Raw genomic sequence first — 72,089 nt, 5'->3', positions numbered from 1 at the left:
GTACACTTAAAATCTGATCTTGTGACTGTATTAGTTCATCTCGGGGTGCGGGAGCAGTTGCCATTTGAAGGGGTGGGAAATGACCTGGCAGGTGGTCAAGTTTTTCCCAGACCTATAGTAGGAAACGACGGTAAAGCTGATGATACTTCTAGTCTTTCCCAACAGTTTCCGTCTACATTTTCTGTGTGTGCAGTGACCCGAGCACAGTCAAAAAAATTTGAAGACGTTGTAAATCTTACTGACTCATTCTTACAAGTGCCCTTTGAACCTCTCAAATGTGAGTTAATGATAGAACCTAAGTTTGGGGAAGGTGTTGATGTAAATAGCCCACATGAGACTATTGGCGTTGACCGAGCTCAGCTAATTGCTGCACAGAAGGCAGACCCATCTATTACTGCATGTTTTGATGCTGCCCTTGCCTGTAAGAAAGTGCCCGAAGCTAAAATTGCCTACTACTGTGATAACGGGGTGTTAATGAGGAAGTGGAAGCCAGAGGATAGTGATTCTGACTGCCATGAAGTCCACCAAGTCGTCCTCCCTGCTGCTTATCGTCCACAGGTCCTGAAGCTTGCTCACGATAATGTACTTGCAGGGCATTTAGGTGTCAATAAAACCTTTCACCGTGTAGCCAAGTACTTCTTTTGGCCAAAGTGCAAGTCCTCAATAGCTGAGTTTTGCAGAACTTGTGAGATATGTCAGAGGACTGGCAAACCAAACCAGAAGGTCCCCGTTGCTCCTCTGCATCCAGTGCCAGTGATGGCTGAACCATTTGAAAGGTTGATCCTAGATTGCGTAGGTCCACTGCCTAAAACCAAAAGTGGTTACCAGTATGTGTTGACCATCATGTGCACCGCAACCAGGTTCCCTGAAGCTGTTCCCTTGCGTACAATTAAATCCCCTGCTGTGATTAAGGCCCTGGTGAAGTTTTGTACTACGTTTGGGTTACCCAAAGAGATCCAAACAGATCGAGGATCAAACTTTACCTCAAAGAAATTCAAGCAAATGTTAGTTGAAATGGGAGTGTCGCACCGCATGTCAACTGCATATCATCCTGAGTCGCAGGGGGCCCTGGAGCGGTATCATCAGACCTTAAAAGCCATGATCCGTGCATACTGTGTTGAAACTGGGAGAGAATGGGATGAGGGGCTTCCTTTTCTTCTGTTTGCCACTCGTGAGTCTGTGCAGGAGTCAACTGGATTTAGTCCTGCAGACCTTGTGTTTGGCCACACAGTTCGCGGCCCGATGAAAATGCTGAGTGAACAGCTGCTTTCTGAGAATCATTCGCCTGTGTCAGTGTCAGAATATGTCAGTTCTTTCAAAGAACGCCTGCATTGTGCCTGGGACATTGCCAAAAGGCATTTAAGTGATACCCAAGAAAAAATGAAGTCACGCTTCGACAAGAAAAGTGTTACCCGCAAGTTCAATCCTGGTGATCTTGTCCTAGTCCTTTTACCCGTTCCAGATTCTGTGTTTGCGGCAAAGTTTTCAGGCCCATATACTATTGAAGGAAAACTGAGTGACACTGATTATGTGGTTGCCACCCCAGACCGGAAAAGACGTAAACGCGTGTGTCACATAAATATGTTGAAAAGATATCTGAAACGTAGTGAGGAAAATTGCAAGGCTAATCCAAATGTTACCCCTGTAGCTGCGATCTCAACTGCCAGTTATTGTCTTGCCGAAGATGGCTTGGTAGATAAAGTTCCTGTCAGCTCATGTGGAAAACTTAAAAATTCAGTGATTCTGAAAAACTTGCCTGATACTCTTCCCTATCTTACAGTCTGTCAACGTAAAGAACTGCTGCAGCTGATAGCCAAGTACCCTTCACTGTTTGCTGATGTACCAGGCAGAACTTCAATGCTGACCCATGATATTGATGTGGGTGATTCTTTGCCAGTAAAACAGCATGCCTACAGAGTGAACCCAAAGAAACGTGCAATAATGAAGGAGGAGGTGGAGTACATGATGCGTTATGATATTGCAGTGCCCAGTCAGAGCCCGTGGAGTTCCCCCTGTTTACTGGTGCCAAAGCCAGACTCCTCTTTTCGGTTCTGCACAGACTATCGCAAGGTGAACAAAATCACTAAGGCAGACTCGTTCCCGTTGCCACGAATGGAGGATTGTGTAGACCGGGTGGGCTCCGCTAACTTTGTATCAAAATTAGACCTCCTTAAGGGCTACTGGCAAGTTCCCCTAACTCCCCGTGCCTCTGAAATTCCCGCCTTTGTGACACCAGATCATTTCATGCAGTACAACGTTTTAGCGTTTGGGATGCGAAATGCCCCCGCTACATTTCAACGCCTGATGCAGAGGGTCTTGGCCGATGTCACACATTGTGAGGTCTACATCGACGATGTTGTTGTCTATTCAAGCACATGGGAAGAGCATGTTAAAACACTTGAGAGTGTGTTTGATAAGTTGGCTATGGCGTCACTAACTTTAAATGCTGCCAAATGTGAATTCGGAAAAGCAGCAGTCACTTATCTGGGAAAACAAGTGGGTCAGGGATGTGTGAGACCTGTGGTTGCCAAAGTGGAGGCTATCTTACAGTTCCCTACCCCCAGCAATAAGCGTGAGTTGCGCAGATTTCTCGGAATGGCTGGTTACTATCGAGGGTTTTGCAGAAACTTCTCTGCATTAGTTTCTCCACTCACTGACCTCTTGAGTAATAGCCGAAAGTTCATCTGGGGTTGTGAATGTTCCCTAGCTTCTTTTTGCAGTGAAAGACCTGTTGTGTAACGCACCTGTGCTTCTAGCCCCCAACTTTGAAAAGTCATTCAAATTGCAAGTGGATGCCAGTGCCACAGGGGCAGGTGCAGTGTTATTACAGGAAGATGAACGTGGTATTGATCATCCGGTGTCCTATTTCTCAAAGAAGTTGTGTCATATCAGAAGCAATATAGCACCATCGAGAAAGAAGCTCTTGCTCTCTTACTTGCGCTTCAACACTTTGATGTTTACGTAGGAGGTAGTGCAAACCCTCTTCTTGTGTACACCGATCACAACCCCTTAACTTTCCTAGCCCAGATGTCTAACTCGAATCAACGCTTGATGCGATGGGCATTAGTTGTTCAGGAGTATAATCTTGACATTCGTCATATGAAGGGGGCTGAAAATGTAATTGCCGATGCGCTGTCTAGGACCGGTGGTACTGAAATTTAAGTGTTATACAAGTTTTTTTTTTTCCAAGTCAAAGGAGAAAAGAGGGAAAAAAAAAATAAAATTTAGTGGTGGGGGTGTTACGTCCATAGGGACATAAGTTATTCTGTCATATGATTTAATTAACAATTGTGTTTACTCTGTGTGTGTGTGTGTGTGTGTGGTAGACTGATCTTGTCTCTTTTTACTCCTCCTGCTCCAGAGTGTCACCTGATTCCTGTTTTGAGCTCGTTAGCTGGAGTATAAAGGAACCGGCAGAGCTGCAGCCCAGAGAGAGAGGCTGAGGTGTTCCATCCTTGCAACTGCCATCTTCCAGTCCCAGCGTTGCAGTTTAAGCTCTGGTTTAAACTCTTGTCTCTGTGTTTGTTGATTGCTTCACCTATAGATTTAACTTGAAGTTATTGAGATCTATCTCCGTGTTTGTTGATTGCTTCACCTATAATGTGTTAATGTGAAGTTATTTGGAGTAGCAGAGTGTTTCAGTTTTATTTTATTTCTTTTTGTAACTGTTTAAGTGGATGTGGAATATCTTTTTTTCTTGTAGGGAGGTGGATGTCATTTATTTTAGAAATTACCCTTTTTTTCTCCTGTGTTTAAGTTAGAGAGGAAGTCAGGGAAGCATCTCTGTAATTTATTTTTATTTTCTTTTGATAGGTAATTTACTTCATAAAAACTTAGCCAGAGGAATATTTCTTTTTTTGTTTGTTGTTTTGACCTTTCCCCTCCTGAAGCCTTAAGTATTTTTTTTTTCATATTCTGTTTAATAAATACCTCTGTTTGTTTGCTCAAACTGGTGTTACTGAGCTTTCTTGTGTATCAGCCCTGGGACTTGGAGACGGCAGTTCTCTCAGTTTCTCCCCACCGTTTATTTGTTACACCCCTTTTCACCCCTAGATCTTTTTTTTAAAAAGGGGCACGTAACACCTAAGACGGCCTTTTCCACCCCAAGCGGCCACACCTGCGTGTCATCAGCCACTGCCCATAGAAACCCCGCAAGCGGGCACAGAGGTGAGAGATGTCTCCACGAGAATTGGCTAACATTGTCTTTTCCTTATGCCCTAGACAGCAGCGTGTGACCGCCAGCCCCAACGCCACAGGAGAGCACGGACCCACACTGCACTAGAGCACTGCCAAGACAGGACGCCAAGTACTGAAGACCCAAACCACCTCACAGCTCCGCCAGTTTTCGCACGTATTCTATAAATAAATCCACCCTTCGGGGAATTTACCCTAAAAAATATTTAAATATTTAAAAAAAGATATATATTTTTGTAAGTCTTTTATCACAGAACAGTAACAATATTTCATTTAGACATTAGTTTAAACTCAATAAATATAAACAACGCATTGTTCATGCATTTTACTTCTAGGTTTGTATAATAAGCTGCTCAAGCAAGGGGCAAAACATTTAAACACAATAATTAGCCTACTTTTCTTGTTTATAAATATTTAAAATTAAAACACCACAGACAGAAACAGTCTCGTGCATTTTGCATTTAAATCTTTATCACAAGCAATCCCATGGGTCTTAATGAACTTAGTTTTTCTGCTTCCATAAAAGTGAACATATATTGTTTTCATTGTTTATCTAAAAGTGCTCTTTTTCTTGTTTTAAACCTAGCCAAAAGCCCATGTGGCTGCGTTTCCATGTCAATCCATGTTCATTTTTCCCGCGAACAATGCGCTTTTACTTTAATTCAGCGCCTGCAGCACAGCAAAAATACTCAGTACGTTAACAATCGCTGCACTTGTTTTTTATGGTTTTTTTTCCATTTGTATCTTTGTTCTATCATATTTGTCTTTTTGTTTTTAAGTTGATTATTTGTTTTTATGTTTAATAACAAAAAAAAAAAATAGCTATATTCAGATGTGAACTGTTAGTGTGACATTCAAATTTCTCATACCGTAAAATACGATTTTGGTTATATCATCCACCCCATACTTTGTTTCAAAAGTGAAGTATACTTTCGGTTTAAGTTGGTCAGAGAAGGCACAAAACGGTCATGAAGACTCAAAACTGAAAAGTAATTACTCATTACTAAAAGGTTGTTGAGGCAAGAAAACTAGGCTAACATTATACAGGTGCATCCCCCCAAAAAAAACAATTGTTTGAAAATGTATTTATATTTATTACTTATTTCAAAACGTTAAACTTTCATATATTCTAGATTCACTACATGTGAAGTAAAACATTTCAAACGTTTTTTTTTTGTTTTAATTTTGATGATTACAGCTCATGAAAGTCAAAAATCTTCAAATATTCAAATATTTATATTTGAGTTTAATTAAATGACCATTGCTGCAGTATAAATCTTGTTCTGTGAAACCACAATAATGGGGAAGACTGCTGACTTGGCAATGGTCCAGAAGACGATCATTGACACCCTCCACAAAAAGGGTAGGTCACAGTAGATCATTACTGAAAGGGCTGGCAGTTCACAGAGTGCTGTATCTAAGCGTATTAAATGCAAAGTTGACTGGAAGGAAGAAATTGGGTGGGAAAAGGTGCACAAGCAACAGGGATGACTACAAGCTTGGGAATACGGCCAAAAAAGCAGATTCAAACACTTGGGACAGCTTCACAAGGAGTGGACTGAAGCTGGAGTCAGTGCATCAAGAGTCCCCACACACCACGCAAATAAGTTACAAAAAAAAAAAAACACACAAAAAAACCCTTTTTCACGATATTCTTATTTTTTCCGATGCACCTGTAAATGGACCTCAGGGAAGAAAACAAATATATCTGTTACAGAAGTAGATAATATAACCACTCTAAGGTACAAATGCCAAGAGAGATTCTAAGGACACACAGCTCTCTGGCCAGAAAATGTTGAGGTCGACTGTCAAACAAAAGCTGTTGCTGCCATTTTTTTTAAATGGTGCCTTGAATAAAACTTTTAGAAGTTGAGGAAGAGCTTTTACGCAAAAATGAACTCCAAAAAACATCATATTCTCTGTCAAAGTAAACACATTTATCTTCTATGAACAAACATCACATTTCATCTGAAACAGATCATGTGTGTAAACTTGCTTTCTTGCCTAGCAACATAACAGCAGGAGTCGCTAAAAAAGATTTCATTGTGTTTTCCAGGAGTGGAGCTCCTTAAATTGGAGCCCTTGACTTATGAAGCCCATTAAACCACTGACGCAGTGTGTGTGTGAGGGCGAGCACATCTGGTTTACATACAGCGCCGCTCTCCTCCAGCTCCTCCCACTGCTTCTTGTAAGTTCTGTAATTGTTTGAAGAGATGGTGGAGGTTTTCGCTCAGATGGCTGATTTCACTGTGCTGCCACTAAGTCTGCTGCTCACGTAAGCGCACAACTTTAAACTATAATGCCCCAAATCAAACAATACAGAGGAAGACACCCTGACAATGCTTGGCTGAACACACTGTACGAGACCTTGAGTGTGTCCATTGTGTAAACTGCTCCCAGGGTGTTTCGAGCGGCTTCACGAACACACTGCTGTGTGGTTTCCAGGGAGTTGTGGGTGGTTTTTCTTCATCTAAATGGGAGTCCCTCCTTAAGTCTCTGTGATCTTGTACAGTACAGTATGTCTCTGGTCCTCATTCAACATGCATCTGTGGGAAATTTTTCATGTTTTATCATCCAGAGTCATGTGTCTGATCACTTCACAACAAGCTACATGATTATTCATTTCCACAGCGCAATGCTGGAGTTAGAGTTATGAACAGACGATCATGACAAGGATTTTTTTTTCATTATTTATGTTCCTTAATGATGACTTATAAAGTCAATAAAGTTTTTTGACAAAAAAAAAAAAAAACAAACAAAAAAAATACAAATCACATATGTGGAAAAATTTGTATTTTTTTAACCCTCATTCTGACCCTCTCTCTAAAACAATCTGTTTTAAGGTCCTTTAAGGCTTCTCATTAATTGGCCACTCTTATGATTGGCTAAGGTCATTGCATAGGAAACAGTATCAACGCATCCTCATTACTGCATGCAAGTTTTCGACAACATGATCAAAATAAACCTTTCATTTCCAGACAAAGCATTATGAAATCAATCTTTTGGTTTGTGATGTAGATCTATCAACGCTTCATCTTTCAACAGATGTTTCTTTGTGACACTCCATGACACTGTGCCTCGATTACAAAACAAAATCCTCAAACACGATCCAGGATGCCATTAATAATAAACTATCCACTTGTTTCTTTCACTGGGATCCTTCTGATATCTGTTCAAAGATGCGAACGAGCCGCTTAAACCAAACGCATCAAAGCGAATGATCTTTGTGCCAGAAAGCGAATCTGTATACTGTATCCAGTGTAGACAAGATAGCACAGTGATTGTCATTTCTATTTGCTTCTCTCACATTCAGCGTGATCAAGTGTTAGCCGTTAGCGACTGAACGTCAGTGGGTGCTTGTTTACACCTACGAATAACTGATGTCCCATGGGATCTAAAACAAGACGTTTTCTGAGGGTTATTACATAATTACTTTTTAATAATGATAAGGACATTTTAAGTTATGAAACTTGCAGGATGTATTAAGCATACAAAGACCTCTTTTGTCAAAAAGAAAGTTATATATTTAAATAGGCCTATGCTATAATGGGATTTCATGAGACTCCGTAAGCCTGTAAATCCTGTCATTTGTGCATATTCTGAAGGTCCTCATGTGTGTTTGGGTGCTTTATTTCAGAGGGACATTGTTTCAGTCTGTCTTCAGTACAGATACAAAACAACATCTACAAACTTACAAGCGTTTGTTGAGGACTTGGTTGTTTGGCTTCCATGGTTTCACACACACACACACACACACACACACACACACACACACACACACACACACACTCACACACGTGTTCTGTACACTTAGTAAACAAACTACAGCTAGTCCAAAATGCAGCAGCAAGAGTTCTTACTAGAACCAGGAAGTATGACCATATTAGCCCGGTCCTGTCAACACTGCACTGGCTCCCTATCAAACATCGTATAGATTTTAAAATATTGCTTATTACTTATAAAGCCCTGAATGGTTTAGCACCTCAGTATTTGAATGAGCTCCTTTTACATTATAATCCTCTACGTCCGCTACGTTCTCAAAACTCAGGCAATTTGATAATACCTAGAATATCAAAATCAACTGCAGGCAGCAGATCCTTTTCCTATTTGGCGCCTAAACTCTGGAATAACCTACCTAACATTGTTCGGGAGGCAGACACACTCTTGCAGTTTAAATCTAGATTAAAGACTCATCTCTTTAACCTGGCATACACATAACACACTAATATGCTTTTATTATCCAAATCCGTTAAATGATTTTTAGGCTGCATTAATTAGGTAAACCGGAACCGGAAACACTTCCCATAACACCCTATGTACTTGCTACATCATTAGAAGAATGGCATCTACGCTAATATTTGTCTGTATCTCTCTTATTCCAAGGTCACCGTAGCCACCAGATCCAGTCTGTGTCCAGATCAGAGGGTCACTGCAGTCACCCGGATCCAGTACGTGTCCAGACCAGATGCTGGATCAGCACCTAGAAAGGACCTCTACATCCCTGAAAGACAGCGGAGACCAGGACAACTAGAGCCCCAGATACAGATCCCCTGTAAAGACCTTGTCTCAGAGGAGCACCAAGACAAGACCACAGGAAACAGATGATTCTTCTGCACAATCTGACTTTGCTGCAGTCTGGAATTGAACTACTGGTTTCGTCTGGTCAGAGGAGAACTTTCCCCCCAACTGAGCCTGGTTTCTCCCAAGGTTTTTTTCTCCATTCTGTCACCGATGGAGTTTCGGTTCCTTGCCGCTGTCGCCTCTGGCTTGCTTAGTTGGGGACACTTCATCTACAGCGATATCGTTGACTTGATTGCAAATAAATGCACAGACACTATTTAAACTGAACAGAGATGACATCACTGAATTCAATGATGAACTGCCTTTAACTATCATTTTGCATTATTGACACACTGTTTTCCTAATGAATGTTGTTCAGTTGCTTTGACGCAATGTATTTTGTTTAAAACGCTATATAAATAAAGGTGACTTGACTTGACTTGACACACTCACACACACACACAGCTGATGAAGATCACATGTCAGCTCAGCTACTGTTACTATAGCTTAACTATAATCAACACAGCCTGTTTCTTTAAGAGTGCTGCAAACATTTTGAGATTCATAGAAATTGAGTAATGCAGTGATTTTTCTGTCTGTCAATATATCTGTCTGGTCATTCTGTGTCAAATCAACCAGATTTTAAGAATTTTGTTAATTTTAACATTTTCTGAAGCTACCAAGAGTTCAGATGTGCAGTATAATAAAAACATTTTTGAAACATGTTTCATGCCTCATAGGGCTATTTTTCTGCTCAATAAATCAAGATTTGCTTCCTGGATTAAGTATGAGAATTTCTTCTTCTTCTAATAATGTTTTATTATTATAACGTGTAGCATAATAACACAGTATTTCCGCTAAATTAATTCTACTGTGGTGGGTCGTGCTTATAATGTGATGACAGATTACAGAATGTATAATTTTCACATGCATTGAAGTCTTGCCAATTTATACATTTAAGTGACTTTAAGCCATTCAAGCATAAAGAGTAAAGAATAACTCAATACAGTACTCACATGCTCTCTTATTGACCATTTTTCTCTGCACCCACACCCAACGCACACACACATTAAGCCACCTCTGAAACAGTGCACAACTTCAGAATTGAATTGTGTTTTGTTCCTTATTGTGCTTGTTGCATATTGGCCAAATATTTACAAAATTGTCAAAATTCACGTAAACAGTTGGTTTATATTACACACAGTCGTTATATAGGCTATTAAGTGAATGTAAACTATCAAGAAGCAAAATGCACGTTACAGTATATTAGATCTGTGCATGAGGTATTAAAGAGACAGCAGCCTAAATAAATCTTCAATTTTTTTGACTGTAGATCAAAATTACACTGTGTGCATTCACACTCATTTCCCAGATAAAAAAATTAGTCAAGACAAACTTTGAGTTGGCTTGAGAATGCCAGTGGTAAGTTTGATGGTTTTCAGTCAGAAATAGTTTGAAATTTAAAGTAGTTTAAAAAGCATGAGGTTTGAATGTTTGAAGGCAATAGAGACAGACAGACAGATAGATAGATAGATAGATAGATAGATAGATAGATAGATAGATAGATAGATAGATAGATAGATAGATAGATAGATAGATAGATAGATAGATAGATAGATAGATAGATTCAGACAGACAGACAAGATAGATAGAGACAGAGAGACAGACAGACAGATAGATTCAGACAGACAGATAGATAGATAGATAGATAGATAGATAGATAGATAGATAGATAGATAGATAGATAGATAGATAGACAGATAGATAGATAGATAGATAGATAGATAGATAGATAGATAGATAGATAGATCAATTCAGACAGACAGGCAGATAGACAGACAGACAGACAGACAGACAGACAGACAGACAGACAGACAGACAGACAGACAGACAGATAGATAGATAGATAGATAGATAGATAGATAGATAGATAGATAGATAGATAGATAGATAGATAGATAGATTCAGACAGACAGACAGACAGACAGACAGACAGACAGACAGACAGATAGATAGATAGATAGATAGATAGATAGATAGATAGATAGATAGATTCAGACAGATAGATAGATAGATAGATAGATAGATAGATTAAGACAGACAGACATATAGATAGATTCAGACAGATATACAGATAGATAGATAGATATAGATAGATAGATAGATAGATAGATAGATAGATAGATAGATAGATAGATAGATAGATAGATTCAGACAGACAGACAAGATAGATAGAGACAGAGAGACAGACAGACAGATAGATTCAGACAGACAGACAGACAGACAGATAGATAGATAGATAGATAGATAGATAGATAGATAGATAGATAGATAGATAGATAGATAGATAGATAGATCAATTCAGACAGACAGGCAGATAGACAGACAGACAGACAGACAGACAGACAGACAGACAGACAGATAGATAGATAGATAGATAGATAGATAGATAGATAGATAGATAGATAGATAGATAGATAGATAGATAGACAAACAGATAGATAGATAGATAGATAGATAGATAGATAGATAGACAGACAGACAGACAGACAGACAGACAGACAGACAGACAGACAGACAGATCCAGACAGACAGACAGATAGATAGATAGATAGATAGACAGACAGACAAATAGATAGATAGATAGATAGATAGATAGATAGATAGATAGATAGATAGATAGACAGACAGACAGATCCAGACAGACAGACAGACAGACAGACAGACAGTGACAGACAGACAGACAGACAGACAGACAGACAGATAGATAGATAGATAGATAGATAGATAGATAGATAGATAGATAGATAGATAGATAGATAGATAGACTAGAATACCAGTGTGGTTGCTAAGGTGTTTCTATGCAGTTGCTAAGGTACTCAGGGTGGTTGCTAGGGTGTTTCTATGCGGTTACATTTGCATTTACATTTAATCATTTTGTAGATGCTTTTATCCAAAGCGACTTACAAATGAGAACAATCAGACTAACAAGAGAACAACAACAGTAAACAAGTGCCATGACAAGTCTCAGTTAGTCTAGTACAGAATGCATAGCCAGGGTTTTTTCTTTTTTCAAGAATAGGATAGACAAGAAAAGGTAAGTGCTAGTATTAGTTAGTTAAGTGCCGGTGAAAAAGATGAGTCTTTAGATGTTTTTTTGAAAATGAGTAAAGACACAGCTGTTCGAATTTCTTGCAAGGGTACCCAGGGTGGTTGCTAAGGTTTTGCTTTTCGGTTGCTAGGGTACTCAAGGTTGTTGCTAAGGTGTTGCTATGTGGTTGCTAGGGTACCCGGGGTGGTTGATAAGGTGTTGCTATACGGTTGCTAAGGTATCCGGGCTGTTGCTAGGGTGTTGCTATGCCTTTATTAGGGTACACAGGCCAGTTGCTAAGGTGTTGCTATTGCGGTTGCTAAAGTATCTGGGGTGGTTGCTAGGGTGTTGCAATGCAGTTGCTAGGGTACACAGGCAGGTTGCTAAGGTGTTGCTATATGGCTGCTAGGGTACCCAGCACGGTTGCTAGGGTGTTGCTATGTGGTTGCTAGGGTACATTTTCTATCGTTTTGCCAGCACGGGTCAAATGCGTTGCGGCTAACTCATCTTCATCAAACTGAAAAAAGGCTTTTTACTTTTTCACTATATTTTTGAGTGCCTTGGATTGATGAGTTTTTTTTTATTTTATTTTGTTGTATGATTCGCACTGCTCATACTTGGATTAATGAATAATCCTGGTAATATTTAATCTGATGCATCGCACTGCACATTCCTGAACCCTGGGCTACTGTTATTATTAGCAGTGTCAACAGGGATAAAACACACATTTACATTTGGATTTTGACCAATGAAAATGCATTCAATAATTTGGACATGGAGCTGCATTATGGTACTAAAATCTTTGGAACTGAAGGGCCTTAAAAATGAAGATCAGGAAACAGAATCTAAAAGTATATTAGGACATCTTAATACTTCTTGAGTTACAGGCATGCAGACTTTAAAAAAATAAAGTTTTTAGCACTCATGCATGTACAGTATATGATATCCACTTGTCATCTTTCGATGTAACCTATGCTCACTCTCACCCTCCCGGCCATCTGCAATGGTTTCATCTTCACTTCCTTCCCCTAAACTGTTAGCATCTTTTACCACCCCTTCTGCCCCTTGGTTATCTGAAGTTCTACGCGAACACCGTTCTAAGCTTAGAGCTGCTGAAAGGGTGTGTCGCAAATCCAAAATTACTACTGACCTTAATGTGTATCAGTCACTCCTATCTTCCTTCTCTGCTAATGTCTCCACTGCTAAAATGACATACTACCATAACAAAATTAACAATTCATCTAACTCTCGCATGCTTTTTAAAACTTTGTCCTCCTCCTCCCCCTCCTGCTTCATCTCTAATAGCTGACGACTTTGCCACGTTTTTCATTAATAAAATTAAAAACATAAGTGCACAGTCAGTCAAGCTCATATCAACAGCAAACATACACTCATTTACATCCTTCTCTTCACTCTCTGAGGCAGAAGTCTCCAAACTCATCCTTTCTAATCATCCTACTACTTGTCCGCTTGATCCTATTACATCTCATCTCCTTCAAGCCATTTCTCCTGCAGTTGTACCTGCACTCACTCACATCATTAACACATCCCTCCACACTGGTGTTTGTCCCTTATCATTTAGAGAGGCTTGTATAACATCACTACTTAAAGGGATGATTCACTTTCAAATTAAATTTTGATAAGTTTTAGCTTACTTCAAAGGCATCCAAGATGTAGGTTTCTTTGTTTCCGCAGTATTTCCCATTTTGATATTTTTAGGTCAAACCGTTCTTGTCTGTGACTCATATAATGGAGGTCTATGGTCACCACCTCAAAGAGCATGCACAGAGGAGTCCAAATTAAACAATTACCCATCGTAAGTACACATTGATGACCTAAGACAAGAAATGAGTGGTTTGTGTAAGAAAACGAACAGTATTTATATCGTTTTTACCTCTTGTACACAACCACGTCCAACTGATCTGAGGGCGCGAGTGCTTCCTGATGTGACGTGAGCGCGCGCTCTGGTTTAGTCTGCGCAAGCGCAGAAAGTGCCGGAAGTGATCTCTCGCGCGTGTACATCACTCATTGTTTACATTTACTGTCTATGGTTTACACAGAGATTTCGGAAGTGTTATGTTAGATCTAAACATATTTAGACGTACAGGAAATTGCAATGGAAGACGATTTCAATATATCAACAGACAACTTTTAATTTTTTTCACAACCATATTTATTTGGACCAGAATACACAGATCAAGTACTCAGGAGCGATGCATCTGCTGCAGCAGCACGTCTTCAAGCCTCAGAGAGACAGGGATCTTACAGGGTTTTAGTAGCAAGTGTTGTGAGATGCCAACAGAAGTGGAGAGCATATGCTGCCACGAATGGAACATAGCAATGCCACAACTACAAGACGACGACGAGGACATTGACAGTATCACATCACACACCTGCCTGACTGAAGATCCTGAGTTTTCTCCGCTGTTGAGACGCACCGTTTTGCACGTTGTGTTTAGTTTGCCACGTATAAACTGGATGCGACGTCCAATGCCAGAGGGACCCAATGGCACGCTGTCAATAGAGTGAGTAATGTGTTGTATTTTTATTATAATTGCAACGATTATAGGGTGCATTATAAACAAATTAATTAATTACAATTACTGCATTATATTTCAGACAGTGCAGATTGGTGGCGTATCGTGTGGTAAACAGTAATAGATGAGTGATGTTCATGCGCGAGAGATCCCTTCCGGCGCTTTCCGCGCTTGCGCAGACTAAGCCAGAGCACGCGCACACGTCACATCAGGAAGCACTCGCACCCTCAGATCAGTTGGACGTGGTTGTGTACAAGAGGTAAAAACGATATAAATACTGTTCGTTTTCTTACACAAACCGCTCGTTTCGTGTCTTAGGTCATCAATGTGTACTTACGATGGGTAATTGTTTAATTTGGACTCCTCTGTGCATGCTCTTTGAGGTGGTGACCATAGACCTTCATTATATGAGTCACAGACAAGAACGGTTTGACCTAAAAATATCAAAATGGGAAATACTGCAGAAAACAAGAAACCTACATCTTAGATGTCCTTGAGGTAAGCTAAAACATACCAACATTTTATTTGAAAGTGAACTATCCCTTTAAGAAACCCACCCTCAACCCATCTCTTTTGAAGAACTACAGACAAGTTTCCCTTCTTCCTTTCATTGCAAAAACACTTAAACGAGCTGTGTTCAACCAAGTCTCTGCATTTCTCACACAGAACAACCTCCTTGACAGCAACCAATCTGGCTTCAGAAGTGGACATTCAACTGAGACGGCCTTGCTCTCAGTTGTTGAAGGCCTAAGACTGGCAAGAGCGTAATCCAAATCTTCAGTACTTATCCTGCTTGATCTGTCCGCTGCTTTTGACACGGTTAACCACCAGATCCTCCTATCAACCCTACTGGTAAAGGGCATCTCAGGAACCACAATTCAGTGGTTTGAGTCTTACCTATCAGATAGGTCCTTCAAAGTATCTTGGAGAGGTGAGGTGACCAAGTCACAACATCTAACTACTGGGGTGCCTCAGGGCTCAGTTCTTGGACCACTTCTCTTCTCTGTCTACATGGCATCATTAGGTTCTGTCATTCAGAAACATGGCTTTTCATACCACTGCTATGCTGATGACACTCAACTCTACCTCTCATTCCATCCTGATGATCCGACGGTAGCTATTCGCATCTCAGCTTGTCTAACAGACATTTCTTGCTGGATGAAGGACCATCACCTTCAAGTCAACCTTGCCAATACAGAACTGCTTGTGATTCCAGCAAACCCATCGTTTCATCACAATTCAATTTCAACATCAAGTTAGGCACATCAACCATAACTCCTTTAAAAACAGCCAGAAGCCTTGGATTTATGATTAATGATCAGCTGACTTTCTCAGACCTCATTGCTAAAACTGTCCGATCCTGCAGATTTGCTTTATTCAACATCAAGAAGATCAGGTCCTTTCTTTCGGATCATGCTGCACAACTCATTGTTCAAGCTCTTGATCTGTCCAGGCTGGACTATTGCAATCCTCTCTTGGCAGGTCTTTCAGCCAGCTCTATCAAACCTTTACAATTAATCCAGAACGCGGCAGCAAGATTAATTTTTAATGAGTCAAAAAGAATACATGTCACACCTGTGTTTATCAATTTGCACTGGCTTCCAATAGCTGCTCGCATAAAATTCAAGGCATTTATGTTTGCCTACAAAACCACCACTGGCTCTGCACCCATTTACCTAAATTTGTTACTTCAGACTTCTGCAAGTGAACGTCGCTTGATTGTGCCATCCCAAAGAAGCACAAACTCACTTTTACAGACTTTTACATTAAAGAGTCCTTAACCATCTTCAAGAATCGGCTTAAAACACATCTCTTCCATCTTTATTTGACCCTCTAACTTTAACACTCACTATTCTAATTCTATTCTTTAAAAAAATAAACTAACTACATTTCTAATATTTTGTATTCTGTTTCTGTTTCTTGTATTCTGTGTATATATATGTCCTTTTTACAGTGTAATACATTTAAGCGTATACGTTTAAGTACTGAGTAATATTAATAAACTACATGTACGTACTATATGCTTAGGGTTAGGATTAGGGTAACATGCATGTAATTATGCATAATTTATGTTGTTATTATTGTAAGTACATGTAACATGTAACAATGACACCTTAAAATAAAGTGTTACTGAAACTGATACTAAAGATGTTCATGCAGGCTGTTTTAATGAAATGGTTTTTACTTCTCTTCATAACAAAACTTGTTTTAAGGTAGCTTAAATGAACAATTCAACCATAAATACAAGTTTGTTGTCATTTACTAAACCCATATGCATTATTTAAGAATCAAGATATTGATGATTAGATGAACTATCCTTTTAAAAGACATGATTAGGAACCCTAAGACATTTACCTCACACAAAGTGTAAGGATCTGAGACTTTTTATGAGGCTTTTATGTCTTCACAGCACAAAGAAAACAGAGAGAGAGTGAGAGAGAGAGAGAGAGAGAGAGAGAGAGAGTGAGAGAGAGAGAGAGAGACAGAGAGAGAGAGAGAGAAGTTGGGAGAGAAAGTGAGAGCAGAAGAGGGGGAAGGGAGCGGATACAAGCCTCCAGACTCAGTGTGTTCACAAACTAATGTGTGTCTGGAGGAAGGAGTGGCTACAGAGCTGCTGAATGAGAGAGATGTAGAAGAAATTGAGCAGCCAAACTGATTTATGAGACGTGAACCCGTCGACAACAGCGCGACCGCTGGGAAAAAACACTTCAATTCAGGCCTAATTACTCACATACGGCTGTGACATCAACAAGGAGCCTAATTCACAACACATGGCGTCTCTAACACACATGCATCATCTACAGACCCTTCAGATATCTGCAGAAGAATACGCTTAAGATACCAGCTGACTCCACACACAAGCATGTTCATCTATCTTAGCCTGACTGTTATAACAAATCTTTTTTTTTGTATTGAACTACAATGCATCACTCAAGCATTTTTAGTAAAGTTAGCTTTATCAATATCCAAAATCATAAGCATGTGAATGGTCACTTACTATGGTGAGCAAGCAGTGCATTTGTCGAATGCCAAACTTGCAGGAAGGACATTGTCAAATCTTGACAGGAATCCTCGAATCTGGAAAGAAAACAAATGATTTTAAGCTGCAGAATCAGGATGGAAAATATTCCTTAATCTCTCGCGCCACCTGGTGTCTGTCATTAGAAACAGCAGCTTGTTTTGTGTCTTTACCATCACGCTCAGCTTGGGATCTGAGAGCCTTCATTTCATTTCACATTTCATGGGTTTTCCTGATCTTATGCAAAAGAAGAATTCAGCTTGATATTATTTGTCATACATCTTCCATAAAAAAAAGTGTCACATTATTTAGGTTTGTTGCCATCAGAGAAAAACAAAAACACATTGCATTTTAACAATTCGTCTTCTGAAAATAATGTTTATTTTTAAATGAATATTCTGTTAGAATGAACTTAACTATATATTGTTAAAATGACAAACTTAATGTTACGTGAATGGTTACGTAATTCATGTCCAATTTTAAAGCTGTTAAAGAGAACGCTGTGCCTTGTTGTTTTTAATATTTTAATATCATAACAATGACATTGGCATTTATTATCTATAATTAATCTATTATTATCCATTATTAATCTATTATTTAAAAAAAAAATAGGTTGTACTGGATTAGATTTTTTTAAAGTAATATTGTATGAAATGTTGTAGATGTTTGTCTGCTAGTAAATGTAAATGATTCCTATTTTTTTCCGGTATAAAAGCCACAGCACACTCATCTAGCAACACAAGTGAAAACGAGGCGAATGACGGAGCGCTGTGTTGAATTACAGTCACGTTTCTGTCACCGCATGCGTGAGTCTCAGGAGCTGCTGCTGCCGGCGGATCTTAATTGAAAGCAAATTAAAGAAAGAGCCCGAGGGGAAGATAAGAGGGGCTGAGGCTTCGGTGTGTAGATTAGCAGGCCTTTACAGGCGGCTGATGCATTACACACTAGCCATGAATCCACGCGCTCCAGCGCAAGACACTTTGATGTAAATCCACGTTTATAGAGTCAAATCCACCAAATAAGAGAGACTAACATTACTCGGACATTCATCTTCTGCTCAAATCTGTTCCAATATAATTACTTTTTAAATCAAATTGAGGGGAACTGAAATTGTGAAGTTTGAGCATGAGATTATATTCAGAACATCTTCATACAGCAGCTTCAAAAAATACACTTCAAACGCTTCAAAATGAATGTCAATGCAACACAATACGAAAGCAAGTGTCAATGCTGGTGAAGAAAGATGCATAAAGTGTGTCAAGGTTTTGCAGCGGTGTGTTCAGCGATTAACATCTGGGCTGGTCATTAAAAGGTTGCAGGTTCGACTTCAGTATCCATGACCCATTCAGTCTTCGATGGAGATACTGAGCCTCGGCATCCCCAGAACAACTGAAGCTGTAATGAGTGCACTGCAAGCCATTCTGCATTAAAACAGCATCTGCTAAACGAAGGAAGCAAAAGCTCGAACAGACACTGATACAGACTTCACACGCTTTCACATTGTGCAGTTCTTAACACAACCAGGGCAGAAACTCCCCAGCCACTGAGATTTTACTTTAGAACAATTGTATCAATAAAGAAAATCTCCAGTCTTTCACATGCATCTTAAAGAGGGTGTCAGTCCTGAACACAACACAGGTGCACGTTGCACTCTCAATATCATCACTATATTCACAGATATCAGTGTAAACCATCCGTTTACTCCAGACTCGACACCTGTCAAGAACGTTAAAGTCAATAGCTCAGATCTAGCTATGCAAACATAACACATGTGTGATCCTGGAGCACAAAACCAGTCTTAGTGTCAATTTTGAGATTTATACATCATCTGAAAGCTGAATAAATCATCTCTCCAGTGATGTGTGGTTTGTGAGGAGGACAATATTTGTCTGAGATGCAACTATTATAAATCTGGAATCTGAGGGAGCAAAAAAATCTAAATATTGAGAAAATCATCTTTAAAGTTGTTCAAATGAAGTTCTTAGCAATGCATATTACTAATCAAAAATGAAGTTTTGATTAATTTAGGGTAGGAGATTTAAAAAATATCTTGATGGAACATGATCTTTACTTGATATCCTAATGATTTTTGGCATAAAAGAGAAATGTATAATTTTGACCCGTACAATGTTTGTTTTGGACACACATAGTTTAATACTGTCACTGAGTGCAGAGGTTTGCTAATGCCTCAAAGTAAGAATGATTGGGGTTTTCAGTGGACAGATATTTCATCTTCAAAATACACTATAACTCAAAAGTTTGGTACACTTTCAACAGTTTTTGAGAGAAGGCTCACCAGTGCATCATTCATTTGATAAAAAATACTGTCAAATTGTGAAATATTATTTCTGCGTATAATAATTAATTCTGTGTATAATTTTTCATGTGAATATCTATTAAAGTGTAATTTATTTCTGTGATGCTCCGCTGTATTTTCAGCATCATTCCTCCAGTCTTCAGTGTCACATGATCTTCAGAAATCATGAAAATATGATGATTTACTGCTCAAGAAACATTTCTGATTATTATCAATCTTTTGTAACATTATAAAAGATGTCTCTTTTGATCACCTGAATGTGTCCTTGATGAATAAAGCATTAATTTCTTTTAAAAAATGACCTGACATCGAGCTGTGTCTTGTTAGGGCTGGTAAACTGAGATGAACTAAGCAGGGAAGAGATGCTGCTTCATGCACACTATACAATCAGCACAGAGCTCTGGTGAATAAAACAGCTCAGATGCACCTTCAGAGCCTCAGAGCAGATGCACTGCAGTTCTCCACACATCCAGCAGGGTGCAGTGTGAGCTAAAGACACGAATCACCCTTCATTAGTGCGGCATGCAGTCAGTACAACATTAATGCAAAGAAGGTCACAACACTAAATCCCGTCAAGAACAATTTATGAGGTCGGGGATTATAATGACCCAGTCGTCGCATGTGTCCTGTTCTCCAGCGTCTGCCAATGTGTTGAGGCTAGTCACAGTCAAGAGAGCTTTTCTGATTAATCGCATTATGAGCAAGGAGTCGCATATTTGCAATTATGGGTTCTTGAGGAGGGGAGCATTATTTCTGAAGACTGCACACTGGTGAAGCTAATAACCCAGAGAGCAGCTCTTTGACGTCTGTAGCTGCGTCATTAGCCCCCTGTGAGTGAGTGTGTGTGTGTGTGTGTGTGTGTGTGTGTGTGTGTGTGTGTGTGCATGCGGGGGGCTCTTGCTACAGTTCTGTGCTGAGCTTCAGCACACAGGCAGGGGGTCCCGCTGTGCCACTTTATGAATTATAGCAAGACTGTGAGATTGGAAGTTGCAGCATAACAATATAAACAACTACACATATAATATGTATGATTCATACACGTGCACGCAAGCACAACTGGATTTATGTTGGTGTTTTTCCATCGATCGTGTCCTTTAGAAGGAATCAGACACTGAAAAAAAATAAATAAAAAAGATATAGGATTTACTATTAAATAATTCTCACTCATAAACTGTTAGTAGATTTCACAAAGCAAGAAACTCATTGAATTGAATGTGAAATTCTGAAGAGTATTTTCTTGTAAAATTCTCCAATTACTGATTCTATTTACAACTTGTTTTACAGTGTATATGGAAGAGAGAATAATCTACCTCCTTTTGCTCGGATCTTATTCAGAATCCGTTCCATTTGAAATATTGCGAACAGAATGATCGTCATGTCATTCATTTCTGTCCACGGGTTTTGAACAGCTGTGTTCTTCCACAGATTTGGACGGAGGAGCTGTGTTTCACACATTAAATCCACAGCATCAGCGAAACAAACGCTGAGAGCACAGACTGAACTCAACCTGATCAACGGAAGATGACCAGCCAAGCCTGATTCATAAAAAATCTGTTCTTTTTAAAGAACTGTTCACATCACAATCTTCACAAGCCATCAGTGTTAATCAAAAAGAGGGGGGAAATGGTGAATAATTTATTTTATGTTCCACGGAAGAATAAAAAAGTCATAAGGATTTGGAATAACATGATGACAGTTCTTTAAGACTTCAGTATTTAAATGACATTTGATGCGATTGGCTAACCTCGGTGTAGGTGTATTTCACACTGGGACAGGTCAAGTCACTCAGTACTGAAGTGTGTCTTTTGTAAAGGTGCCTAATTAAACATCAGATTACATTCAAAATACAGCACACACTACATCCGATGGGTTCTCTGGGAGCTGAACCCCCGAGCTTGCTGTCACACATCATATGTGACCGTTAATCAGATCTGACTTGGCAAAAGTGGAGCAAATAATGACAAATCAGCTATCAGATTACTTCAGACAACCTGAAGGTTTATGGATTTATGAAGCTTTCTGGTCATTTCCGAAGCTTGACTATTCCAGGAGCAGCATGAACCTCCTGATAAACATCTCTCATCTCGCAAAACAAAAACAGCAGACGCACTAAATGAGATGCAGATCCACTCTGTGACAGCAGGTGGCGCTTAAGGAACAGCAGAAATACAGTGTTTCCTTGGTTACTGCTGTAAACCAAGCAGCTGCTTATAAACACTTCTTTAATATGCATTATATGGAGATCCGAGGAAAATGAAATGCCACTGAAACATATCTGAAGACGGTCAGTTGCTCTCAGAGACACATTCATATATTTGTCTTCCTGTATTTGGGCATCTCGAACACTGAGATCGATCTGCCTGCTGCAGTATTTTCACCTCTTTACAGAAATCCACACAAACTACATTTTGGGAAATGATTGCAATGCAGTTTGTGCGAAATTCTGTAGTAGAGAATGACCAAAACAGGCACTTCCTTGAGCTCTTTTCACAGAAAAAAAAAAATGGTATAAAGTCAATCCATTCAAAAATATAAAGAGGTTATCTTCAGTGCCAGGTAAAGAGGAGCCACAGACAGAGTGAGCTTTTCTATGCACAAGTCCATCTTCTCTTTTTCCTTTTCATTCTGTCTGACTCTAGAGACTCATAAAGCTGGTGAGTGTCCCCAAGTGTGAGACGATAAGCGTCAAAGACAAACAAGACTTTCAGTATGAGCCGTCAATGCTTTCATGAAGGATTAGCCCAGGGATTTGCTCCTGTCTTCCTCACTCAATTTTTCATTTTCTTTCTCAGCGGCTGTCTACTGACCCAGGAGACTACAGTGATGGACCCAACGTACCATATAGTTTTAGCTTTCGCTTTTAACAGTGTCATGCATTTGCTTAAAACGCATCACAACTCTTCGGAAACTGTGGTATTTCAGACTCGAGGACGGATCACAAAGTCAGATGTTAGGTTTATGAGATTCATTTAATCAGACCACCCAGCCAAGACTGAAAAAACAAACCATCTTCTCTTTAATTCCATTCAGCTTTTGTTCAAACTGACAACTTGTACACTCTTAAAAATAGGCCATGGAAGAACCTTTTGGTCTAAATGGTTCCATAAAGAACCGTTAACATCTGAAGAACCTTTCTGTTTCACAAAAGGTTCTTTGTGGCGAAAGAAGGTTCTTCAGATTATAAAATAGTAAGAAACAGATGGTTCTTTGTGAAACCAAAATGTTTTTTTCTATGGCATCGTTGTGGAGAACCTTTTAAACACCTTTGATTTTGAGAGTGTGTAGTTTCAGACCGTTTTTGTTCTCTGTAAACTCCTGTTTGTTTATTAACTCATTTTAATTTAATTATAAAGCTGCTAGTTTGCAGAATGATTTCAAATAGTGTGGCAGCCTCATGGCGGTGGAAAAGGTCACCTTTACTTCCCACGAGAGTCCAGAGTGTGTTTGAGAAAGTGTGACTTGAGGCAATGAGCTGACCGTGGATCTGCTCGCTTTAGGCGAATCATCAGGACTGTGACGGATAAAAAGAGACAAGATTCCCACAACGGTTTATTGCCGGCTGCACGTCTGAATGTCACATGCCTGCTAGACGCTTTTACAGCTGATGCAACGTCTCAGATTGGGACAAACCATAGCAAACCCTCACGATAATGAGAGGATGAATGCTAGGTCCTCTTCCCAGAAGTGCTGCAATCACAAAAGTTATTAAGGTTTTACTTTTCCAACGTTTATTTACGTGTTTGTCATTTTTAGTTTTTATGTATTTATTTTTATATTTTTTATGTTTACAATTCAAGTTTGTAAATAAACAGTTTGTGTTTTAGTCAGACAACACAGTAATGTCACCGGATGAAGAGGGATATTTAAAGTAGATGATGATGTAATGAGTGAACGCATTACACAAGAGAAGTCCTGAGTGATATAATCAGGAAGAAGACGACCTTCCTTCACACACACACACACACGAACACAAACACAAACACACACACACACACACACACACACACACACACACACATCAACTGAACATGAACTCATGTGACTTAAATCAGCATTTGTTGACTTTCATTTCAATTGATTGGTTGTTCAACTGTAGAATATCATCGGTTCAAAGTCATTGTTCATATTTGGTTTATATTATACATCTAATAAATAACAACTGGTTGTCAAGCTTTGCAGCATTTCTGGAATGTGTTTTAGTGTGGAAAAATTAGGTAGCTTTTAAAATGTAAACCAATTTTGAACAGATTTTAAATCACTAGGTGCCATACACTTGCCGACTTTGTAAATTAATCAATGTAGCTTGAAATGGATTTGTGAAAATATGACTGGATTACAATCGGACATACACAAAACTGAGTCTAAAGCTACAACTAGCATCAACTCGTGCAAACTTTAAACTTAAAATCCCAGCCATTACTTGTCATTGGCATGTCAAACCACTACAATGTTTAAACCAGTTGACTAATTGTTATTAACTGCATAGACTCGTATTTGCTGAGAAGATAATTCAAAGACATTAACATTACTGTGGCAGACAATGTCTGAAGAGACACAAACCCTCTTTAGAAGTCACTTATCATCTGCATAAACTAAATCAGCTTAGACCAGCGTGAATTTCAATGACATCTCATACTGAGGATGTTAATATCCCCACAATGAACAGCACACATCACACGCTCTTGATCTGCAACACTCGTTCAACAGTGTATTTCCATAATAATTAAGTACATTCTTAAAATGACAAATACATGCATCAGATACTGCACAGGAGCTGATAACTGAACTGATGCAAGACCCAGAGAGGTCGGGGGTTCATTAATCACTGCTACTGGCCAATGTAACCTCTGACAGAAAACAGATCACACAGCAACACATTCAAATTAGACTCCAGGGCTGCTGCTGGATTTAGTCACAAATCCTGAGGCTATAACTGTGATTCAAATAGCAGCCAGTCAAAGTGTCAGACATAGTCAAAGAGCAACATACTGAGTATTAAGCTGCCTAAAAGCTATGTTTGGTGTATTACTAATGCATCCTGTGTGTTAAATGCATAACACGCTTCAATGCATGAAATGCAAACTATTGCACACCAGAAGAAGCTGATATTTCGGGATACTCAAACAGAAGCATCCCATCACCAGTGCCACAAAGACAAAACATGAGAGACTGACAGCCGGATAACACATAGGAGCCAGGAATCAGGTCAGCATTGAGATCAGGAAACCTAATGAAAGTGTCAGGTGAGGTCCACACAAATATACGCACCTCCAGACAAAGCTCAGGAAGAAACAACACCCCTAGCAATATGTCTGGCTTCCTAAAACACCAGTGTGAATGTCATTTAGACTAAGACAGTTTATCACAAATAAAAAGAGTCTCCTTTAAAGTTCAGGACTTATATCTGACTCAAGTTTTCTTAGTTAAGGTCACGAGTTGGAGCTCTCAATTTTTAACTCTCCAAGTCCATTAGACAGAATAATTTAACTGTAAAATGTACACAAATTTCTTTTTTTTTTCAATTCATTTTTTTAAAATATCAAAATAAATATCATATCGTGGACTTCATATCGTAATATAATAATTTTGTGAGATTTTGATATTGTTACATCGCTAATATGTATAGATTTAAAAAAGTCTATAGAAGGTTGAGCAGAAGACCACCACAACCGTGTGGTCGAAACCGAAGCCCACCAGGGCAGCGTCGCAGACCACCACAGTGGGATCGGACTGGCAGAAGAGCAAGTCGGGTAGGACAAGTCTGAAACAAAGAACATGAACATGTTAAGGGTAGCCTCCGTGGCCACAACAGGAACAGTCGGGCGCTCAGAGAGTTCGACTGAGACTTGACGAGCCTCTGGAAGTTCCGCAGAGGCGAGGAGAGACTCTGGTAGTTCCACAGAGAAGTGACGAGACTCTGGTAATCCCATGGTGTTTATACTGGATTCCAGAAGATCGGTGCTGACTTGACTCTGCTCATGAAGATCCTTGGTGACTTGTATTTGTTCATGAAGATCAATGGTGACTTGCCTTTGTTCATGAAGATCAATGGTGACTTGAATTCTCCCATGAAGAACCCCGGTGACTTGACTCTGTCCTTGAAGATCACCAGTGACTTGACTCTGTCCTTGAAGATCACCAGTGACCTGACTTGACTCTGGAAGGTCAATGGTAACTAGTCCAGACTCTGGAAGGTCAATGGTGACTAGCCCTGACTCTGGAAGGTCGACGGTGACTAACCCTGACTCTGGAGGGTCTATGAGCACCTGACTCCACTCTGGAGGGTCAACGGGAACCTGACTCAACTCTGGAGGGTCAACGGGAACATGACTCGACTCTGGAAAGTCAACGGGAACCTGACTCGACTCTGGAGGGTCAACGGAAACCTGACTCAACTCTGGAGGGTCAACGGGAACCTGACTCAACTCTGGAGGGTCAACGGGAACCTGACTCGACTCTGGAGGGTCAACGGGAACATGACTCGACTCTGGAAAGTCAACGGGAACCTGACTCGACTCTGGAGGGTCAACGGGAACATGACTCAACTCTGGAGGGTCAACGGGAACCTGACTCGACTCTGGAGGGTCAACGGAAACCTGACTCAACTCTGGAGGGTCAACGGGAACCTGGACGGTCAACGGGTACCTGACTCGACTCTGGAGGGTCAACGGGAACATGACTCGACTCTGGAAAGTCAACGGGAACCTGACTCGACTCTGGAGGGTCAACAGGAACATGACTCGACTCTGGAGGGTCAACGGGAACTTGAGTCAACTCAGGAAAGCCTACTGTAGCTGCCATCCTCTGCAGTGGGAACATGACTCGACTCTGGAAAGTCAACGGGAACCTGACTCGACTCTGGAGGGTCAACGGAAACCTGACTCAACTCTGGAGGGTCAACGGGAACCTGACTCGACTCTGGAGGGTCAACGGGAACCTGACTCGACTCTGGAGGGTCAACGGGAACTTGAGTCAACTCAGGAAAGCCTACTGTAGCTGCCATCCTCTGCAGTGGCTCCGGGCTGGCGGCCGCCTTGTGCAGTGGAGCTGGGTTGGTGGGCATCTTGTACTGTGGCGCTAGCTCAGCAGACGTGACGTGAACAGTCTCTGGATCGACTGACGTGACGTGAACACTCCTGGGAATCTCTAGGATTTTGGATAACATGGAGAAATAATACAAAAATGTTTCAGCGGCCATCTTTGGCATTGGCGCTGGGCTGGTGGCCATCTTGCATCGTGGCGCTGGGCTGATGACCACTTTGTGCTGTGGCGCTGTGCTGGCGTCCATCTTGCCTCGCAGCGCTGGGCTGACGGCCATCTTGTGCAGTCTCGCTGGACCTGCGGCCATCATGGGTAGTGGTGCTGGGTCAGCGGCCATTCTACGCAGTGGCTCTGGGCTGGCGGCCATCTTGTGCAGCGGCGCTGGCTCGGCAGACTTGCACCTCCTCTCCCCTCTCCGTCCACAATGGTGAGACGGCGGCTCCCATCCGAACCCAGGGTCGACGGGGGGCCATAGTGGAGAGTGATGCCGGACCTCCTCTCGACCACTCACTCCTGAGCGACCTCCCCTGGTCCCACGAAACACGACCAGGCGGGTACCCTCAAAACCATTTCCTCTATCCCGCTCAGTGGCTGGGGAGGAAGTATCAAAAAACATACTGCTGAATCTTAAGGATGGAGTCCTTCTGTGACGATCGTGTTCAGTGAGACACAGGAGAGAGAGATCTCTATAAAAACGTATCTGCTTGAAAGAATGAAGAATGTTGTATGCAGGTTGTTATAAAACATATATCCACCATTAATCTTTCCTTGAAAACAAAACGATGTTCTTTCTTTATAAGAAGTGGTTTTATTTTATTTTATTTTAAGATAAATGAAGGCATGTTATGTATCACAGCAGTTTAATCTACATCTATATTGCATGTTCAAACCTTAGTATCATTCATATAATTCAGCTTTATGCATTCTTTTGAATTATTATTATTATTTATTAACTTGAAAGAGGGTAAGTTTCATGGGGAAAGCAACAGTATGAACAAAAAGCTAAGAAAATGTTTTTTTATTTTTTTTTTTTTGGTCAAAGACTATATCTGGATAAGATTCAAAATTATGTTCAAAACATAGATGTTTTCAATGGCTTCCATCAACACCCACAAAAAAAAGTTGAATCAACATTTCATTCGGTAACATTTAGCAGTTTTGATTTATATGCTGTTTAATGTTTAATATTTACATTATTTTACATATGGATCTGCCTATGATCGCTTGATTCTGCATTTTCATCAACCTTTTTTTTGCACTGTAAAAAGTAAATCTGTAAAACAACAGAAAAAGCCCTGGCAACTAATTACACAATACATTATCCTATTATATCCTATATGTTTTACAATAATTTATGTTAATTCTAAAACAAAACTCAATGGAGTGTAAAATTCAAAACACTGGTAAAACAAATTATACAGTACATTGTTCCCTACTTTTACAGAATTTTGATCAAGACTAATGGCTCACAATGGCTCACTAAGATGGGGAAAATATTTCAACATCCAAAAAAATATTAATCAAAGAATTTGCCATTAATGTGGTTTCTGAATTCAAAGCATCCTCGGGTAAAAGCTGGACAGCTGAAAAACCCCTGCGGTTTCGTAGCTCTTATCATACGAGGGTGCTGTCCTGTGTCTGAAGGCTTTTATCCAGACCCAGCAGAGGCTCCACAACAGCTTAATGCATCTGAAGAGAGGATGCCAGCACTATCTAGGGCACTGAGTGCCTGTTTTCTAAAGTCTTCCTTCAATGGTACACATGGATGAAAGCTTTCTATACCCTCTCATCCAACTGGCAATACATAAAAACCAACATACAGACTTTTTGCACTCCAGATATGACATTACAGCACAATTGCTTTTACCCGTTTCATTTTTAGAGTGATTTAAATATAGGGCTGGAAATGAAGCTACTGTAAGATGGCATGAGCCCATTAAAAGGGTGAAGTGTGACACTAGTGCTTCACTAGTATCACCAAAATGAGACTATTTTTGAAAGGTTTTGGACAGTTGCCACATATGCTATTGGTCAGCCCTTCCCAAAATCACGCTGTGTGTTGAGTGTTGCTGATCGATAAAGCAGATCAATGTTATAAAAGCACCACAGACTTGTGTTACTAGTGTTATTTCTAGTTGTTTGGCATATTAAATTGGCAAAGAAGTGAGTATATCTAGAAATATTTCTAGAAGAAGTGAGCATATGACAACCAGGATTAGGATAAGGATAGGCAATCATTGTTAGAACTCACCAAAAAAGTCACCGCCCAAGTCCGTAACACTCTTCAATTCAGAGTTCTGTCTCTGGTGGACTACAAAACAAAACCAGACATCACTAACAGCTTTGCGTAAAGACAAATCACGCAGAGCAAACATTAATTTCTCAGTATGTAAAAATATTTCATTTCGGTGATGGATCAACTCAGTAGGAGACTGTGCTCCATCATATTTTGCTGACGGTTATGATTTCCAGCACATGGTGTCCATTGAATCGAGCTCACTTTAGCATGCGACTGATTGCTTTCCGCTACACATTTGATTTTCTAATATAATACGTGTATTGAGGAAAACCTAATTTCAGCAATGAAAGTGCTTGATTAAAACTCACGTCTCCAGGGGAGAACACATCGTTACAGAGATAGCAGCCAAGAAGATGCCCAGGTATGTTGGAGAATGAACCAGAGTCATGCTTAGAACAGGGTAACAACAAAAAAAGCACTGCAATATAGTGTCTACACGCTCACTATAGGAGTTCCCCCGACCTTTTAATCAATGAATGAACCTTGACCGATAAATACTGTGAAACCTTTGAATTAAAAGAGTTGGATGTACTTAACTTGATAATATGTATTAGTAATTAGTGTACAAGTGCAAAATAAATGTCGGCAACTTTTGGAAGATGGCTGATATATTTACAGATATATTCACTCAGTTTACCTATTTGAACTTTTGTCATCACATCACATCTTTGCAGATCAGATAATTATGTTTTATTTACGGAAGAACTTAATTCAGTTACACCCAGTGAAGTGGTAAACTCTTCATCACAGAGATGGTTATATTTGCATTAATAAGAAATAAAACGCTTTTTACCAATTTTGACTGAACATTAAATTGCACCTAAAAATTACGTGTATGGCAAAACTATTTAATTGGATTCCAATAATAAAGTAAAATATTTCTGTGGTAACAAATACAAGTTGCAATATCAAGCACAGTTTTGGTTGCAAATGGCTGTGTTGTAATGCAATAATTATATCGCATTTATTGTTTATTAAAATGAATGTTAAAAATATGTAAATGGTTATGCTATAAAGACATAAAAAAGAGCAAATAATCATGACCCCCAAGAAATGAGTAATTTTCCACCAAAGCTATAGATATGATCAGAGCGATTCAAGCTTGAAGTAGCACCTTGATGATGTTTCGTGAGTCACACCTGCTCCAGCATCACTACAGACTGAGTTATCAGCCGATGTGCTCTTGCATTCACAACACAACAGAGCGAGAAGACTAGAACAAAGCAGGGGTCTTGACTTTAAAAAAAGTAACTTATCAGTCTTAAGAACACAGCGCTCACGGTGCAAGACCATTAAAGCATAAGATGGTCAGATACGTCCAAAATATGGCAGGCGGAATTGTGTGAATGTGCTTTGCGTGAATTTCCCCTAATGCTGTATTGTACCTCAGAGAGACTGACTGAGACCTCGGTGCAGCAAGAATTGGAAGTACAACTTTGTGTCCGGTAGTAAAAGGCCATTAGCTAGTCTTTGCACTCAGGGAGTCATAGGTGGACAGTCTTAACCCTCTATGGTACGCGATATGATGTCGTTGATGGTCGTTAGGGTTAGAACAAAGACTTTATATCCCCAGCGTTTTGGCTTCTTGGTACTGTACTGTTTCATGGGGTGTTTCCCCTTGAATGGCACAATTTGTTCGTCCACACAGAGATTTTCATCAATTGGGATTGCTTGGAACTGCTCCAAGAAGGATGTCAGCAGTGGGCACACCTTATACAGCTTGTCATAAGCTGGTTCTCCAATATACTTGTATTCAAACCTAGTATGCCTGGTATGGCCTTATGTGATTCCATTGTGGTACAATGTTGCCTCGAGGCAACATGCATTTTTATGTAAATTCCTATATTTCATGATATATAATGTAAAGTTTTTTTAAATACTTCTTTACTTACCAATGAAGGTGATTCAGATTTTTTGTAGCTGATTATCTGGACAGAAATTAGTGAAAAATGCATTTTTCAGTGGAGAAAATATGGAGCCATGTGACATGTGCACGTGTGCTGAAAGAGGGAACAAGATGGACCCATGTGGGTCATGTGACCACTCTTTTGCATTTTCATTGGTTAAATACGAATTCCCCTCACCTTAGAGAGCATTGACCAATTACATTTTATTAAGTTTTTCTAACAAAAAAGCTAAAATAGACTATGTTGTCTGGAGGCAACACCGTACCAAAGAGGGTTAACAAACACACTCTTGTACTTCGAAGCAGGACTCTAAAATACTAGAGAACTAGAAATAATAATAACAAATCGCTGTAGCTAATTTAGATTTTTAAGACATTTTTAAGAATGGGGATCCCAATTTTTTTATTCAAACAAAACAGCTAAAAAAAAAATACATTACAAGTGATCTACACAATTCTGTTCCATCAATTAACATCTTCAGCTCAAGCACCGTTTACAAGCCTTAACAGTCCAGAACAGCTCTAAATAAATGTGTGGCTGGATAACAAACATGCAAGTTACATCTTAATATTGGATTTGTTTCATCTTTTGTCTTCTCCAGATGTTCACTGATGGACTGGAGTGCTGTGAATTATTGTGATGTTTTTATCAGACTCTCATTCTGACGGCACCCATTCACTGTAGAGCATCCACTGATGAGACACTGATGCAATGCTACATTTCTCCATGAATAAATTAATCTATAATTTGGAAGGCCTAAGGGTAAGCACATTTTCAGCTAGTGTTCATCTTTGTGTGAACTATACCTTGACATTTTGCATTTGAGGTTTACTGTAGACCTGTGTTCTGGGTTTACACACTTTAACTAAAAAGTGGTGGAAAAGCATGTTTCAGCTGTACCTGGTGTGACGGAGGCTGCTGGTGTGGAGGAAGACAAGGAGTTAGATGAAGCAGACAAGGGGACTCTTCAGACTGTGAATCTTTGGGTTTCTTAAGGCCGTGTCTCATTACCACAGACGTGTCAAATCCCAGAGCAGTATTAACTAGCAACTGCAGAGAGACAGGCATATTTAACTCTCTAAAAAAGTTCACAGTCTCAATATCACTGAAGGTAAACCAAAAGCTTTATATATATATTTTATATATATATATACTGCATATTTATTCATTAATAATAAAAATAATACACTGCAAGTGTAATCAGTTTTAATAAACATACATATGTGCCTATTTTAGAATAAAGTGCGTAAAAAACAAAAAAACTCTTATTATGTCATGCAGGGGTTATTTGTAGTTAAAGGTTCTTAAATCAGATATGCGGGACAAACTCTGTGTAGCACTTACCAAAAACTGTGACAATAACCTACAATAAAAAGTCAGGCAGCCATGTGAGCAGAAAATAAATGAATCCAGGATGAAAGACTGGAGGGAGGAAGCTACCTTTCTCTGGCTAGCAGCGATGACTGTCAGAAGCCAGCGACTCTCACGAGTGTCCATCAACAGGAAGACCACATTGTGTTCAGAGATAAGCTTCTCCAGCTGTTCCACATCCTGCTGAGCTTGAGCCATTGTCAGCTTAGAAAAGTTAACCGGGTGGCCTGGCATTGGGATGCTCATGTTGTAGCCCTCTGCAGTCTGAAAGGATGAATAATATATTCACAACAGATAACAAGACAAAACATTGTGTTTAAAACCAAGTAAAAAATATTTTGAAGACTGATTCCTGCATAAATTCCTGTCAGTGTTTGCACTCACTATCAATGAAATTGAAATTCGGTACATCCATTCTGAAGTATCTAACAAGTAACATGTCATGCCTTTTACAGATTTCTGCATTTCAGAAGGTTTGAAAATAAACAGTTATGTATAATCTTCATAGCTCTAAAAGTTTATCTCATGCATCCGGTTTACATTACCTAAAGGACACATACTGTATACAATATAAACAACTGAGGTCCTACAACAGAGCCCTGTGGGACTCCACAAAAAATTTACATAATCTTGGTGGGGGGCGGGGGGGTTAGACTCTATAAACACTCTAACTTCTGTATTTAAACATTTCAGAAAAATGTTTATATCCCTTTTCAACATTTTTTTAAAAAATGTCTTTAAAATATGAAGTAAAAATACAATACTTTTACATTTTCAAAACAAATTAATTTTTAAATTATGAAAAAAAGACAAGTATTTTAATGTTTTTATATGGATTTCATGTCAAGTGTTAAAAAAAAGGCTTCCTGCATGTTAAGTTTGATGTTGAATGTTATTTTAAAACAAAACTCCTTCAATAGTGCTTTTTGAGAAATACATATTTCAAATATATCTCAAGCTTCTAATAAAAAGGCATTATTGAGTCACTGCCTACTCCAGACACTCATGTCTCCTTGAAATGTTGTCTTTGACTGCCAAATCAGAAGGAAAGCTTCATCAGAAACTGAATTTAACCTGACACAGTGAGATGAAGCTTCAATATTCAGCTCAAGAAAGCGGGAAGAAACACACAAAAAGTGTGGAGCTCTCAGATGAGCATCAAAGCTAAGAAAGGAGCACTGGAAACCTGACCACATCTACTGATCCAGCATCTACTCAGCATGTTTGTCTCAACATTTGCTGCAATAGAAGACATGATATCAGTTCTGCGAGGTGAGCAGTGAATCAGACATCATCTGAAAGAGAGAGTCGTAATTGCAGTGTGGATATCCGGCCCGTCTAATTGGCCCGACACAATCAGGGGTTCTGTGAAGGTTAAACGTGTGGCATAATTAGCCGAACGGGGGAGCAGATCTATACAGGATGAGCAGATGAATTAATGATGACCACAGTCACACAGCAGACAGACAGTTTCATCACAACGGCGGACAGATGGGCAGCTGTCAACACTGACAGGTGTACTGAAACATGCCTTAACAAGACCCATTCGTTCACACACACACACACACACACACACACACACACACGAGCGTCCACAGCTCAGCTGATCAGATGCTGCGCGTCTTACATAACCAAAACACTCTCGCTCTTGTTTTAGCACCTCCGTTCTTTGCACTCGGAAAAATAACATTTGGAGCAAATGAAGAAATTGGCAAGAAAGAGACTTTTATAATGAGGCCCTTCTGAGGTGTGATCAGATAATAACTTGACCAACAAGAGTGTAATGTGATGATTTCTGCCTTTATTTCAGCGTTTAGACAGAAACTAAAGCTACAGTGACAAACACTGACCCATCAACCTGCCTTAGAAATAAAATCGAAGCTATGGTTATTTGTGACATCTAATCAATAAACAATGAATTTGGCTATTGTGCACAGAAATCCATCTGTAGTGGCACTTTCAATTCATGAAATACAAAAACACATATTTGCCTTCTGCTCTAACACTGCACTCCTCTGGTAATATTATAAATGACATATTAAAATTGTTCTAGGTTTATTTCTAGATTTTTTTTTTATTTTTTTTTTACGATTATGACATTGGCGGGTCAAATTGAACTGAACAGACTTAAAATAAAAACTGTATTGTAAATTGTATGCATCTTGCCATGTTAATTTCTCAACTAACCTCTGAGGATATTTTATATTTATGCATGTGGCAGCCACTTTTATCCATTTTTATAACATTTTTGTTAGTATATTAATAATATTAAAACATCGTATTTGAAATGTGCCTTTCTCAAACTCAAAGCGTTACAACGCATTCATTTGTAGTCTTCATTTGAATATAAATCTCTTTTAGAGTTCCATGTCTGTTTACATTTATCCTCCTTAAGATTTATGTGAAAATTTAATATGAAACTGTTATATGAACTGCTATTTTAAACTGTTACCAACTAGTCAAAAAATCCTTGATTGCAAATGCAAAAATTTAGGTGCAGCTTTAATTGAGCAGAAAGCTTAATAATAACTGCCACACTCAAGTCCATTTCAAGTATTTTCCCATTCATTTAGATCCAGACATGATCAAATGTCATTCTCATTCAGAATGTCATTTATGCATTTACTAAACTGTGACTGATCAGCCTAAATGTGACCGTGGAGCACAAAACCAGTCATAAGGGTCAATTTAAGATGTACACATCATCTGAAAGATGTATAAATCATCTCTCCATTGATGTGTGGTTTGTTAGGATCAAACAATATCTGTCTGAGATACAACTATTAGAAAATCTGGAATCTGAGGGAGAAAAAAAATCCAAATATTGAGAAAATCATCTTTAAAGTTGTTCAAATGAAGTTCCTAGCAATGCATATTACTAATCAAACATACAGTTTTGATACAGTGGGAAATTTACTAAATATCTTCATGGAACATGATTTTTACTTAATATCTTAATGATTTTCAGCATAAAAGAGAAATGTATAATTGTGACCCGTACAATGTATTGTTGTGTATTGCTACAAATATACATCTGTGACACTGATGACTGCTTCTGTGCTGCAGGGACACTGATCATGTTTAGAATTTTGCATATGCAGTTCATGTGAGTATTAATGCATTTTGATGGAAAATTCTGTTACTGTTATAATAATAGTCTTTGTACAAAATTGTTTCCATTTGCTGTCCAGTGAACAAAAAAACCCCAGATTTCTAAATCAACGGTGAAAACTCAATATATTGAAAACTCTTTGTAATAATCTAAAAATAAACTAAAGAAGTAACAGTCACAATGGTGGATCAGGAAAGCACTTTCTTGTTGGATGCCAATGACCGAACTGTCTGCTGGAATGACATTAGTTGAAGCTTGCAGCATGATGAATCATGGGAAGTGAAGGGGATTTATTTGATAGTGAAATCTGCGAGATATGGAAACACCTGCCAACAGCTTTCCTACACAGAGTCATGAATATGAAGGCCAGTGAAAGTCTGAGTCACATGGGTCTGATGTTACCACCTCACACGGACAACATGCACCAAACTGATTTTATTGCTTAGCGCTGAGAACACATCTGAGAAAAAGACTCTCCAAACAAAGAAATGGGGGAGATGGCTAGTTTAAAATAGTAAGAACTAGGGATGGAACTAGTAAATTGGTGATTTGTGAAGATGACTAGTTGGTTTATCTACATTTCTGAAGCATCTATTTTACTTGTAATTTTTAAGTGAATGCTATGTTACCTATGCAGCTGTGGTCTAGTATGCAGAGATAAATAAGTGAACACTGTAGTGCTTTCAACACACTGATCTGCGGTCAATTTCCTGCACAATCACCTAACATGTTACTTAACAGCATAATTAGAAATGTCATAACTGTCTCCTGATGTCTCACTATGTCAGCTCAACTAACAAAAGCACAACAAGTGCAGTCTGATCCAAGTGACTCACTTCAAGCCTCAATCTCATCATCTGTTGGATTCGCTTTCATGACTTCACTGAATGGTTCAGATCCTTGTCAATTTCAACCTTGCTGAAGATAAAACAGTAAGAGGAAAAAATCCTTATACTCTCACAAGGACAGTGGAGAAAAAGAAGACTCCCCACCCAAAGTTTCTTGTTTGTTTGTTTACCTTTATTAGTCAAGCAAGTCAATTAATAAAAGGTTTTCTTTCATCCAAAAGGGAGTTCACTGATCAACTGCAGTGAAAACAAAGAGGCAAATGTGCTTCTGGTCCTCACACCCTGATCAGTGATGGCTCTCTCAGCAGATGAATATAAATGAGCCGCATTTATTCATGCATCATTAGTCTAATACATACACAGATCGGTCTGTGGGGTGCGAGGGAGGGATGGTTTTGCTTACTGTAACTGTGCCAATAATTATACACAGTTCAAAACATTTCTGTCTGTTGTAACTAGTTGTTCAACCGACCCCAAACAGCACCTGCCTAGAGCTTCTCAAGCTTCTCATATGCAGCTGCAATAAACTTGTTAAAGCTTGTGAAGTCCTCACCACATCAGGAAAGATCTTCTGTAGTGTGTCCACCGCTTTCCCTCCACTCAGACAGTCTTCAAATAATAGAGCGCTGTCGCACTGGGTTCGAGTAGGAGATCTTCGCGCTGTCCACGAAAGTGATGTGTCTCACACCCCAGCCCTCAAAAACAGAACACAAAACATTCAGAGACACATTCACTACACACATCTGTGATCCCACTGAAGCTGCTATGATATACTGTATGTCATATGCATTACACCACCGTTACAGATTTTTGTGCTTTATAGACAAAGGTTTGTGCTATTTGACAGGTAAACATCATTTAATTTAAAGGGGATGTGTGTGTACATTTTCTAAGCAGTTATTCATCAAATGATGCTTAATTAATGGAGATCACCATCAGTGTTATGGGTAGCACAATACAAGTAACACAAGTTATTTAAACAGAGTACTTTTTTTAAAAGTAACTAGTAACCCATTACTTTTTGAAGGGGTCATATGATGCTGCTAAAAAGGACATTATTTTGTGTATTTGGTGTAATGCATTGTGTTTATGCGGTTTAAGGTAAAAAAACAACAACAAAAAAACATTATTTTCCACATAATGTACATTGTTGTTGCTTCTCTATGCCCAGCCATTATGAAACGCCTTGATTTTTACAAAGCTCATCAATCTGAAAAGCGAGGTGTGCTCTGATTGGCCAGCGATCCAGTGCGCTGTGATTGGCCGAATACCTCAAGCGTGTGACAGAAATGCTTTCGCCTATATTAAAAGCAAACAAGCAAGCCCTGTCCAGATTTTAAAAAGTAACTCAAAACTAACATAACACATTACATCCCATAAAAAGTAACTAAGTATCGTAACTAGCTACTTTTTAGTGAGTAATGCAACATTGTAATGCATTACTTTTACAAGTAACTTTCCCCAACGCTGATCACTATCGCCAGGCAGATATCCAGAGGCCTAGTATAGTCAAGCACAGTTAATACATTCCCAGTAAAGAGCACTAGTTTTTCTCTAAAACCAGTAAACCGATGTGAAAAAAGCAAAGATGGCAAATATGAAAATGTTCACACTCGACTCCTATTTAAACAAACACAGCTCAGAGCTCTGTATGTTCAAGCTGTCCCTGACTCTAAAACGTTCTCTTCACACCTCTGTTGAAACCTGGACCACTACAACTCTGTATGAGTTATGCTTCTATATTACAGTTTACTGCTGCTTTTATCAATACTTTTATCACTTAAAATAATACTGATAATGCTAGTAATTCATTGGATATTAGAATATCACAGTTATAGTAAAATATTTCTGTTGTAATTCTTTCACTTGGATAAAACACTGAAATATTGCTGTTCTGCTATAAAAGAGTCGCGGTTCTTTGGGTGTGTTCTCATATAAGCCACAATTTTCGTGAACCACGCGTAAAAACAGTCTTATGCTCACAATTAACTGCATTTTCAAGTGATAACACTATCATTTTGAGATGGAAGCATCTGCAACTTATAAATACTGTCTTTGGCCTACGACTATTTCAAAAAGCAATTATGCCAAAGGCAAGTAAGCACTTGAATTACATAAAGCAAGCCAATAAATCCATACCGGAGGCAAGGAAAGCTTTTTTGACACCTGTCAGATGTGATAACTGTCGATAATCAAATGTAAATCAAAGCAGATGGTTCTTACCATCAGTGTTCTTGCCACATTGCTGCCCAGAGTCCCAGCTCCCAGCAACAGACACCTCGTCGACACGACCTGATCCAGATCCAGAGACGGGACCAGCCTCCAACGCATCAGATTGACAATAATCCACAGCACTCCAGTCCATTTTCACCCGAGGAAGTGTTATTATGGATTATAGACTCTATGTATTTTGTTAAAAACATCTTAATGCTGGATGTGTTTCATCTTTTGTCTTCTCCAGATGTTCACTGATGGACTGGAGTGCTGTGGATTATTGTGATGTTTTTATCAGACTCTCATTCTGACGACACCCATTCACTGCAGAGCATCCATTGATGAGACACTGATGCAATGCTACATTTCTCCAGATCTCATGAAGAAACAAACTCATCCTGATCTCGGAGGGTGAGGACATTTCCAACTTTCATTTTTTGGGTTAACTATGACTTGCAGTCAAATGATCATCGACTAGTCAAGGTTGTTTTTTTCATATAAGAAATGTGTAGTTGATCAAACCATATTCACTATCTGGTTTTGTATACAAGAAAACATTGAGTGAATGGTGCACAGAGATGGATGCATCATCACTCATATATGTGGCTGTGTTGGTTAATTCTGGTGAGATGATGGAGGATAGCACATTGTGAGATCACTCGATTTTTTAATGCAAGTGAATATCACAGTTCAGAAAGGCAAACCTCACTGAAGTGTGAAGACATTCAGGTTAGTGCATCTGAAGGAGAAGGGCCACACCAGTCAAAGACAGCGGTGTAAAGACAGGGTGGATGCACGGTTTAAGAAAGCGATGAAAGAGGCCATCTGTCTGAAAATGTAACGACCAAATTTTAATCAATTGTCCTTATGAGGTTCCTACAGCACTGTCCTTTCATACCCGGCGGTTTCTGCCCAATTCACAGAGCAATTCACACCATCAGTACAGCGACTCCCACAGAGATTCACAAGTATGATGTGCAATGAGGGTGAATGTCAGGGAATCTCCACCCTCAGTTCACAGCCGAGGAGCGAATGAAGGATCTGAGCAGAGAAACATGTCCCAGCTCAGGAAGAATAAACCATTCTAGACCTTCTTTGAAATCAACAACTGAAAATCCACACAGACTGAACTTACTGCACAGTACAAAGAAAATCAACAGATCTAACAGAAACCATAAACAGACGGATCACATCATAAACTTTTGTCTCCTGAAATTTTTTTCTCCAATCATAATGCTATTTAAAGGCAGGATTCGCTATGAATGAATTGCGGCCACTGAAAGTGTGATTTATCTGGATGCATGTCCATGCTGGATTCCCGCTGGATTTGCTTTACATCCTGGATATTATTGTTGCAATTTATCTGATCATCATCAGCAGATTTACTACTGCCATGATTACTAGTGTACATTAACCTCCACTAATACTGGCACCCTTAGCAAATATGAGCAAAGGTGGCCATGAAAATAAATATGCATTGATTATCCTTTTGATCTTTCATTCAAAAAATACACCAAATTCTAACCTGTCATTGAAGGAAAACAATTGAAAGTGAGGAGAAAAACTCAAGATGAAATAAATGGTTTTCTCCAATGCATGCTGGCCACAATTACTGGCACCCCTAGATATTCAATCTGTGAAGTATATTCCCATTCATATTTACATTTTTTTTTAGCATCGGGGTGACTAGAGCATGAAATTGTCCAGCCATGACTTCCTGTTCCATGTGATTATAAATATGAGGAACATTAATGCAAAATTCCCTTAACCATGTATCACAAGGAGTAAAACCAAAGAACATAGTTCTTATGTGCAGAACAAGATTGTTAGGCTGACAAAATAGAAAGTATCTGTAAGAAAAGAGCTAAAGCATTGAAAATCTCCATTTCCACCATCAGGGCAATAATTTAGGGGTTCCAATCGAATAAAGATGTTATGAATCTGCCTGGAAGAAGATGTATGTCTATATCATCATAATGCACGCTAAGGAGGAGAGTTTGAGTCTTGGGGTTAGAAAGCCTAAAATATATATCAAACAGACTCTACATCACAATGTTCTTCAGGAGGGTTTCAAGAAAAATTTTCCTCGCTCATTCAAAAACAAACTCCAGCATAATCAGTTGTCAGACACCACTGGAACTTCAAATCGCACTGGCTTCTATAGTCAGATGAAGCAACAACAAAAATATATAAAAAAAGGGCTTTTTGGAAGCAAACCCAACCGATGGGTTTAGTACAAACTGAAAAAATACCATGATATGGGAAGATATCCATATTTCAAAACATTACTTGAGGGAAATTAATTCCGCAACAGAACACAAATGTTTTGCTAGATAACACAAATGTTCTCAGGGGAAATGCAAAACTTTTGCAAAAGAACACTAGAATACAAATTATCCTACCGTTTAATATACTTTAAACCCTTTAAACCTGGGGTGGGCAACTCTGGCCCTCTGGCTCTAACTCTAATCAAACAGTCCAAGCTAATCAAGGTCTTCAGAATTACTCGTTAGCTACAGGTTAAGTTCTGTGTGAAAGTGGATCTCGAGGGCCAGAGATGCCCACCCCTGCCTAATGGGGTCTGTAAATGAATGATGATGCAGGCAAAATCTAACATCATAAATCTGGATAATTAGCAGGATGAAACAGACGGTTCATTATGAGCCAACAATCAGCTACAAAACTGAAACCTATGGACTCTGCATTAACATTTAAATGGTGTTTTCTGAAGCCAGATAAAAGCCCAGCATTTATGCAGCTGTTCTGAAGCACTCAGGCGAAGATGATGAATTACCTGCAGACACCGTGAGGTCTGGCAGCTTGACACCAAAGATGATGCTGTGCCGAATTGAGCAGCTCCCTTGTAGAGCCCTGTCTCTGAAGCACAGAACCTCCAGCACATCCAGCTGTGAAGCCCTGGCATTCACACACACACACACACACACACACAGTCTCTGAGTGACCTTACACTCACCATTACAAAGAGAAGACGGCTGAAAGAGTCAGCACAGATGGAGTACTATGACATTTAACACTGAAAGCTGCAAAATGCAGCAGTATTTACAAAGTCTTCCACCTGCACCGCATTTCCTAAAAATACACCATATTTTGATGTTTATTTGGACAAGATTTTTACTGTTTCTGTAACAAAGTCTCATAGGCTCAAGGCTGCATTTATATCATCAAAATACAGAAAAAACACTGATGTTGTGAAATAATGCCGTTTAAAATAATGTTTAACCATACTTAATAATGTAACTGATGAATTTTCAGCATCATTCCTTCAGTCTTCAGTGTCACATGATCTTCAGAAATCAGAATATGATGATTTACTGCTTGAGAAACATTTCTGATTATTATCAATGTTGAACACAGTTGTCCTGCACAATATGTTTGTAAAGCCGTGATACTTTCTCAGTATTCTCTAATGAATAACAAGCTAAAAAGAACAACATTTATTCAAAATGGAAATCTTTTGGGACAATATAAGTGTTACATTCATGGACTTTGAGTTTCCTTATTTGGTCATTTTTCTGTTCTTGCTTGATTGATTAATCCCCACCTGTCTCTATTCACCTGATTTCTTCCCTTGGGCTTAAATACCCTGTCTGTTTAGTTCCTCCTTTTCCGTGTTTATTGTATCTTATTGTATAGTTATGTTGGATGTGCCCTTATTCTCCCGCGATCATTAAAAGAACCCTTTTATATATCTTCTTCCTCGTGCACCTTCATTACACACCAGCAGCCCGTAACAGAATCACGGACCCAACAGTTTATTTAGCAGCGTTTTTCTTTCTTTTTGTTTTTTGTTTTCCCCCCTCTCGGAATGGCAATCCCAGCAGTCCAACTCCTGTGCCTGGAGCAACTGGACCGCTGGAGGACCATACCAGGGACTTTATCGATCTGGCGTGCCTTACCCACTTCCCCGACCGCTCGCTCTCTAATTTCTATTACACCGGCCTGAGCGAGCGGTTTTAGGCACGCCTGCCAGCGAACGGTCCCAGAGAGGATTTCACCGCTTTCGTGGAGTGGGTGCTGCAGAAAAATGGATCTTTGTTCACCATCTGCAACGCTGAAGAGGATATCTCCAGCCCCACTCCCGAACCAGTGACCAGCCAGCCACCATCCCGCTGCACGGAGCGAAAGCCAGAGTTCACTGCAGCCGCAGAGCCCGAGCCTGGCATTGTCGGGGAGCAAGGACTCGAGAGCGTGACTGACCAGGTGTGTGAGCCGGCAACACCGTGCGTCGTGGGATTATTGGTGGAGATTGAGGGCATGGAGGAAAGCCCTGCCCACACTCCTGCGACTGAGGGTGAGCTGCAATTGGTTTCTGTAAATTATATGGAGGAATTAATGGACCTTTTTTTAAATGGACCTTATAGACTGGTTCTGTGAAGTTTTACCCAAATCCTGTGTCTCCACTGGTTCCGCCCAGCCCTGAATTTCCTGTTTCTCCGCTGGTTCCGTCCAGCACTGATCCTCCTGTGTTCCCTCCCAGCCTCTCTCTCCCACCTCCTCTTAGACCAGTCAGTTCCTCTGCTCCATTTCTGCTGGTTCCGCCCAGCCCTGAATCTCCTGTTTCTCCACTGGCTCTGTCCATCCCTGTTCCTCCTGTGTTTCCTCCCGGCCTCCCTCTCTCATCTCCTCCTAGACCAGCCAGTTCCTCGACCTCATCTCCGCTGGTGCCAGTCAGTCCCGCAGCTCACCCTCAGTCAGCGCCATCTGGGCACGATGGTTCGCCGCGGGACTTCCAGTCTCCAGCTCTGCCTTGGCATGTTAAGGCCCTGTCTCCGCCTCCAGCCTCCGAGCCCTGGACTCCTCCTCGGTCCTTCGACCCTGCGGCTCCGCCTTGGCACCCTGCTCCCTCGTCTTCACCGTGGCCTGTCATCCCACCAGCTCCACCGGGCTCCCTCGTCCCTCCGGCTCCACCTTGGTCAGTCGTCGACCATCCACCGCCTCGGGACTCCACTCCTATGGCTTCGCCTCGTCATTCCATCCCTCTGGCTCTGTCAGGCTCTTCCTTCCCTTCGGCTCCACCTCAGTCGCTCCGACTCTGCAGCGGGCTTCCAGATCCCCGCCTCTACCTCGGTTGCTGGTGCCTTCAGCGCTGCCTTGGACCTCCGGACCCTCTGCGTCACCCTGACTCTGTGGCTGCTTTGCTCCATCTTGGGCTCCTCACCCACTGGTGCAGTCTCCCTCAGTCAGCCACCTGGTGTTGTCGGCTGTTCCTCCACCATGGCTCCTCCCGCCATCGACTCCACCGTGGATCGTCATCCTGGTGCACCATCTGGCTCTTCCTGCTCCGGGCTCCTCCCTCCATCCACTCTACCCAGGCTCCAAGCTCCTTGCTCCCTCTTTGCCTGCCCCTTGCCTGCCCCATGCCCACCTCCAGAACCCCCACCCTCCCTCCGCTGGTATTCCTCTTTCGGTACGAGGACGCACCATTCTGGGAGGGGGTGAACTGTTACATTCATGGACTTTGAGTTTCCTTACTTGGTAATTTTCCTGTTCTTGTTTGGTTAATTGATTAATCCCCACCTGTCTCCATTCACCTGATTTCTTCCCTTGTGCTTAAATACCCTGAGAAAGCGCTCAGAACACATGCAGCTTGTGTGTGGATCAGAACACATAACCTTCTGCAGTTTATTCACTGATTAATCATCTTACAGTAACCAGCATCAACAGCTCTTCCTCGTCTCATCAGAGACATGAGATGCAGATCTAAACAGTCTCTGGCTGTCGGTGCTTATATAATGATTTTTGCGTCTCTCTCAAACACTTTAAAATGCTTCCACACTGTTTGCTGAATTAGTGCACACCTCTATTTGATCGTTCCACATCATTGTTAGGTACAATTGACTCATTCAGTTGCCGAACATTCGGTGCATACCTGTTGGAAATGACCTTCTTTAGATCTGGGAAGAAGGAGTTCAAGTCTTTTAGAGGAGCGACTTCAATACTTTCTTCTGTGCACTTGAGCAGAAAATGTGGGAGTGCCATCGTTCCAATTGAGACACAAAGATAATCATATGCCATTTGCAAGCTCAATATCTGTGAAACAGATCAAATCAAAGCAATCAGTCCACCTCATTAACTCTTGAAACACAATGCAATGACAATAAAGATGAAAAATATTTAGGCACGAACTGAAGTGTACTCTCTAACATGTAGTGGCTCCAAAATCTGTTGTAAATCTTCACTTACTAATGGCATACTGTACCTTAGATATAAAGAGAAAAGGTTGTCAGATACACTTTAGTGCCACTGTATATGGCACGTCACTCATTTATGACATTATTACGCATTTAGCAGACACTTTTATCCAAAGCGACTTACAGTGCATTCAGGCTATCAATTTTTACCTATTATGTGTTCCCGGGGAATCGAACCCCCAAACTTGCGCTTGATTGCACAATGCTCTACCAATTGAGCTACGGGAACACTATGCATTATGCAACAACATTATGCAATCAAATAATTAACATTGAATTACAAAATCTAATCAGCACATGCTAATTAGACTAACAGCTCATTATCCTCCACAGGAAACATCCTGGTCAGGAGTGGCTCCCCTTCGCACCTGTTTGGCAGAGAAGCTGTGCTCCAAAGACACTGGCTCCTGCTCCAGCCGGACCCCCTCCAGAACGCAAAGGGCAGGGAAGCAGAACCAGTAATAGAAATGATATATCTTCAGATCCTGGATAAACAAAAGGACCAGTCAGAAACAAACGGCTGAAAGGACGTTCATTCATAAGGGCATTTTCTCATACGCTGGCATACAAACCATAAATGTCAAGAGGATGAATGTGTTTAGGATGGAGGAGTCTTCCAGCGCAGCACCTGACTGAATAACGCTCCAGATCTGTGAAGAAGACAACATCACCAGTATCAATTATAAGGACATGACCAGAAATTATTCCTGATACAGTTTATGCAAATGCAATAGTGTGAACATTAAGCATTTCACAATGTGAAACACATTCTGGGACAAAATCACTAAACATTTGTAGCACTTTTGTGCACAATATTTCAGCATTGTCTTCTCTTCCGGGTCAGTTGTGAGCGCGCCCAATAACAAGATAACACGTCAGCAGCATCATACATCAGCAGTCGCGCTCACAACTGACCCGGAAGAGAAGACAATGCTGAATAAAGTAGTTTTTGTTATTTTTGGACCAAAATGTATTTACGATGCTTCAACAAATTCTAACTGACCCTCTGATGTCACATGGACTACTTTGATGATGTTTTTATTACCTTTCTATTAAGGATGTTTATTTCGGTTATTATTCCTAACCAACAACCGACACTCGTTAACCGATTATTAACCGTTAACCGAAAATATTATTTTAAATTAGAATTGAATTAAATCAGAAAGGATAAGTGTCTGTGATCTGTTAAAAATACTAACATGTGTTTCCCGGGGATTAATTTTACATGAGCAAAAAGCAGCAAACAAAAGAACATGAGGATTCACATGTTTTCAAATCACATCACGCACCTGCAGCGCTTCTGCGGGAGGAGAAAAACATAATAAATCTAAGCTATATATAGCCAATAAATTAATCTATATGAGAAATATGTTTTTACTTGAATAATGAATTACGAAAATGAATGTAAAACTAGTTTTGGTTCCTTTTTGTGCTGCGCGAAAGGAAACAGACGGCAGAAAGCTGCATCCCTGCCTTACATGCAAAGGTCTGTGCTGTTTGGCTACAGCAATCTTCATTGTGTTATTAACATTTGCAGAAAGCAGGCAGTCAACGAAATTGTATTAAGGAGATTAAGAATGGCAGCAGTAATTTATCAAATGATGGAGAAGGATGCTCAGCATCCAGATACACAGTGAAAGAAAGCACATAATTCATTCGGTGGATCTCTGCAGGCAGCCAGTGCAAATAAAATAAACTATCCACAGGCACAATTAATGAAGAGTGATTAAAAGCACAGCACCTCATTGGCTGTTTTATCCAGGAGAGCTTTCTTGTCGGTGGTTTTGAAGGCTTCTAATGTGTTTGTGTTGTACAGAGCTCCAGAAGCTGGACAGCAGCGAGTCGGCGAGGCTCCATCACTGAAACATACTCTAGATTATCAACATTCACTGATACACTGTGTTTTAACATCATAATGTAACCAGTATTGTATACGATTTGATTTTGCATCAACCAGGATATGGATATAACAGCTTAACACATTACAGCTCAGGGTAAAACCACTGTAGAGTATAGCTGCGAGCGGCTTGTTTTATACTGTATGCAACGTGAAAAAAAGAAAATGCATTTTCTTTCTTGCCAACTAAATATAAAACAGATTCCTTTAAGTTGTAAAAATTGGATACTTTCCAAGCATTTGATTCAAAAGGCACTGCAAAAGGCAAAGGGAACAACTGCATTCTGATATTCTATTATTACGGTTTTAGAATCCTACTATCAAGTCTTACTACAATATATAGGTTCATTTATTGTAAAACAAGGTTTCATTTCTTCTTCATTTCTCTAGTTTACCACATTAGCTAACATGTACATTAAATTAATATCAACATCTGTGAACATTTGTTAATGCATATGGTACATCCCATAAAAAAAAAAAAGTTTTAAAGCTTTTTTTAAAAGAAAGAAAGACTTTTTTTCCAAAAAGAACTTCAAATTTTGATTCGTCTGACCATAGAAAAGTTTTTCACTTTGTCACAGTCCATTTTAAATGAGCCTTGGCTCAGAGAAAACACCTGCGCTTCTGGATCATGTTTAGATATGGCTTCGTTTTTGACTTATAGAGTTTTAGCCGGAGACGGTGAATGACACGGTGGATTGTGTTCACCGACAGTGTTTTCTGGAAGTATTCCTGAGCCCATGTTGTGATCTCCATTACAGTATCATTCCTGTATGTGATGCAGTGCGTCTAAGGGCTGAAGATCACGGGCATCCAGTATGGTTTTCCGGCCTTGACCCTTACACACAGAGATTGTTCCAGATTCTCTGAATCTTTGGATGATATTATGCACTGTAGATGATGAAAACTTCAAACTCTTAGCAATTTTTTTCTGAGAAACTTATTTCTGATATTGCTCCACTATTTTTGGCTGCAGCATTGGGAGAATTGGTGATCCTCTGCCCATATTGACTTCTGAGAGACACTGCCACTCTGAGAGGCTCTTTTTATACCCAATCATGTTCCCAATTGACCTAATAAGTTGCAAATTGGTCCTAATAAGTTGCAAATTGGTCCTCCAGCTGTTCCTTATATGTACATTTAACTTTTCTGGTCTCTTATTGCTACCTGTCCCAACTTTTTTGGAATGTGTAGCTCTCATGAAATCCAAAATGATCCAATATTTGTTATGACATTTCAAAATGTTTCACTTTCAACATTTGATATATTTATCTATATTCTACTGTGAATAAAATATAAGTTTATGAGATTTGTAAATTATTCCATTCCTTTTTTACTCACAATTTGTTCAGTGTCCCAACTTTTTGGGAATCAGGTTTGTACTACATTTGCCAGCATTCACATTCTGGACATTACATTTTGGAAACACTTTACAATAAAAGCCCCATGAGTTATTATTAGTAATATATCCATACAGAAGTGAAAATTAACAATTTAACACAAATTTCAAATTGTTTGGGAAAATGCCTTAAATGTGTCTAATCAAAGAATGAATGAAGAAATATCTTAAAACTTGAACTACAACATGCAAATTCAATCACAGCACAGTATATTTAAACAAAGACACATAGTAAGACTGAATATACCATATGATATTACAAACAAACATACAAATGTGCTTATTTTTGCCTCTAATCATCAACTATAAAGTGAATTTATAGTAAGCAACATGTTCTGACAGACGCCCAGCACTCAAGAGGCCACTGCTGTCAAATCTTTTTCATTAATAGCTACATTCCCCAAACTCACCGTTATAGTAGTAGCCTGTGATGTTTTTTGGACTCTCATGTAAGCTGAAGTCATTTGAGCTTCTTCTGAGTGAGCTGATGTCAGAATCCTGCCTCCAGGGCACAGAACGGGGCAAACTGCAGCTTTAGGGCAGCTGCGCCTCTCTCCATCGACTCGGCCTCCATCAGGACCGATGCTGCTGATTCCTTATGACACAGAAAAGAAGAGCAAACCGTGCTCAGTGAGACAATATCAGACACTGCTATTCAATCATAACATCATAAAGGTGCTATAAATGCAAATATGTTGCCTTGAAAATACATATAGCTAACAACAACAACAACAACAACAATAATTATAATATTTACATTTTTTAAAACAAGATTATAATTTATAGTGACAGTTAGCCAAGAGATATTATCATCTTAAATTAAAAATAATAAAAGTAAAATATTTTTTTAAACAATTAAAATGTACTCTTAAAATATATTCCTCAAAGCCTGATATATTTTTCTTGTAATAGCGCATACATTTCTTGTTCCATTAGGTTTGTGGAAGTTGGTTAACTTCCTTTTTGTACTTCAGTACGCTTGGATGTCAGAATTAATAAGAAATTAATAAGAAACTTATATTATACTAAGCTAATAAAACATACAACTCATTACATCTTGTCAACGTAAGTCTCAGACCAACAGTAAACACGTGACAGAAACATCACTTACCAGACGAGCGCGTCCTGGTTGAGGTCATGTGACCACGGTCAGCTGGCAGCCTGGCACGCATGCGCAGTCGGTTTGTTTAGGTTCTGTAGCAGAGCTAACGCTTCACAAATTACTTGAAAATTAATTTAATAAGAAAACAGTTACCGACAGATTGGAAGCCAGCCGCGTTTTCGTTGGTGTTTCAACTGCTTAAAACTTTATATTTACTATGTTGACATCTTAAAAAAACCTTTCTAATCTTAGTCGGTGTTAGCATACACGCTTTTCAGATAAATGTTCTGATGCATCATATCAGCCCGCTGAGGAAATGTTGTAAAATAACGTTAACCAGTCGCTTAAATGGTTCAGATGGGTGTCACATCCTCTTGTGCAGCTTTAATAACACCCCCCTAAAAAAAAAAACCCCACAAAAGGCATTAGGGTGCCAAAACCATCGAATAAAAGGCAAAAACCCAAAACAAAAGGAAAATACAAACTAATAGACAAGAAAATACTGACAAAAACTTATAAACGCTGTTCCTTTTCATTGTAGGTGTATGAGATGAATCAGTTGATGTGTCAGGTTCCGTGAAAAAGCAGAAGGGCGATAGTGAACTAGCCAGAAAATCCCGACTGATGTATACAGTCTACTGTATATACTGTTTCAGCACGACACCTTCACTAAAGCCCTGAGCTCCTGAGTCACCCGAGATGAGCAGCAGTCCTTCAGCTTCGAGTCTGTCCTGGGTCGTCCTGCATGCACAGTCCTTGATCGAGCCAAGATTATGATTTAAAACTCGCAAAATAAGCTTTGCATTCACATCTATCCATTTGAATCGTGCGCAGAGTAATGCATTTGCAATGGAAGACTATCAGTCAGGTACTGTGAGTGGCATCACAAATGAACAATACAAATATAAAACTCTAGGTGTGTCAAAATGTATGCATAACTTATAAAATTTGAACATGTTACCATGCAAAACAATATGTCAAATTGTTCAGCTCTAAATATTTAATCAAGATCGTGATAACAGACCTGGCAACTATCCCATGATATCTGCACAAGTACCAGAAAGGCTCATGATGTATCCATAAACCATTAATGCATAAACACAAGTTCATCTACCTAAAGTAATCACTTAAAAATGACAATTTTGATAACTTTGCAGATCAAATAACACATTTTACTGAATGCATGTGCATGCTTCGGTTAAAATATCTGATATTTTTGCTTTTGGTGCATTTTACCATTTGGCTTCTAATGCATGTGCATTATTGTACAACACTGGTCAACTTTACTAACTTTTCATATTGTAACTACCATTTCATATTTTTATTATCATTAAAACCGTATTCCATTACCGCGATTTTAGCAACTCACGTGCACAACAGAGTTTTGAGTCACAACACGAGGGAGGTTTTAAAATTTGGGTATGCAAATTTGGTCCGTTTTTGTCCAGACAGAAACTGTACACAGGCTGAATGTAAATATAAGTCTCTTTCTGACAGCAGGTGGCGCTTATGGAAAAGCTGAATTACAGCTGTTTCCCGTATACTTTGTGGACAAACCAGTATTGTGGTTATCATTTTGACTTAACCATTTTCTTTATTTAAAGGCTGAAATGTGAGGTTTACCTTTATGTGAAACTTTTTCAAAGCTTTATTTGAACATTTACAGTAGATATCTCTACATGCTATTAAACTATTGTCAGTCATGTTGTCATTTAAAATCCGGACATCGTTGGTAATGTTATTGTTTTAGTGATAATGCAAACAGAAAGTAATTTGATTTACTGTTTGTTGATTTTTTTTTTAATACAAAACTTGGTGAAGTGATTTATGTGTTGGTACTTTTTGAACATTTTAATTTAATTTTAACACCGTTATAATTTTGGTTACTATAATTGTGCTAAGAAATCCCTAGTTCCTAGCCATATCGATCTAGAAAATCACAACTTTTTATTTTCCGTTGGTATTACTACACTATGTAACTACAGAAGAGTCAAGTTTCAAATAGGAAAAATGAAGAAACTCTTTGGTAATTTTTGAGCGAGATGCTAACGGTCTAATCAGATTCAATGATGCGTGCTTAGCTAAGCTAAAAGTGCTACCGCCAGACCCAGAGATTGCCTGAATGGATTCGAAAACAAGTAAAACTCGTCTGTTTAACTCTAGGGAGTTGGAAAATGAGCCTGTTTTCAAAAATAGTGGAGTGTTCCTTTAAACTATTTATGTATGTATTTGTTTGTTTGTATGCAAAAAAAATAAAAACAATAATATAACAAAACCATTTTATAGTTGTCATGTAAACCAATGGTTTTCAAAATGTGAGTCATCTTTACTTAGATGTTAATTTTACATTGAATAGGTTCAATTGATAGGAATTTAATTTATATTAAATAGTTCCTGCTTTCAAGGTCATTCTGAACATGCTTGATTATCATACACCCAGAATTTCAATGATTAACTGTTTGCATGTGGCATCTTTCAGCTCTCTGCGGACATTGTGCATTCACCTGTCACCAAACTCACATTTGGGTTCAGTTCATATGAATTACATTTACATTAAATAGTTTCTCATTTCCCATTTACTGTAGACTTTCTACAGATCCATCACAAAGACGGCATGCATCGGAAATGCTGAAATTAAAGGACATTCGCCAAATATGCATCTCAGTTGATTTTGAATGGCACTTTTGTTCTACCAATCCCATGGTTTCATAGAAAGGGACAGGCACTAATTGAAAGCTAATAATTCAAACTGTTAGAAGAAAAATATAATTAAATGGGACTAATTATTCCACTTTCATGCTGCCTCAGAAATCTGTCTAAATTCATTTTGTGAGGTGCCTTCAAATGCAAACACTGCCTGCAATGTCATTGTCTGATAAGGCCAGCTACGCAACGAGCCAGCTGCCTAAGCTTTCAGACGCAAACATTATGTCTCAAATGTTTTAAACGTGTAATTATGTGTCTTAATGTTTTAATGAGTTTCATTAGATGTTACAGTTTATATCAGTGTTACTCAAATTATAATTTTTATTTTTAAAAACAAAAATCAGATCATCCAGGAGCTCCACGTATACATACAATTTGTGCATAGTATGCATACACCACTGCTTTCTTTTTAAAACTTCAAGGCCATTCTGAAAATGCTTGATTATCAGACACCCAGAATTTCGATGCTCAACTGAAGCTGTTTGCATGTAGGATTTTCCATCTCTCTACGGACAGCTTTGACCAAACTAATATTTGATTAAACCGCCAGTAAAATATATATATATATATACTTACCACACCTGCTATGTAAATATAATCAACGGCAGATGGCATTACACACACCAAACCAAAACTGTACTGACTTTACATCACCCTCAATAGCAAAGCTTCATGAATTATTATTTAAGTTGCTACTATACCATGATTACATCAGATCTACGTGCCAAAGTACTCAAAACACTCAGAATAAATTCATCATATAATCTGACGCAGATTGCAGACGTGACAAACTGACATTCAGCAATTAATAAAACAACTGCTCTGTACGTACAAGATGCCGAAAAACAACACAAGCATGGCAGATCGTATCACAAGAAACGCTTCAGAAAACACCAATGGAGCAGGTGTGCTAACAGTTTTTCACCTCTCCTGAACTTTATCTATCGATATGAAATATCTTTTTGAACACCCTTTTGAAGTTCTCATTGCACAGGGGGTATATGAAGGGATTCAGGGTGGAGTTGATGTACCCTAGCCAAATTGTGAACATATGAAGGTCATGATGAACACAGGTCTCACACAAGGCCATAACCATGAAGGTCAGGAAGTATGGGATCCAGCACACCATGAAGACACCAATGATAAAGCCAAGCTGCCTGGCGGCTTTCCGTTCCTTCCGGATGCGCATGCTGTGGATGCTCTGCTTGGACTGTTCACAGAGCTTCTGCCATGTTTGTTTGGCGAGCAGCGTGTTGGTGGCGTCCAGCGGAGGGCTGTTCTCAGCCCAGGGGGACGGCGGGGACGGCGGAGCGCTGTGATTGCTTAGAATCGTGGCGTAATTGTGAACATCCACAGTCGGTGCGCTCTCACACATATTGCCAACAGAGTTTGGCACTAACACGTTACAGTCGTTTGCATTCATGAACGCTTTGGGCTGAGCGTTGTTCTCGGACTGCAGGAAGGCGAGAGGTAACGGTGGGACTTCTGCGACAGTTTCCCCGTCGTCGCTCTGAAACGAGACCTCGCTCTTTCTCAAGCGTTTCGAAAGACTAAACATTGCTTTGGCCTTGTAACAACCCTTCCTTTTTGTCTCGGAGGCAGCATCCTCGTTATTGTCCCTCGAGCTGTAAGGCTGCTCCAAACTGTACTGATCCAGCAGGCCCTCGTTTTGAGAGAACGCCTGCGAAGCCAGACTCTCTCTCTCCGAGGCTTTGGTTATCTGCAGCTGCATACCGTTATGTAACGTGTCGTCTGCTTCGGTTTTTACCATCGGACCGGCAAAGTTCTCCCACTCTCTGTAATGATCGCGGACTGCGATGAAAATCTGCGAGTAGAAAAGAAGCATGAGGAAGGAGGGAATGTAGAAGTTGAGGATGGCTGTCAGAACTTTGAACCAGGTCACGAAGCGGAAGTCAGTGTCGCACTGGTTCTCCATCTCAGGCTTCCTGTCGACTCGAGCAAACATCCGCCAGCCAAGGATGGGAACGATCCAGGTCATGGAGAGCAGCCACGCGCTACAAATCAGCAGCGTCGCTCTTCCCCGTGTCCGATACTTTAGGTACTGTAAGGGGTGGCGTACGGAGCGGTACCTGTCCAAGCAAAGGATAAACAAGCTAAAAATGGAGGCCGTGCTTGCCACATAGTCCATGACCAGCCAGAACTGGCAAATAAGGCGACCCAGTTTCCACTCATCCTCAAGAAGGTAGACCAGATTCAAGGGCATGACTGTCGCCCCCACAATGAGATCTGCTATTGAGAGGCTGACGATGTACAAGTTCCCCACCGTGTGCAAAGTCCGTTCCTTTCTCACGGCAAAAAGCACCAGCAGGTTCATGATGACCGTCAGAAGGGACAGTGTGCCGAGCAGAATCCCCAGCACCACTTTGTTCATGTGATGGTGGAACGGAGCGGACGCATTCGAAAGACTCGTGACGTTGGGTTCAAGGTGTTCTTGAAGAATTATTTTCCCGTTTGTCGCAGTGAGTATCGTAGTCGTCTCCATTGGGCACACATCACATGATGTTAAAGTCGTGAGAAAGCACATAGTGACTTTGGGTTTTCAAATTCATATCCACATAATGGAGTATCTGAAAAACAAAACCAGAGAGAATGCATCATGTTGAGTTTGTATCGTGTGCTTATTGATGTGTGACTCGTGACTGCGTGACTGCGCTGAATGAATGAAGACATCCGTATTTCCGACACACTCAGTCCACATGTCTGAAATGTCATGTTCTTACGACAGCACAGACGCAAGCAGTCGCTGGGACCATGTTCAGAAAATATGTGAGACACACATTGTCTGGTTGCTAAGAGAGATGGTTTCTATCATGCTTCACCATTAATAAAGCCCTAGACCTTAACAAACCCTTGGCTGTGTCTGTCTTGGCTCAGGTTAGAGTTCTCATTGACATATCTCTTTATACATTCAAATATCCTTTTTTTTTTCACTTGATTTGAGATGTGAAATTTTGATGAAATTTTGGATGTAGATGCCTTGCCAGTTAGGCAGATAGGTAGCATTGTCTTTAAAGCGATTTTATAATTGTATCCCTTTCAAATCCTATAACTTTGTTTCTTCCATGGAACACGAGGTGAAATTCAGCTTAATTCCCAAGATGGAAATAGGCTTGAATACTTGTTTAAAAACACCAGCAGAGATTATTAATGATCTACAGTCTGTTCCACACATACTGTATGATGTGACTTAAGAAGACCTGACATACATTGTATATTTGAATTACATTCATGCAGCTTTTTGAAACTTGATCGTCCCTGGTCACTGTCTAATGCTGTTTCATGGAAAACAGCTATTCTGTGTTGGTGAGTGACAAAATTATGATAGAATGTCATTAATGCTCACTTTAATCTGAATCAAACACGTTTATGCTAAAGTTAATGTTCGCACAACAATTTACCATAATTACAATACTGTTCACAGATGTCTGTGTTTTTGAGAAAAAGCCTTATACCTGAACACCTCATGATACAAAGCAGGTCATCAGTCATGCTGTTACTCTCATGTTGTGTGCTATCTAAAGAAGTTGCATGAGGAAACACTTTTAAAAAGCATTATCTTACATCACACAGGGAAAGTACAGGAAATTAAAGCACTATGGTCTGATAAAGTTTTTTTTTTTTTTTTTATAAACACAAAGACTGAACATGAAGCCACACATACACTTGCACCAAATATTTATGCATTTCTGTAAACCTGAGAGCTTTAAGGTTTACAGCGTTGCACTAGGGTTATGTACATTCTCCAAACATCATTTGTAAAGATTTCTCGACGCGTTAGAGTTGATCGTAATGTTGAGAAACCCCAGGTTAGAGATGCGCTCACCGATGCGCCACGCTTAAAACTTGAAAGCATTCATCGTTTTCTGAAGATGTGTGCGTAAATTGTGCGTAATTGTGCTCTAGCCATTTACTTACAAAACCGATATCCCACATTGGGATAAGTCTCAGCGAGAGGCACGCGATGCATGCTCTTCACAGAGAAACGGTGCTTCGGTGGACACCTGTGGAATGCTCTTCATCTGTGCGTGAAGTCGAATAATTCTACCGAAGCGCGCGCTGTCTGTCCATCAGTCACGAGAGCAAACATTAGTCACTTTTACATAACTGATGTAGTGATTCTCTTCAGTGGCATTAATTTGGCTCTAAATGTGATTAGATTGTAATCATAAGCAGGAATGGAAACTTACCCTTCCGGCTCGCAGTAAATTCCCGGCAGGAATCTGTCTCCACAGATCTGATGTTCACTTCGAGGGAACTGGACGCTGACTGACGATTTACTGCTCTGAAGAGTCTCAGGAGGGTCTCATGAATGTCTCATGGTTGGACCCACACACAGAGAGACAGACAGACAGAGAGAGAGAGAGAGAGAGAGAGAGAGAGACGGAAAGAGAGAGATAAATCCAATCTTCATATACTAGGTTTTTCTTTTTTTTTTTTTTTGTTCTTTTTTTTTTTTTAACAATGGTTTTTGTATGGCTATTTATTTTAATATTTACCTAATTAGTTTTTCTATATGTTAACTATTTTTTTCTTTCAATTGGAAATTGGATAAATTATGACAACATATGAATAACATCCCTTTTTGGGTATTTTGGCAGTAAAAAATATGTACATCTAATGCACAAGTGTGTTTTATCCCCTAAATAAATAGCATATAAAGCCATGTACTGTAACTGTGAAATAATGACACCTCATGGCTTGTGATGTGCCTTTGGGAGCTTCTGCTCAATGAATAAACGTTTATCCTTAAATGAGACCTACATTTTCTTTATGAAAAATGTAATTTCCGACCATAATACTGTAATACTGTAATGTGGCTGAGTGGCTGAAGCTCAGGGTCTTTCCTAAATGATGGAACAACAGAAAAACCAGGCAATGAAGGAGGACACGTCTCACTTTGCTGGCCATTAATCTGTGGTTGGAGCACAGCTTGTGTTAGCAGCAGTGCCAGGGCTAATGAACTGGATGTGTCTCTTGAATTGAAATGTCTCATCTGTCACACATACTTGTGTCTTGATTGCACAACCTTCATTCAAGAGCCAGACTGGCAGGTAACTACCTCTTCTATGTGTTAAAGAAATAGGACCTTATAACAAGTCAGTGACCAAATAACACTCCAATTTGTGTGTGTGATTAAGAGAATACAACAGCCATAATAATGAACTAAGTAAGAGAGACTCTAAGAGAGAGTACATCATATTTTAGAGCAAAAATGGAGTCATTCTTGTATGTTGGTGGTCTTATTTTGCATTGATTATTTAGGGTGTATTAAAAAAAATGGTTACCCTTCATAATAAGTTTACAGTAACAATACTTGTGAACAATTACATTTACAGTTGTAGTTAACTCATAGTTTATAAATGGTAGTTATCGTTACATTAATAGCTTACATACAAACAGTGAGTTTTTCATTTATGTCACTGTGATTAACAAGTTATTATTGTTTATCTCATATGTAGATGTTTTTAAACCTTTATTAACCTGTTCCAAACCCAAACAATGTAAGCTACAGTATTTTAAGTGAATTAATCCTACCTTTATTAGACATTAATTGCATAAAAGCATGAATGTGTATCAGTTCACTTTATGCATTAGCATTTCTTTACATTTCTTTAGTATTAATAACTTTAAGTTTTTCTACTATTTTTCTTTCAAATGCTTTACTACTGAGTTCAAATCAAACTGGTCTCATCATATACACAAAGATATTTGTATAGTTTTTTTTTTGTATGTATGTATGTTTGGATAGATCATAAAATGTACAAACTTGTACAGTGACAATATTTTAAGTTACAATACGAGCGGCTCGCATGAACATGAATGTTCTGTGAAATCTAACCCAGAAGTAAGAAATATTTTTAATGGTATTTCAAACTGATTTTGTTTCAAGTTGAAATTGATTCTTTTGTGTTTTCATAAATAAATTAAAACTATGCATTTAAATGCATGCCTCTGTTCTTTATGTCTCCTCATCCTCCACATGACAGATGCCTATCACAGCCCTGGAAGTACTTCAGTTCTCCTTTCATTGTGCTTCACTGTGTTGCTCAGGAATTGATAACCCTCCTACATCCCCAGCTCCTTATTTTAGAGTGAGTGAAGTGACATTCAGCCAAGTATGGTGACCCATACTCAGAATTTGTGCTCTGCATTTAACCCATCCGAAATGCACACACACAGAGCAGTGAACACACACACACACTGTGAGCACACACCCGGAGCAGTGGGCAGCCATTTATGCTGCGGCGCCCGGGGAGCAGTTTGGGGTTCGGTGCCTTGCTCAAGGGCACCTAAGTCATGGTATTGAAGGTGAGAGAGAACTGTACATGCACTCCCCCCACCCACAATTCCTGCCGGCCCGGGACTCGAACTCACAACCTTTCGATTGGGAGTCCGACTCTCTAACCATTAGGCCACGACTTCCCCGTTTATTAACAGTCGGGACTGGAATTCTGATAGGGGCTAAGCACTGCAGCTGAGCAGGCTTTTATTTTATATATTTTATTTGTAGTCTTCTGCTGTTGTGGCTCTTTGAGTCTATGGCAACCCACAGAGCGACTTGTGGAACAGTTACGAAATTTAGCATGCAGATAAAATAAGACAATCTGAACATTAACCACAGCAAATTTGGGACTACTACCCCAAACCCTGTAGTGCCACCAACTTCCCAAATTTGTGCTTTTGCTTATGCTAAAAAAATTTAACCATTAGGAAATTGCAACAAATTTGACACAGTACACTGCAATAGGCATGAGGATATCTATCCACAATGCTTCAGAGTATTAAGATGGAACTTACTACTTAAACATAACTTAAAGGGTTAATTCACCCAAAAATCTAAATTATGTAATTAATGACTTTCCCTCATGTTGTTCCAAACCCGTGAGACCTCCGTTCATCTTCGGAACACAGTTTAAGATATTTTAGATTTAGTCCGAGAACTCTCAGTCCCTCCATTGAAACTGTGTGTATGGTCTACTGGCCATGTCCAGAAATGTAAGAAAAACATTATCAAAGTAGTCCATGTGACATCAGAGGGACAGATAGAATTTTTGAAGCATCGAAAATACATTTTGGTCCAAAAATAGCAAAAACTACGACTTTATTCATCATTGTCTTCTCTTCCGTGTCTGTTGTAAGACAGTTCAAAACACTACAGTTTGTCATATCCGGTTCGCGAACGAATCATTCAATGTAACCGGATCTTTTTAAGCCAGATAATGAATGAAAGATCTAGGTGCTGATCCACCATCTGGTCTGGATACGTACTGGATCCGGGTGACTGCAGTGACCCTCTGATCTGGATACAGACTGGATCTGGTGGCTACGGTGACCTCAGAATAAGAGAGATACAGACTAATATTAGCGTAGATGCCATTCTTCTAATGATGTAGCAAGTACATCGGGTGTTATGGCAAGTGTTCCCGGTTCCGGTTTACCTAATTAATGCAGCCTAAAAATCCTTTAACGGATTTGGATATTAAAAGCATATTAGTATGTTATGTGTAAGCCAGGTTAAAGAGATGGGTCTTTAATATAGATTTAAACTGCAAGAGTGTGTCTGCCTCCCGAACAATGTTAGGTAGGTTATTCCAGAGTTTAGGCGCCAAATAGGAAAAGGATCTGCCGCCCGCAGTTGATTTTGATATTCTAGGTATTATCAAATTGAGTTTTGAAAACGTAGCGGACGTAGAGGATTATATTGTAAAAGGAGCTCATTCAAATACTGAGGTGCTAACCATTCAGGGCTTTATAAGTAATAAGCAATATTTTAAAATCTATACGATGTTTGATAGGGAGCCAGTGCAGTGTTGACAGGACCGGGCTAATATGGTCATACTTCCTGGTTCTAGTAAGAACTCTTGCTGCTGCATTTTGGACTAGCTGTAGTTTGTTTACTAAGCGTGCAGAACAACCACCCAATAAAGCATTACAATAATCTAACCTTAAGGTCATAAATGCATGGATTAACATTCCTGCATTTGACATTGAGAGAATAGGTCGTAATTTAGATATATTTTTGAGATGAAAATGCAGTTTTACAAATGCTAGAAACGTGGCTTTCTAAGGAAAGATTGCAATCAAATAGCACACCTAGGTTCCTAACTGATGATGAAGAATTGACAGAGCAACCATCAAGTCTTAGACAGTGTTCTAGGTTATTACATGCAGAGTTTTTAGGTCCTATAATTAACACCTCTGTTGTTTCAGAATTTAGCAGTAAGAAATTACTCGTCATCCAGTTTTTTATTTCGACAATGCATTCCATTAGTTTTTCAAATTGGTGTGTTTCACCGGGCCGCAAAGAAATATAGAGCTGAGTATCATCAGCATAACAGTGAAAGCTAACACCATGTTTCCTGATGATATCTCCCAAGGGTAACATTTAAAGCATGAAGAGTAGCAGCCCTAGTACTGAGCCTTAAGGTACTCCATACTGCACTTGTGATCGATATGATACCTCTTCATTCACTGCTACGAACTGATGGCGGTTATATAAGTACAATTTAAACCATGCTAATGCACTTCCATTAATGCCAACAAAGTGTTCAAGTCTATGCAAAAGAATGTTGTGGTCAATTGTGTCAAACGCAGCACTAAGATCCAATAAAACTAATAGAGAGATACAACCAGGATCAGATGATAAGACCAGGTCATTTGTAACTAAGGAGAGCAGTCTCAGTACTATGATACGGTCTAAATCCTGACTGGAAATCCTCACATATACCATTTTTCTCTAAGAAGGAATGTAATTGTGAGGATACCACATTTTCTAGTATCTTGGACAGAAAAGGGAGATTCGAGATTGGTCTATAATTAACTAGTTCTTTGGGGTCAAGTTGTGGTTTTTTTAATGAGAGGCTTAATAACAGCCAGTTTGAAGGTTTTGGGGACATATCCTAATGACAATGAGGAATTACTAATAGTCAGAAGAGGATCTATGACTTCTGGAAGCACCTCTTTTAGGAGCTTAGATGGTATAGGATCTAACATACATGTTGTTGGTTTAGATGATTTAACAAGTTTATACAATTCTTCCTCTCCTATAGTAGAGAATGAGTGGAACTGTTCCTCAGGGGGTCTATAGTGCACTGTCTGATGTGATACTGTAGCTGACGGCTGAATGGTTGCAATTTTATCTCTAATAGTATCGATTTTAGAAGTAAAGTAGTTCATAAAGTCATTACTGCTGTGGTGTTGGGAAATGTCAACACTTGTTGAGGCTTTATTTTTCGTTAATTTAGCCACTGTATTGAATAAATACCTGGGGTTATGTTTGTTTTCTTCTAAAAGAGAAGAAAAGTAATCGGATCTAGCAGTTTTTAATGCTTTTCTATAGGATAGGTTACTTTCCCGCCAAGCAATACGAAATACCTCTAGTTTTGTTTTCCTCCAGCTGTGCTCCATTTTTTCGGGCTGCTCTCTTTAGGGTGCGAGTATGCTCATTATACCATGGTGTCAAACTGTTTTCCTTAACCTTCCTTAAGCGTAAAGAAGCAACTTTATTTAAAGGGCTAAAAAAGAGAGAGTCCATAGTTTCTGTTCACACCTGTTCTGTTTCAGTTAATCATTATTTGTCTATTTAAGTATTTTGTTTCCTTCAGTTTCTGGGCCAGTATTGTAGTTGTGTTGTATGTAGGGTTGGGTATCGAGAACAGGCGCGAGCACAGAGAAAAGCGGTCCTGGTGTGGGTTCCCGGCCTGCATCCATTCTCGAGCCTTTCCGTGCATTTCCACTGAAAAAGATTTATTCAGAGTCTAAATGTGCTTCTCTTCCACATTTACCAACCAATATGCACAAAAAACATGTCAGTATTGTGGTGGCCAGAAAGATGTATGGTCCCCCATAAAGCAGAGGGTTCAGGACCAGAGATAGCTCCAACACAGGTGTTTACCTTTTCCCCTCTAACAGGGAGCCTCAGCTGCAAGCTGTTAGGGACAATCAACAACCACCACATAAAATAGATCAAAGAAAATGCATGTGTATAATACTTTTAGATCTGCCTATGTGCGTTTGGTATTAAAGTGAAAGCAGCCTAATAAACATGTGCTGCCAGTCATTAATGTTAATCAAAGAATAAAAGAGAATCATTCACTGATCTTGACTTAATATCATTCGTAACTTTAATGACAATTAATGTATATAATATTTATAAAAAGAAAACTATGGTGTTTTTAAAGATGATTTAAATTTATGTACCTGAAATTGTCACGGTTCATGAATGCACCGTTTCCTGCTCGTCTCATGTTACGTCATGTTGATGGTTTCATGTGGGTGTTACCGCTGATCATCTGTTCTCTTGTTTGTCAGATCGTTGTTTGAGGTCCTCCGTGATTCTTGTCTGTGTTCCATCTGCTCAGCTATGTTTGTGTCTTGTTCCTGTTCGGTCGCTATTGGAATTACCAGTCATCATACGGATCCCTCACCATCACCCACCTGCGCACTCAATCACCTCCTCACCAGTCTGTGCTGCCATCGAGGTCCCTGCGTCACCCACCATCAACCCAGGCTGGCAATACTTCTCTAATAAACATCATTACTTGTAACTGCTTCCTGTCCTTAATTCAACGGGACAGAACGATCTGACCACCCATGGAAGCAGCGAGTAACCCATCATCTGCGCTGGAAGAGTTCCTCAGCGCTGGCTGACCGCGTCCAGAGGGAGATCTACGCCCTGGACCTTCCGACCTCACTCAATGGACTCATTGAGCTGGCACTAAGGGTAGATGCATGACTTACACGAGTGGAACGACGTTACCTACCCAATCCCACACTGAGAGCTCATACGGATGCCCGAGTCAGTGGCGGGGATGCAGCCAGCCCCTCCTACGATCACGAGCCCATGCAGGTAGGGTGAGCTCGGCTTTCCCGGGAGGAGAAGGAGAGGCGGAGGTCCCTGGGTCTGTGCTTCTACTGCGGTGGGACCGGTCATCAGTCCTACATCTGTCCGGTAAAAGGCCAAGCCCGGTAGTAAGTATGAGGCTACTATCGGGTGAGATCTCCGCCAAGAAGACCTCATCATCATCTACGCTCCTCCCGGTAAGACTAAGATGGTCAGCACGACTTCACGACTGTCAAGCACTTCTGGACTCCGGGGCTGAAGGTAATTTCATGGACTATGCACTCGCACGCAGACTTCAAATTCCCCTCAGACCCCTCACTCACCAGATCACGGTTCACGCCCTCAATGGACAGAGACTGCCGGTCATCTCACACATCACTGAAGACATTACCCTCATCACATCAGGCAACCACTCAGAAATCATCTCATTCTACATCCTTGACTCTCCCCTTGCACCCATAGTGCTTGGTCATCCCTGGCTCTTCCGTCACAACCCCAAAATAGACTGGCAATTGCATTCCATCCTGGCCTGGAGTAACAAGTGTCATGAGTCTTGTCTAGTGCCTGCTTGTCCGTCTGTTTTTATGTCTGTGTTTCAGGAGGAAGCAGTGGATTTGTATATTGTGCCCGCGGAGTACCTCCACCTGAAGGAAGTGTTCAGTAAGTCTCGTGCTGCTTCTCTCCCTCCGCATCGTCCCTATGACTGTGCCATAGATTTACTGTCAGATAAGTCTCCGCCTAAAGGCAAATTATATTCACTTTCTGTCCCAGAAAGGGAGGCTATGGAGAAATATATTTCTGATTCTCTAGCTTCGAAGTTCATCCGCCCTTCCTCTTCTCCAGCGGGGGCGGGGTTCTTTTTTGTGGGGAAGAAAGACGGATCGCTTTGACCTTGTATTGATTATCGGGGACTGAACAACATCACGGTAAAGAATACTTACCCTTTGCCGTTGATGTCTTCAGCCTTCGAGAGGTTGCAGGGAGCGTCGATCTTCATGAAATTGGACTTACATAATGCCTATCATTTGGTCCGTATCAGGGAGAGGGATGAATGGAAGGCCGCTTTTAACACACCCAGGGGGCACTTTGAATACTTGGTCATGCCCTTTGGGCTGTCCAACTCCCCAGCGGTCTTCCAGGCATTCGTCAACGACGTGCTGCGAGATATGATCGATCAATTCATATATGTCTACCTGGACGACATATTGATTTTTTACTCTTCTCTCCAGGAACACGTGCAGCACGTTCGACGAGTGCTTCAGAGGTTGCTAGAGAATGGGCTTTTTGTCAAGGCGGAGAAATTCGCTTTTCATGCACAGTCTGTTCCATTTCTTGGGTATATTGTGTTGACTGAGGGAATACGCATGGATCCCGAGAAGGTTAAGGCTGTGGTAGAGTGGCCAAGTCCAGATTCCCGTAAGGCCCTACAGAGGTTTCTGGGGTTTGCCAACTTCTACCGGCGTTTTATTCACAACTTCAGTCAACTAGCCGCACCTCTGACCGCCTTGACCTCCCCCAAAACTACGTTCAGGTGGTCAGACACAGCCGAGGCTGTGTTTGCCAAACTGAAGAGCTGCTTCATTTCAGCCCCTATCCTAATCACCCCTGATCCATCACATCAGTTTGTGGTGGAGGTCGACGCGTCGGAGTTGGGGGTAGGTGCGGTGTTATCCCAACGTTCTCCCTCAGATGACAAGATGAACCCATGCGCGTTTTTTTCATATCGATTATCCCCTGCCGAACGCAATTTTGATATTGGTAACAGAGAGTTGTTGGCAGTCAAGATGGCATTGGAGGAATGGTGCCACTGGTAAGAAGGCTCGGGGTTCCTTTTATAGTATGGACCGACCACAAGAATTTAGAATACATTAGTACTGCCAAAAGGTTGAACTCCAGGCAGGCTCGGTGGGCACTTTTTTTTGGACGTTTTGATTTAACTCTCTCGTACCGCCCGGGTTCCAAGAACATCCAACCCGATTCTTTGTTGCACATTTTTGACCGTTCCGAACGCCTGTCTGCTCCCGAGTGTATTTTACCTGAGACATTAGTGGTCTCCACACTCACATGGGAGGTCGAATCGAAGGTCAAGACGGCCTTAGAAGGGGTAACGCCTCCGCCCGGGTGCCCACCGAATCGATTATTTGTGCCGGAGGGATTACGGTCCAACGTCATTCAGTGGGGGCATTGCTCTAATGTGGCTTGTCATCCAGGAGTTAACCGTACTAAATTTTTGGTCAAGCAACGATTCTGGTGGCCACTTATGGCTCGCGACATTCACAGTTTTGTTTTGGCTTGCTCGGTTTGCGCCACTGGTAAGACTTCCAGTCGACCCCCTGATGGGTTACTTCAACCGCTGCCGGTCCCTTTGAGACCCTGGTCCCATATCGCACTATATTTTATTACCGCCCTCCCGCCCTCCCAGGGCAACACGGTAGTTTTGACCGTGGTGGACCGGTTCTCAAAGGCGGCCCACTTTATTCCCTTGCACAAATTACCCTCAGCCAAGGAGACAGCGTTGACCGTCGTAGATCACGTCTTTCGTTTACATGGCCTCCCGACAGACCCCAATTTGTGTCCAAATTTTGGCGTGAATTTTGTAGATTACTGGGAGCGACTGTAAGTCTGTCCTCAGGGTTTCATCCCCAGAGCAATGGTCAAACCGAGAGAGCCAACCAAGATTTGGAAAGGGTGTTGTGATGTTTGGTCTCCAAGAATCCTTCCTCCTGGAGCCAACAACTGTCAATGGTGGAGTACGCCCACAATACATTATCAATATCAGCTACGGGCCTATCTCCGTTTGAGTGTAGTGTAGGATACCAGCCACCAATTTTTCCCAGTCTGGAATCCTAAGTTGCGGTCCCCTCCGTTCATGCCTTTGTCCAGAGGTGTCACCGTACTTGGACTAGAGCCCGCGAGACTCTACTCCAAGTGGGGGAGCGCACCAAGGCTAAAGCCGGCAGCCACCGGTCTAGGCCTCCCGTATACGTCATGGGTCAAAAAGTGTGGCTTTCTACCAAGAACATTCCTCTCTGTTCCGTTTCTAACTGGCTCCCAAATTTATTGGCCAGTTCACTGTCACCAAGATCATTAGTCCGGTGGCAGTCCAGCGTACAGGAGAATTCATCCCACCTTTCATGTATCTAAAATAAAGCCTGTATTTCATTCTCACCAACCTACTTATTCGGTCAATCGCATTCTGGACTCAAGACGGAGGGGGCGCGGATTTCAGTACTTGGTGGACTGGGAGGGTTACGGTCCGGAGGAGAGAAGTTGGTTGCCTGCTAGAGACATCCTGGATCACTCTCTTATCGATGATTACAATCGACACGTAAGGGAGTCTGGGGATGCCAGGAGGCATCTTTAGGAGGAGGGGTACTGTCACGGTTCATGAATGCACCATTTCCTGCTCGTCTCATGTTAGGTCATGTTGATTGTTTCATCCTCAGCTGCAGCTCATTCCACGAGCCTTCTTAATGCCCTGTCTTTCGTCTCTTGTTTGTCAGATCGTTGTTTGAGGTCCTCTGTGATTCTTGTCTGTGTTCCATCTGCTCAGCTACGTTTGTGTCTTGTTCCTGTTCGGTCGCTATTGGAATTACCAGTCATCATACGGATCCCTCACCATCACCCACCACTCAATCACCTCCTCACCAGTCTGTGATGCCATCGAGGTCCCTGCGTCACCCACCATCAACCCAGCCTGGCAATACTTCTCTAATAAACATCATTACTTGCAACTGCTTCCTGTCCTTAATTCGAACGTGACAGAAATTTGTTCAGTTGTATTTATTTAACCTATTGGTTATTAGTTTGTTCCTATTTGATTATTGACTGTTTACTTTTTTCTTTAAAAATGTAATGTTTAAAAAGTATTAGTCTGGTTTTTTTATTTTTATTTTTTTAATTAAAATCATAGGCAAATGTTCCTAAGTGTAAAAGGCCTAAGTGTTCTTTAAGTTGCTTGCTCACGTTATTCAACTGAAACTGAGACATTAAAAAACATAAAGACTAAATAAGTGTCAGGGACCAGGCAGACCCGGTCCCAGCCAATCCTCAACGCTCATGCTCCCCTGAGTATTAATCAACCGCAACTGATCACCCTCAGCATGTCACTATAAAGCACTCACCTCAGCACCAGTTCACCGTAAAGCCTCCAACAGAAATCGTCCTCATGATCTATCATGATCTCCAGCTCACCTCGACTTCAGAGCACCTCCAGAAGTAACGTATACTTACCTTTGAGAAGCTAACCTGTGTGTCTTTGTTCTGATGTCTCCAGGACGCTTGTGACAAACCAGTTACCTGAATTCCCTACGAGCTTCGATATCTCCTGTGTTCTTGTAAGCCTCTCTGGGCAGTGGCCTCCCCTGTAAAAGCAAAGAGACAAGTATTAGTGTTTCGGATTTGTGTGGCTTTGACTTCTTGACAATTGACGAACTCACCTTATATTCAGTGGTGTAGTGGTCCCTGGAGAAGTGGGTATACTCTCAGTTTTCAGGTTTTTTTTATTTTTTTAAGTAGTCCAGAAAAAAGCCCTATTTTAGAAACAGTGACATGTAAGACTATGATTTAGTTTACCCAAAAATCTGTCATTTCTACTTGCTCACTATTATAAAATGATCATGACTTGATTAGGAGCAGTTTGTAGTTACTACTGGTCACACAAGCAGCCTGGATGAATGTAAAATGTATTTATCATGAGGCAAACATGGTGTTTCGATTATTTTTTGCACATTTATTTAAATAAAATACTCCAAATCTGATGTTGACAATGCATCCTTGTTCATATTTCATCTTAAATAAAACACACAAATCATTCTCTTCCAAACATCAAAACCAATCAGCTAAACTTAAAAGTGTCATAAAATTGAAATTATTTGGTTTTCAATAGCTGAACACTATTTATATAGAATACTTCGTTAGATATATATAAATATCGCTACAAATATTGAATATCATCATTTTTTTGAATTAATGCTTTGTTTTTAACATGTTCATTTACCGGTAAATCATTCAACAAAATAATATGTTACAACAATATTTAGTTAACAATTAACAAAAATATATGCATTAACAACACATCAACAGTGATATACTCTCTCAACCCAGCACTGGGTTTCTGACCTTTGCTCATACTACAGTATATTCCAGACAAATTTGCTTCACTTTTCAGTGAGGCTTCACTTTTCAATAAACTGGAGATGCAATTTACTGCCTGTATGTTCTGACCTGGTGGTGGTAGACTGGGTCCTTGTCTATGCTCACACTGACTTGCCTGGCTAGCTCCCGGTTGAGAGCTGCCAGGGCTGCTGGTTTCAGGGGTGGGGTCTGCCTGGGCCTGATCTGGGCCTGATTTGTGCCTCTTTACAAAAAAGTCAGCAATATCTCCCTTCCTTGTCATTGTTATCTGTCCCTATACAAAATAAGACAGCCTGATTAGTCCTCAATATTGTTTTAGGCTGAATCTTAAACTACATGTCCCCATTCTTGTGTTTTAACTTACTTAAAAATCAACTACCAGCCTAGCTACTAAAAAATTAAACTAGATCATATAGGTTAGTTAGGGCTAAGTAACTTGGCTAATGTTATAATTTAGGGCTAAGTAACTTGGCTAACGTTATAATTTAGACCTTTACAATAATAAACAAGCTTCATAGACATTGAGATAATCAGTTTCATCAGTCTGGTATGAAATTCTTATGAACTGGGTTGATTAAACACTTACTGAAAACCAACAATGCCCCAGTTTCCCCACATTATCCCAATCTACATAGCTAGCTTCATAACGTTAGCCGACTCCTCGCAACTATTGGTGGCAAAATCTCTTCTCCTCTAAATGTACAGTCATATTGCCACTGGCAATTTGCCAGTAGTTAAAATAATGATAATTTTTGGAAACCTCCTTAAAACTTACCTCAGAATTATGTCTTCCATCAACTGGGGTGGCACACCGCCGCTTGTGTTGTTTCTTCATCTGTTGTTTGGTCTGCTGCCGACCCGTTATCGTAGTCAAGTGGCACCGGCACCTGAGTTTTTTTTTTTTTCACTGGCACCTGAGGTAGTAGCGATATTTTCCTCTGCATGACCCGCCCTACTCTGCCTCTGATTGGCTCATCAGTCCTCATGCCTAAAGTTAACCAATCTCATCAGTGAAAGCAGCAAGTACCAGCCAATTAGAGGCAGAGGAGGGTGGGTCATGGCTTCACCATCCTTGAGGAAAAAATGGGCAATCTGGCTCACAGATATTACTGACTGGTGCGCATCAGGGGGGATTTAGAAGTGGGTATACGCAATGCTGACTGAAAAATAAGTAGGTATACGCCGTATACCAGCGTATAACCTGGACTATACCACTGCCTGTATTTCACCGAAGTGATCATCACAGAACCCGCACCTGAAATTAACTCCGACTCACCTCTCACAAACACCTCTGTCTCCAGTGTATATCCTGACAATAAGTATGTTTGACACCTAAATGTTTCACTTATTTTTATTATAATTTTTTTTTTTTTTATGTATAGCCTACATTCCGCAAGAGTAGCCTATATATGGAAGTCAGGGGTGGTGTTCATGTATGGCAGTGGACCCTTTTCACAAGACTTTGACGCGTTTAACGGTCATCAGCATCATAAGTCTTCGAAATTTTTTACATTATTTTATATATATATATATATATATATATATATATATATATATATATATATATTTATATAAATATATATACATACATTTATAAATTCAAGTTAAACCAACTATGATGACTCCGCTGCAGAGAATCTCTGGAATGTGAAACAGATCAGTTGCCATACCCTAGCCGTTTTCCCCTGGGATTCTACATTTAATCATTTAGCAGATGCTTTTATCCAAAGTGACTTACAAATGAAAACAATAGAAGTAATCAGACCAACGAGAGAACAACAACAGTATACAAGTGCCATGACAAGTCTCAGTTAGTCTAGCACAGAACACATCCCTTACGAAAAAGTTTATTCAAGTGTGCTATTAGTATACTTCTTTTAAACTAAAAATAGGAAAGTATGCTTTTAGTTTACTCTTTATGTACTTTTATGTAGAAATTGGATTTATGTACTCATAAATATACTTAAAATGACATTTAAAGGGTTAGTTCAACCAGAAATGAAAATTATGTCATTAATGACTCTCCCTCATGTTGTTCCAAACCCGTAAGAGCTCCGTTCATCTTCAGAGCACAGTTTAAGATATTTTAGATTCAGTCCGAGAGCTTTCTGTCCCTCCATTGAAAATGTATGTACAGTATACTGTCCATGTCCAGAAAGGTAATAGAAACATGACTGTTGACGTACGACGCTGCTGACGTTATCTTTGTTATTGGGCACACCTGAAAACAAGTCAGCAGCGTCGTACGTCAACTGTCACAGCAGGCGGAATCACAACAGACCCGGAAGAGAAGACAATGCTGAATAAAGTCGTTGTTTTTGTTATTTTTGGACCAGAATGTATTTTTGATGCTTCAGCAAATTTTAACTGACCCTCTGATGTCACATGGACTACTTTGATGATGTTTTAATTACCTTTCTGGACATGGACAGTAGACCGTACACACAGCTTCAATGGAGGGACAGAAAGCTCTCGGACTAAATCTAAAAGATAAATTTAAACTGTGTTCCATAGATGAACGGAGGTCTTACGGGTTTGGAACGACATGAGGGTGAGTCATTAATTACATAATTTTCATTTCTGGCTAAACTAACCCTTTAAATATACTCGAATTATACCTACAAAATGTCTAAATATATTTGAGCTATACTCCCAGAATCTGTGTTTTCATTATTATACGGTAGAGGGCGCTAGTACACATCTTCTGTAGAGACCCCCCCCCCCCAAAAAAAAAGTGAAGAAGAAAAAAAGAACATATGTAACAGATCATCTGACATGAAACAGCATCAAAACAGTAACGCTATTGAATAAAATGACAGATGAAGAGGTAATAATTACAGTCAAGCTTTGGGGTATTGATGGACTCCATCTATGTTTTGATTATCTGTATACACTGATATTTGTATATTTGCTACATAAAGTATTTTTAAAAATATACTGTATTTTTTGGACTATAAGTCGCACCTGAGTATAAGTCGCATCAGTCCAAAAATACGTCATGATGAGGAAAAAGACATATAAGTCGCACTGGACTATGTCGCATTTATTTAGAACCAAAAAAAACATTACCGTCTCCAGCCGCAAGAGGGCGCTCCTTGTTTTCAGTGAAGGCTACGCGAGCACTGAGCAGCATAGAGCGCCCTCTCACTGCTGGAGACGGCAATGTTTTCTATTGGTTCAGGTCTCTTAGTTCATTTCTCTTGGTTTATGTCAAATTAATTTTGATAAATAAGTCGCACCTGACTATAAGTCGCAGGACCAGCCAAACTATGAAAAACTATGTGTCTAGATGTTTTTTTGAAAATGAGTAAAGACTCCGATGTTCTCTCATATTTTATCATTATATCCCATTATCATCCCGTTTAAATATTTTCCCAAATTTTTAATCTTTCTAAATATATATAGTGTTCCTGTAGCTCAATTGGTAGAGCAATGCGTTATCAAGCGCAAGGTTGGGGTTTCGGTTCCGGGGAACACATGATAGGTAAAAAAAATTGGTAGCCTGAATGCACTGTAAGTCACTTTGGATAAAAGCGTTTGCTTAATGCATAAATTTTAATAAAAAAAAAAAAAAAAAAAAAAATATATATATATATATATATATAAAATCCCAATGGGTGTATTTGACTATCATACTCGAAACCAGAATGCGTGCTTTTACAGACTGTTGGCTGAACGTCTGATGCATATGGCACACAAAAGTGGAAACACTGGAGTGTCGAAGTCGTCATTGGATTGGTTGAATTCTACAGGATTTTCACGGTGCCAAAAACCCACATGAAAGAAGAAAGCCTAGAGTGTTTACAACTGTGACAACGAGTGCTTATCAGGATCAACCAAATGCTGTATTTGTATGTGAAATTTTTAAAGTTTTTAAAGTTTTTTTTTTCAGAGTTTTACACACTGGTCTGTTATTGTGGCTACATTTCCACACCTCGAAATGCAACGATGACGAAACGAATTGTGATTGGTTGTTTGACATGTTGGTCAAACGGCTTATGGGCGGGCCTTGGCCAATGAAAGCTGCCATAGATTCCAGACCTTTAGTCTAAAGGTCTGGCTATTCGAGACTAGTCCGAAACAGACTCCAAGAAATCCCTAATAGGGACAAATGCATCCAGCTATCACTGTAGCTAGAAGCTTGGTAAAAAATGTGAAGACAATACATGCATGATCACGAATGTATTTTGTATAGGCTATGTGTATTTTTCATTAAGTCATATAAGGTATCTGGATACTTCATACTGTCTCTCGTATTTTGGT

The 72,089-nt window shown here is 40.0% G+C and overlaps 1 protein-coding gene and 1 pseudogene across 1 annotated transcript; both read right to left on the bottom strand.

The window, feature by feature from the left end:
• Positions 1-29,043: 29,043 nt before the first annotated feature.
• LOC132126253 (ubiquitin-like modifier-activating enzyme ATG7) lies at positions 29,044-49,190 on the bottom strand (annotated as a pseudogene).
• Positions 49,191-51,200: 2,010 nt separating this feature from the next.
• Positions 51,201-56,222, bottom strand: LOC132126410 (histamine H1 receptor-like). The gene is made up of 2 exons (XM_059537658.1): positions 56,035-56,222; positions 51,201-54,414 (listed from the first exon to the last, which is right to left on the bottom strand). Exon 2 carries the CDS (start codon positions 54,369-54,371, stop codon positions 52,764-52,766), a length of 1,608 nt encoding a protein of 535 aa, XP_059393641.1. The 5' UTR covers positions 54,372-54,414; positions 56,035-56,222; the 3' UTR covers positions 51,201-52,763.
• Positions 56,223-72,089: the final 15,867 nt, after the last annotated feature.

This window comes from Carassius carassius, chromosome 44 (genome assembly GCF_963082965.1).
Source record: "Carassius carassius chromosome 44, fCarCar2.1, whole genome shotgun sequence".
Classification (NCBI taxonomy): domain Eukaryota; kingdom Metazoa; phylum Chordata; class Actinopteri; order Cypriniformes; family Cyprinidae; genus Carassius; species Carassius carassius.
This window is presented reverse-complemented; position numbering and strand designations above follow the sequence as displayed.

Bases quoted from the DNA above. Each gene is read 5' to 3' on its own strand.
- LOC132126410 (XM_059537658.1), bottom strand. From the start codon at position 54,371: ATGTGCTTTCTCACGACTTTAACATCATGTGATGTGTGCCCAATGGAG.